The sequence below is a fragment of the Melopsittacus undulatus genome, chromosome Z (assembly GCF_012275295.1).
Source record: "Melopsittacus undulatus isolate bMelUnd1 chromosome Z, bMelUnd1.mat.Z, whole genome shotgun sequence".
NCBI classification, from domain to species: domain Eukaryota; kingdom Metazoa; phylum Chordata; class Aves; order Psittaciformes; family Psittaculidae; genus Melopsittacus; species Melopsittacus undulatus.
Window position 1 is genome coordinate 84,438,985 of NC_047557.1, and position 66,269 is coordinate 84,505,253.

Genomic DNA, 66,269 nt, shown 5'->3' on the forward strand with positions numbered 1-66,269 from the left:
GGAAGTCTTGGATGCAGTGATCATGAGATGGTCAAATTTGAGGTCCTCAAGACAGTGAGAAAAGCATGCAGCAAGCTCACTGCCCTGGAGTGCAAGAGAGAAGACTTTGGCCTCTTCAGGAACCTGCTTAGCAAGGTTCCATGGGATATAGCCCTAGAGGGCAAGGGGGGCCCAAGACTCTTGGTTAACATTCAAGGATCACCTGCTACAAGCTCAGGAGTGTTGCATCCCGACTAGAAGGAAGTGCAGCAGGAGGGACAGGAGACCTCCTTGGGTGGATAAGGAGCTGCTGAGGAAAATTCACAGGAAAAAAGAGGCTTATAAAATGTGGAAACAAGGACAGGTGGCCTGGGATGAATACAGGGATGCTGTCAGGGTAGTTAGGGACCAGGTTAGGAAAGCTAAGTCCCAATTGGAGCTAAACTTGCAAGGGATGTTAAAGATAATAGGAAGGGATTTTACAGGTATGTAGCAGCTAAAAAACAGACTAAGGACAATGTAGGCCCCCTCCGGAAACTTTCAGGAGAACTGGCTACACAGGACTTGGAGAAGGCTGAGGTTCTGAATGGCTTCTTTGCCTCGGTCTTCACTGGCAAAGGCTCTGACTGCAGCACCTGAGTCTTGGAAGGCGGACGCAGGGACTGTGAAAACCTAGACCTTGGGACCACTGTACATGAGGATCTCGTTTGAGACCATCTTAAGAACCTGAATGTACACAAGTCCATGGGACCTGATGAAATCCATCTGCAGGTCCTGAAGGAGCTGGTGAATGAAGTTGCAAAGCCACTGGCCATCATATTTGAAAAATCATGGCAGTCAGGTGAAGTTCCTGATGACTGGAAAAAGGGAAATATAACCCCCATTGTCAAGAAGGGGAAAATGGATAACCCGGGGAATTACAGACCAGTCAGTCTCACCTCTGTGCCTGGCAGAATCTTGGAGTAGATTGTCCTGGAAAACATGCCAGGGCACATGAAAAAACACAAGGTGCTTGGTGACAACCAACATGGTTTCACTAAGGGGAAATCCTGCCTGACCAATTTGGTGGCTTTCTACGACGGGGCTACAAAAGTGATAGACAGGGGTGGAGCAGTTTACGTCATCTACCTGGACTTGTGCAAAGCGTTTGACACCGTCCCACATGACATCCTTGTATCTAAATTGGAGAGACATCAATTTGATAGGTGGACCACTCAGTGAATAAAGAACTGGCTGGATGGTCGCACTCAAAGAGTTGTGGTCAACGGTTCAATGTCCGGCTGGAGATCAGTAACAAGTGGTGTTCCTCAGGGATCGGTGTTGGGACCGATCTTGTTTAATATCTTTGTCGCTGACATGGACAGTGGGATTGAGTGCGCCCTCAACAAGTTTGCTGATGACACCAAGCTGTGTGGTTCTGTTGATACGCTAGAGGGAAGGAATGCCATTCACAGGGACCTTGACACACTTGTGAGGTGGGCTGATGCCAACCTCATGAAGTTTAACTGTTCCAAGTGCAAGGTCCTACACCTGGGTCACAGCAATCCCAGGCACAGCTACAGGTTGGGCAAAAAGGAAATTCATGGTAGTCCTGCGGAGAAGGACCTGGGGGTGTTAGTCAATGAGAAAATGAACATGAGCCAGCAGTGTGCACTCACAGCCCAGAAAGCCAACCGTATCCTGGGCTGCATCAAGAGGAGCGTGACCAGCAGGTCGAAGGAGGTGATCCTGCCCCTCTACTCTGCTCTCGTGAGACCTCACTTGTAGCACTGTGTGCAGTTCTGGTGTCCTCAACATAGAAAGGACATGGCACTGTTAGAACAAGTCCAGAGGGGGCCACGAGGATGATCAGGGGACTGGAGCACCTCCTGTATGAAGACAGGCTGAGAAAGTTGGAGCTGTTCAGCCTGGAGAAGAGAAGGCTGCGTGGAGACCTCATAGCAGCCTTCCAGTATCTGTAGGGGGCCTACAGGGGTGCTGGGGAGGGACTGTTCATTAGGGACTGTAGTGATAGGACAAGGGGTAATGGGTTGAAACTTAAACAGCAGAGGTTTAGACTGGATATAAGGAAGAAATTCTTTACTGTTAGGGTGGTGAGGTACTGGAATGGGTTGCCCAGGGAGGCAGTGAATGCTCCATCCCTGGTAGTGTTCAAGACCAGGTTGGATGAAGTCTTGGGTGATATGGTTTAGTGTGAGGTGTCCCTGCCCATGGCAGGGGGGTTGGAACTAGATGATTTTGAGGTCCTTTCCAATCCTAACTATTCTATGATTCTATGCAGACTTTTTGATGTATGCAGTGATATTTACATTTCATATGTTGCCTAATTGTTTTTTATGTTTGCATGCAAGTTGACTTGGGTTGGATATCTAAAGTTGCAGGTGGCTTTTGCTGTCTCACTTTGAAACATCAGCAATCTTGTGTTTCAGTGAACTTCCGAGAGCTTTCTAGACCTAAATTGTGAACACATTTATGTGTGGTAATATGGTGGGCAGGATATCATCAATTCATTGAATGAGTGAATACAAAAATTGCTCTGCAAAAAGTCAAAAAGCTACTGCGTTTCATTTCCTGTCTTGCTGTTCCGGTGACTGGAAGTCTCTGAGTTGGTCCGTTAAATACAAAGTATATAAAGTATAAAATGTCCCAGACTAAATGCTTCATAATGACTTCAGATCATCCCCATTTTCTGTTATGATGAGTTAACAAATTGATCTTTTTTCAAGAGGATATAAGGTTTATCCTTGCTAATTGCAAGCATTTAAAGTGATTTAAACTTTATTGTTATATATGAATAAAATTATTTTATTAAATTTCATTTAAATAGTAGTGAGTGAAAGCCAGCATTTGTCTTTTAGCTATTGCAGTGAATTGTGCTATCAGTCAGTATATTCACTCTTCTCACCAAAGCATGGTAGTGGTGGTAGCAAGGATGGTTTTAGTGGTTTGGGGGGGGAGGGTGGGTGATCCCTTATAGCTGGTGCAACAAACTACTTATTATATTAAATCTCATCACTAAAAAGGAATTTTTTACTGTTGGATATGCAGTCACACTGACAGACTTGCAAACTTCTATATTCTTTCAATGGGCAAAGAGAGAATGGGTGAGTAATGGAAGTGTTGTAATCTAAGGCTGAACATCAGTTCGCTTAAAAACCTGCCACAGAAGTAATATATTCTACTGAATTTCCATTTTCATATTATATCCGAGACTAGTAAAAAATGCCCAGTTACGGTGGAAGTTTATTTAGGCAGTTTCTAGTAACAATAAAACTTCACACAAAGTAAATTTTCCATCACAGATAAGGTAGATTGAAAGGTTCAGGAAGTACTTGCATATTCATCTCATTAGGTAAGAGAAATCATATCACATGGCTTGTCTAACCACAGCTTAAAGGTCCTGTCTGAACTAGTTGCAGTGAGTTATTTAAAAATTTAGCAGTGAGTTCAGATTGGCCACTAGGAGAAAATTTCTCATCAGCAAGATAGTGTAGCACTGGAGCAGGTTAGGCATGGAGGTTTTCACCACACTGCTAAGCAAAGCATTAGCTGGTTCAATCTCGTGTTGGCTGCAGTCCAGCTGTGGTCTCAATGCTGGACAAGGGGGCTTCCAGAGGTCCCCACCAGCTAACAGTTCAATTATTCTAATTCCAGAAAACTATTTAGTAAATTAATTGAAGGAAAGCATTATTTCCAATGAAAGAAAAATCTCAATTCACTATGTATTTGTTGTAAACTGTTAACTGCAAAATCTACAGTAATATCAATGAAAGACACTACTATGCATGCATATTTGATCTGGCCATACATTTGTCAGAAAAGTAAAGACATAGATCAAAAGCTTGATACCTATAATCTGGATAAATTTGCCTAAACAGCATACACCTATACTTCAGTGGGAGTTTGTGTAGGATTAACACACTGGATTGGTTGTCATTCATAAAGGAGAGAACCTATGTAAAATAATAGGGAAAGTAATTTCATTTTTATTTATCTTGCCTAGTCACCAATTTTATGTTTTATTTTATCTTTCAGTCAATAGAAACTGAGTTCCAACTGATAGGGGATTCTAAGAGAATACTTTCAGTATGGCTTGATAGGGCTAGAATCTTCATGGGAACGATCCACAGGAAACCACCGTTCTGAGGTGCTTTTGCATATTGCAGAGCTTTTTTGAATATCCCACTGGAAATTATTTCAAGACTTTTATACTGTATTGTAATCATGACAGACCTACCTGGCAGACCAACAAAAATCAGATCTCTCCAAACATCTGAACAGCAATCAAAGAACACTGTTAAGCAGTTGTTCCCATGCCCTTTCCCACTCATTTGCTGTTAAAGGATGCCAAAAAATGTTTTACGTATGAGCTTATGTTTCAGGAGTTAAATAGCTCCTCCTTCAAAAACACTACTACAGTTACTTAAAATCCCACCTGGGAGCCAAGGACTGAATGGGTATAAAATCTAAATGTCTTTTCACATTTACTTACAGATCACTTACATAGAATCACAGAATGTTTTAGGTTGAAATGGACCTTAAGACCATTTAGTTCCAACCCCCTGTCATGGGCAGGGACATCTCACACTAGACCATGCTGCTCAAGGCTCTTTCCAGCCTGGCCTTGAACACTGGCAGGGACAGTGCATTTGCCACTTCTTTGGGCAACCTCTTCAGTGCCTCACCACACTCACAGTAATGAACTTCTTCCTTATATCTAACTTGAATTTCCCCTGTTCAAGTTTAAATCCATTACCCCTTGTCCTATTGCTACAGTCCCTCATGAAGAGTCCCTCTCCAGCATTCCTGTAGGCCTCCTTCAGATACTGGAAGGCTGCTATGACATCTCCACCCAACCTTCTCTTTTCCAGGCTGAACAGCCCCAGTTTTCTCAGCCTGCCTTCATATGGGAGGTGCTCCAGTTCCCTGAGCTCCTTGTGGTCTCCTCTGGACTTGTTCTAACAGCTCCATGTGCTTCTTCTCTTGAGGACACCAGAACTGCACACAATACTCCAAGTGAGGTCTCAAGAGATTATAGGGTCAGGATCACCTCCTTCAGTCTGCTGGTCACGCTCCTTTTGATGAAGCCCAAGATACAGTTGGCTCTCTGGGTTATGAATGCACACTGAAGCTGGCTCATGTTCAGTTTCTCATCAATCCACAACCCTAAGTCCTTCCCCACAGGGTTGCTCTGAATCACTGCTCCACCCAAGCTATAGCAGTGTCTCTTACTTCCTGTGCCAGTGCAGTTTGGAGATACTGAGGCACACACAGAATTTACTAGTATCCTTATGGTGCATATAGAACCCAAGGCTCCATTCATACTTAATTTAACAGCTGTTTCTCAGAACCACAGAATAATTTCAGCTGGAGAGACTTCTGGAGGTTGTTTGATCTAACCTCCTTGCTCCACCAACATGGGCAATTTTGAAGTTAGACACAACTTCAAAGTTAGTTCACTTTTCTCAGGGCATTTCAAACTATTTCACAAGGTAAACATCATCATAATTGTCTTTGTTTTAACTGATGAATAAAATATTCATAAGGAAGATAAATAACTTTTCAGTATCTTACAAGTTTGGAACAGAGGATTGACTTCTAGCTTCCCTGAAAGCTAATTGAAGTATTGCTGTAAATCTGAATGTGGTCAGCATAACTACTCCAGATCTCGTGTCTCCAAGTTTCATACTCCCTTTATAAAGCTATAGCAAAAGGACTTCAGTGATCACAATTTTTAATAACAATGTAGCAAAGGTAAAAAGGGGAGTGTTTTTTTTCTTTTTTTTTGTCTAGATTCATTAAACTGTATAGTGCGTATAGTGAGAGTAAAATTGTCAATACAGATTTGTCCATTACGAGCACAATGCATTTAATGAGCATCTTCAGTGTTCTCATGTGATCTAACCGTAAACCCATTCTATTTTCCACTTTTGCTTGTTTGACTAAAGAGAAACAAAATCATCACAGTACAGAACTTGCAGAACAATAAACATCCATCTTTAAAACTTTTATTCTCCACTCAGTTACATTTATGAGACCTTATCCTTGTATGGATCCTATAAACAAGAACCTACAGATATGTCTGCCAGGATTAAAGCTGAGAGAGAGAAGTAATTCTTCATCAAGATGTTGGTTACAAATTAACTTTGCTAATGGTCAGTGTACAAAGGCTTGTCCTACATGTTGTTTCAGGAAGTGGATCGATTCTGTTGCTGTTCTGTGGAAACATGAGATGTCATTCATTTAACTTTTTTAGATCAAAAACATTGCAGAGACTGATATAATTAAGAGTTGTATGTAGAGAGAAAGAGGGTTGTGAATAGGAGGTGAATGGGAAACCAGTTGCATAATCTGATAATGAAAATGGCTGAAATCATAGGATGGCCAGCATTTATTTAAATTAAAAAAAATAGAATATGTTTGAAGTCCATTTAGCTAGAACAGTTTAGACAACTTAGTAACAGTAGAATTACATAAGTCAAGATAGTGTAAGAGTAGAAACCAGATTGTTTTTCCAATGAGTGATACTAGGTTTTATTAGCTGAGCTAACATAATTATGAAAAGCAGAAGAGCATTTGGGCTCACTAGCCTCTGTTATTCAAGGAAGTTTTCAAGGGTCTTTGGCATTGATATGAATAGGTCTGATTTAATTTGACATGCTATAAGTGATTGACACTTTTTTTTTCTTTCACATTAGATTCTAAAGGCAATTACATATGCACTGGCATTCTCCGTGCCAGTTCACTGAAGCCTGTGAGCCTGTATGTGAAGCTGGGCAAGAATATATCATGTGTGTGATCTTCTCTAGAAATGTGCTAATTATAACCCCATTTTGTATGAAGTGGTTACATATTAGGGCTATGAAATGGCAGATAAATTGTAGCAGACTTTTTTTCTGTGAACATAGCTAGAGTTAAAATATGTACATTTACATGTATAAATACAGCCTCTCCCCAAACATCCCCATGATATATGTGTATTCAGGAGGAGAGGGAATACACTGGGACAAGAGCAGCAGTTCTCACACTCGAAGTCAGTGTATTTTTATGGTTCTTATTACAGATTTTAGAGCTCAAAATTATCCCATACACAATGAGCAGGCTGTTACCACCATATCCAAAGGACATAGCCAAACAAAAAGAACATGAATGGATTTTTATTCTGCCAAGGACTTCTAGACTTGTATTGACAGAGGAAAATACAGTTGCTGGGTAAATTCAGCAGTGCCAGAAAATATACTGTTGAAAGCATGTTGAACATGCAATTATGTGTATGTTACCTATTAACGTTTTCATCTCTGAGTATCTAGGAATGTGCCCTTTCTGTAACAATGATCTATCTTCAGGACTGCTTTTCAGGCAGCTGCACGTGTGAGCAGCAGAGACAACAGCTGAGAGGCATTTCACAATTACCTTGTACTGTTCAGTGAGATACACATGTGCCCTGCACAGTTCTCTACATGGCCTATGCAGATATATACATGCAATACATGAATTCTAAGACAGCATCCTTGAACTGCAGTTTATTTTCATTGAAATAAATGGAAATAGTCTTGGTGGTGGTATTAGCATGTGAATTGGTGTTTGCTGAATGAGGTCCACAAAAACTGCTAAAATTGACCAATTACAGAATCAGCATGTTTAAAAAAGAGGAGAAAATGTGCTGTTAAGATTTAAACCCACCAGATATTCAGTTAAATGTCTAGCTCTGCATTCTTCTGTGATAGACATCAGCAGTGAAATAGCAGCACCATTTTGCATTCAGTGGAAACTGTATTTCAATACCACACTAATACTGGAGTACAAACTGAAGATGTAACTAAGTAAAAGAAAAATCATTACTAACTTGCAGCATTTGACACTCAGTAACTTAGCAGTGGTGGCAATAGGAAAAATAGTAACATGGGCAAAACAGCTTAGATGCTTTTTGATTTTCATTTTTGATTTAAAGTGAATGTGAGTTTGACAGTGTCTACAAAAATGCTCTCAGCCCCTTTGATGTTCCAGACATTAGTGCTGCTCCCATCGAGCAGAAATGCTTAGAGAAGTACTTTTGTAGTAGCTAAACTAGATGGTGTTTTCTCATTGTAGAGTCTTACCTGTGGAGAAGAGGTAGAGAGAAACTGTGGACTTTGGACTGCAGTTAATGTCCAGGAGAGAGCTCCTTACTGAGCAGTTAGTAGAAAATAAAGGGCTTGCATTTCTGTTTTGCGAGACATCCTAGATATACCCTTTCTCCGAAACGAAAATTGTGTTACTAAGATCCACCTTTGCAAACCAGGTGCCGTAGAAAGCCTGAAGCACAAAGTACTTTCTGCCTGCGTAGCCCTTAAACATCCCCCTGTACTCCGGCGCTGTTACTGCACAGTGACCACCGGCACAAAGGACGATCGGTCACCAGCAGGTGAACACTGTTGAAAACGAAGTTGTAGAGGGTGTTTTAGCAACTGTTCGAGGATATTCTTCACATTGCCAAAAGAAGGGTCCCGGTGTGAGTGCACAGGTACCCCCTGTCCCCTCACGGGAGAGCACCTGAGCGCGCATGGTCTGCAGCCGCGCAGGGCGGGACCCCGCAGAACTGAACACAGGTAGAGGCACTTCCTGCAGGCAAGATGAAAGGGAGGGGAAGGGAGTTTTCCTTTGATCTCCCTCAAAGCCCAATCAGACCAGCTCAGCTGGGAGCGGATTCTCCGTCTGTCCCTCCTACACCTTTCTCAAAGGGCCAATGGCCTCGGCCCCCTGGGAGATTGACTAGAGTCACGTGATCTGCACCGCGGGCAGGTAATTTGGACGAGGGGAAGGGAATGGGAAAAAAAAAAAGAAAACTGCCCCGGCCCAGGCTGGATTTCTGCCATGATGTCAGGAGGGAAGCAACCCACAGCTTGGTAATTTCACCTCCTAATCAGCCCCAGGAAGCAGATCACCGGGAAAAGGTAGAAATGGGAGCTTTCTGATTGTTGTTGAGTCCCAACATCCTAACCAGCTCTTTCCTTTCAATATTGTGACTCTTCGTTTGCTCCTTTCTCCTTTGATTACTTAGCGGTAGGGGGTGAATCTCTCGTGGGTTTTTTTTTTTTGTTCTTGTTTGTCCGCGTCTTTTTTTGTTTTCTTTTTCTGTCTTTTTTTTTTTTCTTCTTTTTTTTTTTTTTTTGACCTCTGCTTTTGATTGTAGTTGTTTCCCCCTGTGGTCATGACGGCTTCGCAAAGTGACTCTTTGGTGGTGTTGTTTGGGGCAACCGCTGGTGCATATGGGGCTAAACTGGGTTCGGATGAGAGGGAGCTAATTCTGTTGGTGTGGCAAGTTGTGGACCTACACAGCAAGAAGGTATGGCTTCGACCCCCGGGCCGAGGGCGCGTTCCCCGGGCGCGGGGAGGGCAGGCGCCCGGCCGCTCGCCGCCTCCCCGGAGCCGGTTCTTCATCTCCTAAAGCACTGAGGGGAGGGAACGGGGAGAGAGGGAGCCGACCGCGGGGTCACTCCCTAGAGAAGGGCTTTTTTTTTCTTCCCTTTCAGAGGGAAGAAAAGTAACTTTTTAAGAAAGTTTAGCTGCTTTCACCCCCCTGTCCCGTCCTCCAAAACGTCTGTAGCTTCAAATCTGAAGATGGCTTTTGAAGCTTTGAAACATAAAGCTACCTCCGTGAGTTCCATGTGAACAGGCTTTCGCGGAGCTGACTCCGGGTAACCGTTGGACCCTCTGCGGCCTACTTTGGGAGACTGGGATTTTTCCCAGCCACTGTTTGAGCAAGCTTTAAGAGGATACTGACCCCATCTAATTTTTAAACTAACCTGAAAATACGGTCTAATTTTTCTTTCTGGAATCTCTACCATAAGCAATAATAAACAATGCCCCTAGAGATGAAGGGCGTTGTTAAAACAAACACCACTATCAACTTCATTAATAGATTCAGGAAGCTGCCTTAATATTATGTGATTTTTCCCTTTGCAGTTAACAACTCTTGCAAAAATCTGTGTTAACTGCAAAAGGTGTTGTATGAAAACCGGCTCCGATTCAGGGAAGCTGAGAGTGTGGCCCTCATGGTGGGAGGGGAGGAAACCCAGGTGCAAGGTTTCTACAAACAAATGCTTCTCATTGCGGTTGTTACCGGGATGGTGATAGTGCAACTTGCTGATTTTTCTGTAGCCTCAATGTGTTGTTAAAAATAGCCAATTCGATTGTTCCTCATTGTTGTCCACAATTTCTTAAATGATTTTAGGTAGGGACTCTACATAAATCCCTGGTGAAAGCAGACAATCTGGATTTAAGTGACCAGTGTCGTGAAGTGAGTGGCTTAACACCAGAGGGACTGGACAAAGCCGAACCACTGGACCGGGTTCTTCAGCAGGTGAGGCCCTGCTCTTGGGAGCAGGGGCTGCTCAGTGCTAAGCCGGGGACGCGATTCAATTGATTTAGTGAAATTAATGGACTTTATTTTGCGTTTCACTTCGTAATCACTGTCAGGGTTTGTGCTGATTTTAAAGCCAACCCAAAAGAGGCCTTAACCATTTGAAATGGGAACCCTGTAATTCTGAAACAGTTACATACAATACCAGAGTATTTGTGCACTAGTCCTTAGAAGATCTGACTTCTGATTATTTCAATAGGTCTGCTTTTATTCCAGTTTTCTGTTACTCAAATGTTAAAAAGAGTAGGGTGATAACTGCAGTATTTAATTTAGCAGTGCTAATAAAGCTTCCAAAATTCAGTTTGTCCAGGTTCATTTGTTATTCTAAAAGTGAGTTGAAAACTTTAAAACTATGCTTTCACAAAACATCAGCTGTGTTTTTTGTATCTCACTCATTTCCAGATGAGTTTAATTAGTTTAGTGGATTATAAAGTGATTGGTTTGGTTTTTTTTTTTTGTTTTTTCCTCTACAACTTCTGTATTTTGCTCTTTGTCTCATTTAATATTACACCAAGACTGTAATTCTGTAAATTTACTTGATCCTTGCCATTCAAGAGTTCTAAGTTACGTAAAAGATTTTAATACAAGTAGCATATGCCTATGAAGTTCCTGAAAGTTTGTTTGCCTTCACTGTGTCTTCTTTATATGAAATGTACTTAATGGAAAAATACAGTGGTGCGTTTTTGTGTAACATATAAAACTGGTTTTCCACACCTTGTCTGAATCATTCGTAGGTGTGTTTCAGCAAGAAACTTGCTTAGGCAGTAGAACAGGTTCATGTTGCTGTAACTTCTGGTGACACAGATAACTTGGCAGACTAGGTCCTAACCCTCTTTGATACTGACTAGTTAACACTTCACTTGAGTTAGTATCTTGGAAAACAGAAATATGTAACTTTCATGTGTCTTAAAATTTGTCAACAGGAGCTGCAGATGGCATTTACTGTACCTATGCTAGTTTTGTTAGAGTCCAAGAACAAGAAGTGACTTTTTTTTTAAAAAAAAAAAAAAAAGCTTCAAAATAACCCCTGAGAAAATGTGCAGCTGCAGGTTTGATCTTGTCCCAGATCTTGAACTAAAGACATCAGCTTAGCCTAGTATGCTCTGTTTACCTTTATAACAGACACACTTTAATTATACTCAGTACTTTATGAGAGATTGTATCTTATTGCTGTAAATTGCACTGTAGGTGGGTTTGCTTTAGCAAATAAAAGGAAATACTACCTTTGTGCGTAGGTGGGTAGAGACTCTTGAAAAACAACTTCCCCCCCCCCCCCCCCCCCCCCCTTTTTTTTGTTTGGTATATCTATGCAACTAAATAATGATTTTGCAGTTGATTGTTGGATGGCAGTTGTGAGGTGGCCAGTTCTGCCATAGGTTTTCTGGAGCACACTTTACCTAAGCTTACCTTTCTTCCCCTGTGTCCTGACACCATGGGAGTTAGAAGAGAATTAATTCATCCTCTCACAATGGTAGCAAAAACCAAAATTCTATATTCTCTAATAATAGATCATTTTCTACACCTTCAAAGCTAAGTCCATCAAATATTTCAGTTGTGTCATGTATTTTAAGGGTGATTCAGGTATTTGTCAATGCATTTCTTTTCCTCAGTTACATGTTTTGATTAGCAAAAGCACACCTGGGTGAAGAAGTGGTTATTTGGAAAGAAGGAGGAAAAGGAAGTAAACTTGTACCTTGATTGGAGATAGTGTCATAGAGTATGTGAAATTAGCCTTCCACACCCTGGTTGGATGGTGTAGAAAATTTGATGATGCAGCTGAAAATTGTTCACTTTAACACGCATCTCAATCGTCTAAATGAAAGTTTCAGTGCCTGCTTCTGGCTTTGCCTTGGGTATTCAGTCTGGACACAGAGAAGGAAGTAAGAATCTCTAAGCACAAACCCATTGTAATTTTTATCTGTGCTTCAGAGGTTTCTCCTAACCTCAGCTGTTCTGTGATTCTGATTCTGAGATTTGTAATTGGTAAACAGTAGATCATCTACTGTGGGTCTGAAGCTTTTTCACTCATCACAGAAAGCCTTTTTCTCTCACTGTTTAGTTCCCATTCCAGCAATGATATGTTCTAACAAAAGTTTGTGGTGGAGTATTTACTCTGCTTGTCGCTAGGCATAAAAACAAATGATGCATCATTTCAATTTGACTTCATATTCTTACAGTGTTACATATCGCGCAACATAGCACCTGAGTTTGTCTTAAGAAATAGTCTAAAATAGAGTTCCCCACTGGTGTATTTTTGCTGAGTAATTTTACAAAGTGAGGTTTGGAAGTACAGTGCTCCTGAATAACCAAGCTGTTTGCCACAGTGTATGCTCCACACATTTTGCTGCAAGTTGTGAAATACTATGCTTGTGCAGGGTAACAAGCATTTGATTCCACAGATGCTATGCATTTATGGGATTCAGCTGTGTTTTCTGATAGGTGATGTGCAATGTTCCAATAACTATGCTTGAGATGGGGAGAGGAGAGAGATCCTGGTAGTTTACAAATAGTTACTTAAAGTCATAAAATATGTGCCCTTTGGAACAGTCTGCTTGATGTATTTTATTCATAATGACATTAATAACTTACCTGGTTTTGGACCAGTAACTTGCAGCTGCTGACTGAGGTATGTTGTTATAGTTGCAGAATGCTACTGAGTAGAAAAATTTGAGTTGGGTTTTTTTTGGGAGGAGGGGGTTGTTTTGGTTTTTGTTTGCTTTTTTTTTTTTTTTTTTAACGAGGAAAGCAGGTGTTCTTTTATTCAAGTGTGTATCTGGAGCTGTCTTGAACCTGTGATGCGAGCCCCTAAATATCCATTACCTTCACTGCTTGCTAAAGGGAATGGTTTCTTCCTGCACTGCTGGGACATTCTTGCTAGGTTTTATTGTTCACATGCTCAAATCACAGAACTGGTTTATTTAGCATATTATATTTTTCTAAATAACTGGTGAAATTTTATGGTTTTCCACTTTCAAGCTTTTAAGGGAGAGAATAATTTTCAGGTTGCACTTTGAAACCTTGCAGGAGTGGAAGGTTGTTTTTCAAGAGCAAAACCAAAATGAAGTTTGCCTTTCTCTCAGCCCCATTACTTGATCATCAAAAAGTTGACATCTTAATATGCTTCTCTGATTCTAGCCATCGGGGTTTTAAGTTGAAGATTGAATACTAATTTGAAAGTGTTGTGAATTTCTTAATCCTTCCCATACAAAAAAAAAAAACCTGGTTAAATCAGCATGATTTGCCTTAAGACATATTACTTTACTTTTGCAAGGTAATATTTGCATGTCTCCCTGACAAAGGATTTGTCTTAAGAAGAGCTAGTAATTTTAGAGAGCTGTTTGCAGTATTTAGCTGTAATTACCATCGTACTTTGAACAATATACATAAAAAGGGAGAGGTTCTCATGAGAACTGGGTTCTCATGAGAACTGAGATAGGGTGTTTTTGGACCTGTTGAAAGCATGCACTTTTCATCTATGGATTGACATTTAAGTATTAAAAAATGGTTTGAAAGACTATCTGAGTCTTGTTAGAAGTTCTTTGCATTGAGTCAAGTACAGCAATGACAGATTCAATTCATATTCTTAAACACAGAAGGAAAAAGCTGGGCCTTTTTTTCCCCAGTCTTCTAAAAGACTATGCACAAATTGAAAATCTTGAGAGGCTGCCACTTCATTGGGTGGTTGCAAATTACCAGTTCTCTGGAGCGTGTTTGGATGCCTATTGATCATCCATCTAAGCTGCAGGCACAATTTATTTTCTCACATATCAAAATTCAGCAAGAAACAAGCTTGTTAGATTAGCAGCTGGAAACAAATGGGATGCGAGGAGAGGCGGAAGAGCCAGTGAATTCCTCTAACCTGATAAACCGGTTACAACTCTTTTTTTTTTTTTTGAGAAACTTGTTCTGCAGCCTCTTCTTCACAAAGCACCAGCTTGAAGTTTTCTTGGCTCACTTGCCAGCTGTCACAAATGCATTTTGGATAAAAGATTTCTTAAAAAAAGTATTTTAATGCATCTCTGAACCTTCAGTCTGCAGAAAAAAAGCCTGAAAATGAAGGATGATTTTCTTTTTTTTTTTTTGTTTGGTTTTGAGTCTTGCAGTTGGTCTTAAAACTTCACTGTATTTGATGACTGTGTCACCTCAGTAAACCTCCTAACAGAGTCTGTGCTTTGGAATATTTACTGGATCTGAGTTCAGAAGTTTTGAAGCAGGTGTTTGGCAAACATTTGGCAAGTGTTACTGAGCAACCTATTCTCTCCACAACAGATACTTAGGGTGTAGTTTCACAAGATTTGGCTTCAGCAGTGAAGCCAGTTTCTTTCTTGCTCCTGCACCATACTTTGCCATCTTTCTTTGTTGTGACACTAAAACTCTTTGTGAAGCTGTGCTGTAAACAGGATCATTGAAATAGGCAGATAGGGTGGGAACTTCTGAAATGCTTTGCTGTCCAAGCTTATGTCCCATGAAACTACACCCTTTGGTTGTATTTTCATGATCCAGCATGTTTGATGATACCTGCTGAAGGTATTTCTGCCCCCACATCATGTTCTCAAGCTGCAGTTAAACGAAAACTTCTTAGTGGCATCATTTATTTAGGTAAGTGCTGCTACATGGACCTCCCTCAACAATTTTATTCTTCCAATACAAAGGTTTTGGGGGCTGCATATTAAACTGGAGTGGAGCACTGTTTTGAGTGAAATAGAGTTCTGATCTGGAGTAGTTCTGTCTGATGTACAGTTTGGAAGATTAGGTAGCTTTTCTGAGGGCACCTGTGGCACTGTGGTATGGACAAGCAGTGTGTGTGAAAGCAGAAAAATGTTTTGAGACAGGTTGACAGGCAAGCAGTTGGTATTGTGAAACTGTGGGGTTGGTTTGGGATCTGCAGTGTGTGGGAAGGATTCCCTGATAGGTACAAAGTGACCTTCAGGTTGCCATGGCAGGTCAGTGATAAAATCCTGTTTTTACAAGAGGACAGAGTGTACTGTTTGCATGTAGCCTTATGCAGGGTTCTTAATATACATTGTCATCTACTAGCTTTTTATCTCCATTGGTAAACTTTAATGTGCAATGGTTAATTTGTGTTTGATACCAAATACTGAAATATTCTGCCTTTGCTGTGGGGAAGTAAGGGTGTGCTAAGGCTTCCTGTAGCTGCAGGCTGTTAGAGTGGATTTTTTATCCCTTGGTAAAAATGAATGGCTAACTTTTAGAATCATAGAATAGTTAGGGTTGGAAAGGACCTTCAGATCATTTAGTTCTAACCCCCCTGCCATGGGCAGGGACTCTTCACACTAAACCATGCCACCCAGGGCTTCATCCAACCTGGCCTTGAACACTGCCAGGGATGGAGCATTCACTACCTCCCTGGGCAACCCATTCCAGTACCTCACCACCCTAACAGTAAAGAATTTCTTCCTTATATCCAATGTAAACTTCCCCTGTTAAGTTTTAACCCATTATCCCTTGTCCTGTCACCATAGTCCCTAATGAATAGTCCCTCATCAGCACCTCTGTAGCTCCCTTCAGAGAGTGGAAGGCTGCCATGAGGTCTTGTCCTGGTTTGAGCAGTAGCAATCATTTCTTCTCCTTGGTAGCTGGTGCAGTGCTGTGTTTTGACTTTTGGGCTGGGAGTGGTTGCTGATAGCAAGTATGTTTTGAGTTACTGTTCAAATGTTTGGTTTGTCCAAGGCCTTTTCTGAGCCTCATGCTCTGCCAGGGAGGAAGGGAAGCCAGGAGGAAGGAGAGACAGGACCCAGGCTAGCCAAAGAGGTATTCCATATCATAGCATGTCATACCGAGGAGGTAACTGGGAGAGACCCAGAAGGGCTGGAGCTCTGGGGGGATGGAGGAGGTATCGGTTGGTGCTCGGTCGGGCAGGGTAGGGTGAGTTATGGGTTGGTGACTGGTGAGGTGTTGTATTCTCTTCACTTGTTATTGGCTTTATCATTATTATTTCTAGTAGTAGTAGCAGTAGTGATTTGTGTTATGCCTTAGCTATTAAACTGTGCTTATATCAACCCGTGGGGTCTACATTCTTTGGATTCTCCTTCCTAACTCTCCAGTAGTTGGGGGAGCAAGGGGGGAGAGTAACGAGCTGTGTCGACTTGGTTTAAACCATGACAGGTCTCCATGCAGCCTTCTCTTCCCCACGCTGAACAGACCCAACTTTCTCAGCCTGTCTTCATATGGGAGGTGCTCCAGCCCCCTGATCATCCTGATCATCCTCGTGGCCTCCTCTGGAGTTGTTTTAACAGTTCCATGTCCTTTTTATGTTGAGGACACCAGAACTGAACACAATAATCCAAGTGAGGTCTCACGAGAGCAGAGCAGAGGGGCAGGATCACCTCCTTTGACCTGTTGGTCACGCTCCTTTTGATGCAGCCCAGGATACGGTTGGCTTTCTGGGCTGTGAGTGCACACTGCTGGCTCATGTTCATTTTCTCATCAACCAACACCCCAAGTCCTTCTCCTCAGGGCTGCTCTGAATCTCTTCTCTGCCCAACCTGTAGCTCTGCCTGGGATTGCTCCGACTCAGGTGTAGGACCTTGCACTTGGCATGGTTAAACTTCGTGAGGCTGGCATCAGCCCACCTCACAAGTGAGTCAAGGTCCCTCTGGATGGCATTCCTTCCCTCTAGCGTATCAACAGAACCACACAGCTTGCTGTCATTGGCAAACTTGCTGAGGGTGCACTCAATCCCATTGTCCATGTCACCAACAAAGATGCTGAACAAGACCGGTCCCAACACCGATCCCTGAGGAACACCACTCGTTACTGGTCTCCAGCCAGGCATTGAATCATTGACCACAACTCTTTGCGTGCAGCCATCCAGCTAGTTCTTTATCCACCAAGTGGTCCACCTATCAAAATGATGTCTCTCCAATTTAGAGACAAGGATGTCATGTGGGACGGTGTCAAACGCTTTGCACAGGTCGCCCTGTCCATCACTTTTGTAGCCCTGTCGTAGAAGGCCACCAAATTGGTCAGGCAGGATTTCCCCTTAGTGAAACCATGTTGGTTGTCACCAAGCACCTTGTGTTTTTTCATGTGCCCTGGCATGTTTTCCAGGACAATCTACTCCAAGATTCTGCCAGGCACAGAGGTGAGACTGACTGGTCTGTAATTCCCCGGGTCATCCATTTTCCCCTTCTTGACAATGGGGGATATATTTCCCTTTTTCCAGTCATCAGGAACTTCACCTGACTGCCATGATTTTTCAGATATGATGGTCAGTGGCTTAGCAGCTTCATTCACCAGCTCCTTCAGGACCTGCAGATGGATTTCACCAGGTCCCAAGGACTTGTGTACATTCAGGTTCTTAAGATTGTCTCGAACGTGGTCCTCTCATACAGTCGGCCTGAGGTCATTATTCTCACAGTCCCTGCCTCTACCTTCCAAGACTTGGGTGGTGCGGTCAGAGCCTTTGCCAGTGAAGACCGAGGCAAAGAAGCCATTCAGAACCTCAGCCTTCTCCAAGTCCTGTGTAGCCAGTTCTCCCGAAAGCTTCCAGAGGGGCCTATGCTGTCCCTAGTCTGTTTTTTAGCCGCTACATACCTGTAAAATCCCTTTCTGTTATCTTTAATATCCCCAGCCAAGTTTAGCTCTACCTGGGGCTTAGCTTTCCTAACCTGGTCCCTAGCTTTCCAGACAACATCCCTGTATTCTTCCCAGGCTTCCTGTCCTTGCTTCCACATTTTATAAGCCTCTTTTTTCATATGAATTTTCCTCAGCAGCTCCTTATCCACCCAAGGAGGTCTCCTGTCCCTCCTGCTGCACTTCCTTCTAGTCGGGATGCAACACTCCTGAGCTTGTAGCAGGTGATCCTTGAATGTTAACCAAGAGTCTTGGGCCCCCCTTGCCCTCTAGGGCTATATCCCATGGAACCTTGCTAAGCAGGTTCCTGAAGAGGCCAAAGTCTTCTCTCTTGCACTCCAGGGCAGTGAGCTTGCTGCATGCTTTTCTCACTGTCTTGAGGACCTCAAATTTGACCATCTCATGATCACTGCATCCAAGACTTTCCTGGAGAGTCACATTTCCAATGAGCCCTTCTCTGTTGGTGAGCACGAGGTCAAGCAGGGCACCTCTCCTCGTCAGCTCCTTTATTGCCTGCAGAAAGAAGTTGTCTTCCACACAATCGAGAAACCTCCTGGATTGCTTGTGCCGGGCCGTACCATTGCCCCAACAGATGCCAGGGTGGTTGAAGTCCCCCATGAGGACAAGTGCCTGTAAGTGTGAGGCTTTTCCTATTTGTCTGTAGAGTTCTTCATCCACAGGTTCCTCTTGATCAGGTGGCCTGTAACAGATCCCCATGGTAATGTCTCCCATCACTGTTTTCCCCTTAACCCTCATCCACAAACTTTCTGTTAACTGATCACCTGTTCCCAAAGAGAGTTCCATACTCTCCAGCCTACCCCTAACATAGAGCGCAACTCCCCCTCCCCTCCTAGCCTTTTCTAAAAAGCCTGTAACCTTCCGTTCCAACACTCCAGTCATAGGAGCCATCCCACCATGTTTCAGTGATGCCTATTATATCATAGCCCCATAGATGTGCCCACATCTCTAATTCCTCTTGTTTGTTCCCCATGCTATGGGCATCTGAACCAAGCTCCAAATGAAGCCGGCTTATCACGTGGGGTGGCTCAGATATCACTACATTGCTCAGAGTATTTATTATAGGTGCTGGCAACAGACTGGGTGTGTTGGGATGGAATGATGTCCCCCTCCCCCAACACATCTAGTTTAAAGCATCCTTGACAAGTGTGGCAAGCCTCCCTGCAAAATCACTCTTCCCTTTTTTTATCAGAGCAGCTCCACCAGCCCCCAGTAGACCTGGTGTACAGACTTGGGTCCTGTGTTCCAGACACCCAAACTCTTGACTATGATGCCAGCCTTTTAACCATTTATTAACCGGTCCAATCCTCCTAGTCTTTTGAAGGCCCTATTCTGTACCCTGGAGAATTGACGAGAAGACTATCTGAGCTCCAGAGCCCCTAACCACCTCTCCCAGGGCTCTGTAGTCCTTCTTTATACTCCCCAGGCTACTACTATCTATATCCCTAGCACCAGCATGTATCATTAGAAGTGGGTAATAGTCCGTGGGACTTACTAGAGCAGGCAGCCTCTCCACAACATCCCTGATCTGTGCTCCAGGTAGGCAACACACCTCCCTCGCAACCGGGTCAGGCTGACAGATGAGTGCTTCTGTCCCTTTCAAAGTTCCAGAACCCTAGCTGTTATTCTCTTGCTGACAGTATATGTGAAAAATTTTTCCTTTACAAATTCACTGTGCTACCAGTTCCTATTATGTTATTACTGAAACACTAATATCTGTTGCCTCAATACCAGAGAACAGTTAATAGCAGAAAGAGTTCATCTGTTTTATGCATATAGTATATATGTATACATGAATATACATATGGTAACGGGTTGAAACTTAAACAGCAGAGGTTTAGATTGGATATAAGGAAGAAATTCTTTACTGTTAGGGTGGTGAGGTGCTGGAATGGATTGGCCAGGGAGGTTGTGAATGCTCCATCCCTGGCAGTGTTCAAGGCCAGGCTGGATGAAGCCTTGGGTGATATGGTTTAGCGTGAGGTGTCCCTGCCCATGGCAGGGGGGTTGGAAATAAATGATCTTAAAGTCCTTCCCAGCTCTAACTATTCTATGATTCTATGTGAATGAATTCATTGTTGGCAGCATTTATGTTCTGATAGCTTCTGTGGAAAAGCAATAACATAGCTTCTCTGAAGGCTGCAATACTTTTATCTGAATTCGTCAATGGTTCAACTTGCGTTGTTTCTACATTTTAAGTGCGTTTCAGTTCAAAACGAGCAGATAATTAGACAAAAGAATTTGTCCAAAGCTGCATATACTTTGCAAGCATAAAAATGTGATAATCCCAGCTGGCTGGGCTCTCTTCAATCTGTAAGTGCCAATATTCAGTAGAAATGAATATTTTGGCCCAGTGTTTTGAGAATGAGCCTGAGCAGACTTTCTATGACAGCAGATGCTGTGACTTGTTCTGGTGAAGTTAAACAGTAACATTCAATCTCTTACCATGGTGGGTGGATTAGCATATATAGAAAAATAAACTATAGAATCACAGAATGGTTTGAGTTGGAAAAGACATTAAAGCTCATCCAGTTCCAACCCCCCTGCCATAGGTAGGGACAATTTACACTAGACCATGCTGCCCAAAACTCTGTCCAGCTAGGCCTTGAACACTGCCAGGGACTGAGTATTTACCACTTTTTTTAGGCAACTTGCTCAGGGTCTCATCACCCTCACAGGGAAGAACTTTTTCTTTATATCTAACCTGAACTTCCCGTGTTTCAGTTTAAATTCATTGCCCCTTGTCCTATCACTACAGTCTCTGATGAAGAGTCCCTCTCCAGCATTCTTATAAGCCTCCTTCAGATACTGGAAGACTGCTATGAGGTTTCCCCAAAGCTTCTCTAGGCTGAACAGCCTCAGTTTTCTCAGCCTGTCTTCATACAGGAGGTGCTCCCACCTCTGATCATCCTTGAGGTGTCCTCTGGACTTGCTGCAGCAGCTCCATGTGCTTCTTCTCTTGAGGATGCCAGAACTGCACACAGTGCTCCAAATGGGGTCTCACAGGAGTAGAGAAAGGAATGACTTCTCTGGAATAACTTGAAATACCTGTCCTCACTCAGCTATAACATATGTGAATACTTCAGTTTCTCTTGAAATTGTACTTGTGGCTTTTAAACAAGTTATTGGAAGACAGTAAAAGAGGGTAGAAACCTTTTAGTACAGAGATTACTGGATGACATGATACTCAAAGTCTGTTCTTTCCTCTAACTTGCTGTAAGTAGCTACTGAACAAGTCACTTGGTATGTGTTAATGAACAATTTGTGTTCTCAAAAGTGGCTGAGGAATAACAAATGAGGAATGAATGATTTGTTTTCTACCACTTTGGCAATAAATTCAGTGTTTTCGTCAGTTCTCACGTGTTAACATAGAAGTAGCTTGTGAGTGGGTACTCTCTGCTTCTGCAAATCTCCACTGTTTCTCTCTTCCTCTGGTACCATTTTATCTTGTTCTCATTACAGCTTTTGAAAGGGTTCATAGTTCTTGCATCTGTGTGTTGGTTGACTTGGATTTAAAAAAAAAAACCAAAACAAACACCCCCCCAAAAAAAACAACCCCCCAAAAAAAACCCACAAAAAAACAGCCACAAATCCAAAACGACACCCCCCCCAAAACAAAACAAAACAAAAAACCCAAACCCAAGAAAATAAAAAAAAAACAGTCAACCAAAAAAAAAAATCCGAAAATCATCATACTGAAGCTCAGCAGCTTCTGCAGAAGATACTGGGTAGCCAAGTGTTGCCAACCAAGAGCAACATCTCTGTCAACATGTTGCAGCACTTGTTGCTGAACAGTTAGGTTACAGACTTATGCACAGATGCTGAAATAGTTCCTGCCAGCAAACCTGTGTGGTGTCCAAAAAGTAAAAACGCTGATTGGAGAAGATTTTTTCTTTTTCTTTTTTCTTTTTTTTTTTTTTTTGGCAGTGTGTAAGCCCTGTTTTGTAACTTACATGGTTAAAATTGGAAATTTTATGTCTCAATTAGAAATATAAACAATTTTTCCTCACATTCTTGTCTTTGCCATCTTGTCTGCTCCGTAAAAGTTTGTTTGTTTGTTTGTTTGTTTTATAATGCTGCTTTGTTTCAGAAGTGCAGAAATATCATGTTGTTTTCCTTCATGATGAATTTATGTTAGCTACAACCTTATTTCAGGAAATGAGGGCAATAATGATACTCTGAAAGACATACTCATCTGTGTGTAGTAAGGAGCTACTGAATCAGAAGTCATGTTTGGCCTGTAAAACTGTAGTGTGTTGCTCTGATAAACATGTGTTGATGTTCTTTAAACTGTTCAGAACTTACTCCAGTAGACTTTTATGCAGTAACCTCTGTTACTGCTTTGTTTACAAACAATTACTTTACTAGTCTCTTCCTCATTCATTAAATCCACATGCTCTGAAGGTAGACGTGAGTTTTAAAATGCATATTATGCAAAAGGCATTGGCAATGCAATGAGTGAGAAAACAAAACAAAAAAAAAACCCAAACAAAAAACCCAGCCCTGCCACCTCTCCCAAACTTCCATTTAAAAATATTTTAAGTTCTCTTTCCCCTAACTACCTTTCTTTGTAGAGCTACAGTGGGCAGAGAGGTACAAGAGGTAGTGAGAAATAGAAACTGGGTTAGAACTAAAACATGGGAAAGAAACTTAATTTGAAGATTAAGAAACAGCTCTATTCTCTTTCACAAAAACTTGGCTCCTGTAATGATTTTGGACACCTGAAATTTAAGTATGTGCTTTAACATTATAATAGATTGTGTAGACATTGGCAGTGTGTAAAATTAAATGCCTTTACAGAAATTGTGGTAGAATGCCTTTCCTGATAAGTGAATCTGTTGCAGTTGATTGTACTAAGACTAAAACATAGCTATAGTATGCAACTTGGAAAATAAAAGTGCGAAAATCACTATACTTTGTGAGTAGATCTTATTGCAGCTGTATGCCTAAAAGTTGATTTAGGAATCCTTTGCAGCTGAAGAGAGACACAAAACAGTGTATAACATATAAAATCTCTGAATTAAATAATTATTGGATTGGAGGGGGATGCAAGAGAGTGAGAACTGGAAAATATATAGCAGTCACAAAAATATGACTACGACAGAGTTTTGGGGTATGCTTGATTGATTATTTGAATGATTATCCAGTGTTATTCCTTATAGCAGAATTAAATGGTTACAGGATGAACTTGTGCATATTGTAAAGCACCTAAAATATCACCATGTAAATATGAAGTGCAGGAGAAGAAAACTGCTGTCAATTTTCTCATCAGTTTTTAATCTCATGGTATTCTTAGAGAAACAAAAGAAAGCATAAATCAATTCCCCTCTCCCAGTAAGTCTCAGATATTGAGAACTGATCACAGGAATCTGTGTGACTTGTTTCATATTCCAGACAACTCATACCAAGTCTTTCACTTTGGAAACAAGAAGCTGCCTGAACAAGAAGCTATAAGAGGAAGCAACATCTAAATAATGTCACCATTATAATGTCATCATTAATGTCCTTGGTCTGTATTGTGCAGGTCTAAATCACTTGAAAGGCCAAATGTAAATTCTGATCTTACTCAGTTATGAACTGCTAAAAGTTAGGAGATAATATTTTCTTATCCTCATTTTTACTTTATAACAATCAAACATAATTAATTTTTGATGCCTGAGGTCGCTGTCCTAATCTCTGACCTTAAAATTTCAGAAATTAAAGGCAAGCTGGTTTAGGCATCTACTTCCACTTCTGCATTATGTTTTTGTGAAAGCATGTTGAGCAAAAAAGGGGTAACTTCCCATTTCTGAAGCAGAGAAGAGTGAGTTAATAAAAATTCTACTTTTTTATTGATGTTTGTATGGATTTTAACAAAACTTGCTCAGATTCTTCATGGATCTCAGCTGTTATTCAGGAATATCCATGCCTGTGATATTCTTATTTGTAGTGTAAGTTTAAAGGAGAGATTCTTGAAGGAAACACTGAATTGTGGTTAATATATATGTCTTCTTTCTTTATGTGTTTCTACTTCTTTTTACTTTCCCTGGATATTAATACAAAAGCAACTTGAAAAAGAACCCAATAGGAAAAAATGCTGTAATTTTGCAGGTATTGGCTGTTCTTCTACAAGTGGTTATGCTTGCACTACAAACAATGAGGTAGTGTTGAGTAAATATAGCAGTACCATGCATTCCAGTCAATAGAGCCAGTGCTAAAGATCACATTGCTAGTGAAAGTTTGTCCTTGAAGCAGAGGTAAGTGGAAATGGGGGAGATACAGAAAGAACACTGTGAGAGGGAGCTTGTGCTTAAATCATTGTTTTAGGAAGCATTGCAGCCATGGCATTAATTAAAACATAGGGTTTGGAAAGTATGTTCAACCTTGTCTTTCAGGCTGTAATGACTTGCTCTGCGAGTTGAGCTGATAACAAACAGCCTGTGAGGAGTGTGAGGCACCATGTAATCCTACTTGAAATGTAGGTAAAAGGTTAATAGTATGGATTTTTTGCACTACTAATATTCAGAGTTTCCTTTTGCTTAAAGACAGACTCGTAAATAATCTACATTAACAAATGCCAAGGTATTCTGCAAGGTATATATATTTTCTGCATTATTTTGTTGTATTTGGTAGCTAGTGGCCTTTTCATACAGGTTAATTTAAAGATGAAAACTTATTTTATCACAGTGTCTCCTTATTTAGCAATTTCCTGACATGTAATGTAGTAGTAAAGTAAGTCCCAAGAACTGTGAAATTCTGATGTTGCTGGAATGGGGTGCTTTATCTTTCACAAGGCTAACTTTAAGTAGCTTATTTGTGGAATAACGTGCATATTTCAACACTCTTTTATTAAAACAGATTGTGCTTTTGAAGAGAAAAGCTGTGATCTGATTGCCGTGACATTTAGATGGCCTGAACTTGATCTTACCTTTTATGCCTAATGTATTACCTAAATTTGATGCTGTAGATAACATAGCTGGAAAGCTTGCAAATAATCTGGTGTTGCAATTTCCATCTAAGAAATCATTAATTAAAAATGGGCATATAATGCTGAAATGGCATGGCTTGGATAGATCTTTGTCTTGGCAGAAGGTTAGATTTTTCATTCTTTCCTAGGAATTACTACTTTGAGTTAGCTGTTGTTTACTTTGTCATACAGAGATCCAGGCCCAATTAAAAAGAGCCAAAGAAAGAAATTATGAGGTAGTTTAACCCTTGAGATAGTGTATCACAGTCCTGAGTCACAATGGTCTGTTTTCTATGCTCTATAAACTGTTAATGGACGAAGCACGACTATTGTTCCATTTCTGTATTGCATGTTCTACCTGTTCCTGAACTGTGTTAAACAAACCTATTTTAATGCAGAAAGTTAGAAGTAGTCTACCCTCATGTAAGCTGACAGTTTTCAGGGCATCTATGTAATTCTGAAGGAGCATGTTTTGTGGACTGGAAGGATGTGACAAACTTCCATTTTATTTTATTTTTTTTCTCCCCTAACCTCTTGCAGTCAACATAAAAGGTATATGCAGGCTGTGTGTCTTCCTGACTTGAGAGCTCTGTGTGACCTGTGTGATGACAGTGAGGAAGAGGACAGGGTGATATTCCTTACTGGTAGTTCAGCTTCCCAACAAAGTAGAAGATAAAAGTGGGTATCTAAAATAACTTTAAAAAAGACATAAAAAAAAACCTACAGTATTTTTTTTAACTACTACTTCTTTGAAGATTCATGATGACTGGAATTTCATGACAGAATGCAGAGCATGGGATAGTTGAGACCTTAACCCTGTTACCTTTGCTAGCTCATGTCACGGGTGGAGAAGAATTAGTTTCTTTCTATGAGAGGTAAGAGCATGAGTTTATGTCTATGTAGACACCCAGTTCAGGTGAAGCTGTTTTGGAACACCAGCAGGATGTGTGGTACCTACTTTGCTGTTGTTGGACAGCAAAGTTCAGGAAAGAATGCAAAATAGCAAGATTAATAGTAGTAATAAACAACGTAACATACCTGGGGAGAAGGCAGTCTGCAGTGTTTGAAGCTCAGGGCCACATCCTGCATCTCTTGGAGACTGAGGAGAACAAACCTGCTCTTACACTTGCAAATTCCAAAGTTGGATGGAAATAGAATCATAGAGTCATAGAATAGTTAGGATTGGAAAGGACTTCAAGATCATCTAGTTCCAACCCCCCTGCCATGGGCAGGGACACCTCACACTAAACCGTATCCCCCAAGGCTTCATCCAGCCTGGTCTTGAACACTGCCAGGGACGGAGCATTCACTACCTCCCTGAGCAACCCATTCCAGTACCTCACCACCCTAACAGTAAAGAATTTCTTCCTTATATCCAGTCTAAACCTCTGCTGTTTAAGTTTCAGCCCGTTACCTCTTGTCCTATTACTACAGTCCCTAATGAATAGTCCCTCCCCAGCATCCTTGTAGGCTCCCTTCAGATACTGGAAGGCTGCTATGAGGTCTCCACGCAGCCTTCTCTTCTCCAGGCTGAACAGCCCCAACTTTTTCAGCCTGTCTTCATATGGGAGGTGCTCCAGTCCCCTGATCATCCTCGTGGCCTCCTCTGGAGTTGTTTTAACAGTTCCATGTCCTTTTTATGTTGAGGACACCAGAACTGCACACAATACTCCAAGCGAGGTCTCACGAGAGCAGAGGGGCAGGATCACCTCCTTCGACCTGCTGTTTTTGATTAATATGTATGTTTATCTCACATACATTTTTGTGTTTTTTGTGGCTGATTGCTCAGTTACTTAATACGGTTTACAGTACCTTAAGAGGCATAAGATGATATGTATCTGGACTGGTCATATTGAGCACAGTTGTAATGTCTGTGGTGTGCCAGAAATAAAAACCATGCTTTTGTTCAGGCTAGTCATCAGTCCCTGAAGTTATGGGCGTTAGTGTTCACTAGAGCAAAAAAAAAGTACTTTCCTCTTAATAGGACAAATCAGACTGACAATACTGGTTTTGAACATTCTTAGTGAGTGGGCCTGATCTTCCTCTGTCATCTTCTGCAAGTTTCCCCTCCAAAGAAATAAAACCAAAGGGTAATTTCTTTTTCATGTTGTGTCTGAATAGTATTTAAATAAAGCAATTTTTCCTATTTTGCTAGAAGGGGAAAAAAAAAATAGTTAGCTGCAGCTTGTGGCTGCACTGTGGCTTACCTTTATTATTTTTCCCTTTAGCAGTTTCTGTACAAGGTCACTATGTAACCATTATCAGCCATGTGGAATAGCACCTAACAGTGCAGTTAAGCAGTGAACAAAAGCAAGGGCTTGCTATGGGATTCTCTGTTTAAAAAGTTACTTAGCGCAATAAAGGGTTATCATATTTGTAAACACTGCTGAAATGCAGTCTGTGCACCTCCCAATAGCACTGACGTGCTTTAAATTCCTCCATAGCATGGATAAAGCTGACATTATCACCATGGTTTGAAGAGTGAAGGAGCAGAAAACTGCCTGTGGAGAGTATTATAAATAAATGTGAAGCCCTCATTGGATGTAGAAACTGAGGTAAAAAGTACAGTTGAAAATATTTCCCAAAGCTGGTGTGTCATGACATGTTGTGTGTATCCAAACTGTGTGTACCAAACCTGTGGCTTGTTACTCTTGATATTTCTCATGCACTATTAGAGCCATAAAGTCTTAAGGGAGACAGTAGGGTTGCTAGATATTTGTTTTTCAGTGGTGCTCCAATCTTGTTTATGATTTGGTGGCACAGTTTTGCTGCATCTCACCTTTTGATTTCCTCCTCTCTACTTCTTTCCCCCCTCCCAGCAGACAACACTTCCTTCTCCAAACACACACCCACACTCCCATGTGTACGATATGGCATTGATGTAATGATCTTTACCCTAGCTGCAGAGTAGGCAAAACAGAGCCCAAATTGATCAAAGAATCACAGAATAGCTGAGGTTGGAAGGGAACTATAGATATCTAGTCCAACCCCTGAAAGAAGGGTCAGCCAGTGCTGGCTGACAAGGATCACGCTCTATTAGGTCTTGAATATCTCCAAGGATGGCAATTCTGCAACTTCTCTAGGTAGCCTGTTTCAGTGTCTGACCACTGAAGATTTACTTTCATGAACTGCACCTGTAACTGTATAATTGTTTTGTGGTGTTTTCTGTCAATAGACTGTAGAGGACTTTCCATGAAATCACCCTTTCAGGCAAGAACTGAAATGTCCTTGCTTTTGAAGCAGAACTTGGAGTAGGGAATATTCAGAGACACCTTTCTGGAGATGGTTTTCTGTTTCTGTTAGCTGAAGCAAGGCAGATCATTGTTATATTCTCTATGTTACCAGCAAAGAATGACCCACACCAAATGCTTGAAAGACAGTCTAAAACTAATGTAGTGAATAACAGTAATGTCTAATATGTAATGATTTTTCTTCTTTAAAACACAAGACTTCATATCATACATGGCTTTAGTCAAAATACGTGATATTTGTTGCAAAGTAGTAATGTGATGTTAATGTGTATGTATGGGGTCTCATTTCCAGAAAAGCTGCAATTAGTTTAATGTCCCTTTTTCAATTGATAATTCACATATGGTGAAGTGTGAAAGTATGCATGAAAGTAAATTCTGACATATCTGGATTGAAAAAGAAGTGCTATATGTGGTTGCTATTTAAGTTGTTTCTACAACATAAAATTTGCACTGTGTGTGTGACTCCATATAGAACTTACAGTATTACTGTTTTGGTAAATTGTTAAATAATCTGATAGCATAAAATACGTAGTTCTTTCATGTCATAATGTTCATAATATTTAACGAACTTCAGGACTTAAAACGTTCAGAGGTATATTGAAGTGAAATTTGGAAATCTTCTAAATTTAGAAACTGTGTTAGACACGCAAACATGAAATTTTAGCTGATCTGATGAGATTTTTAATATTATAATTTCTGTCACAATAAATGATTTTATACATAAAAACATATGCATGTGTACACAGAGATGCACGTATCTGTTAGAGCTGACTTCCTTTAGTGGTTTCTATGCTGCCCTCCACCTTTCTTCTAATAATACATTACTGGAGGAAGTCTCTTATGTAGGTAAAATAATTTGTGAAAGAGATCTAAAATCTATCTTCTGCTTCTGCTTTGCATGGGCTTGTGTCCTGGTCAGAGTGGAAATGCATGGAACAAAAAGATCACATGTAGCTAATTTTCCAGGTTTGAGCTCACATTTATGTGACTCAGATAAATCTTATTCTCAAACAATGTATTTTACACATATGTAGACTATATTTTCACATTCACTAGGGCAGTTACGTATTATTAATAATAAGAGATCCTTTAAGATCAGGGGAATACATTGGAATATGAAAGCCTAGGTGAGCCAAAATAACTTTTCTTCTAAACTATCACTGAAAGTTTTCATTTTAATAATAGTCAAAAGATGGCACTTCTGAATAATGTTGTCTTTTTATTTGGTGTTTTTTGTTTATTTTCTTTTCAAAACACTGATCTGGAATGCTAAGCATGATCATATACTTCAAACATGTTTTCTTTATTCCAAGTCAAGTATCATTTGTCTGTCTTATGTCATAATTTTTGACTGAAATAGGTGTGATTTGTCTTCCAGCTTAGGTGTAAAGATGGAATAGAAGTCAAAATGGGCAGGTTTTTATATGCTAATTTGGCAGAAACTTGATAGTGTATTCGTGTGTAATCATTAAATTGTTATGTCTTGGCAATTTAGTGACATACTTGTCAATACCATTGATTAGAAATCAGGTCCCCATGCTGTGAGGACCATCCTTTTTTTCAAAGATTATTTATTAATAACTTGTATTTTTCTATTCCAGAATAGATGTATGTTTAGCTGACATGTAGACTACAAGCTAAGTTTCTTTCTGGATTTTTACATTATGCTTTACCATAACATTCAAGACCTGTTTATACTGCAAGGATGCCTTTAATTCTGAAGTTACGTCAGTAATTTTTCTTGTCTTGTGCCATTAGCTGTGATAGGTCAGTAAGGCTAAAAGAGGCAACACAGAGAAGCTTTGTGCACTAATAAAGAAAATGATTCCATACTGAAGACACACTAGGAGCTGCTGGAGGTCTGAGAAAGCAGCTGTCAGATTTGCTGTTACTTCTCAGAGGTGAACTAAAGAGACTGTCCCCCAGAGCATGTTGGTGTTCTAGATATCGTTCAGTTGACAGTGTGGGTGCATTCTGTAACTGGATTATTTTAGTATTTTGTTACCAAGCTATGCACAGATACAGGACACATGCAGTGGCCTTTCCAAGGATGCGAACTATTTTTATTTGGGGAAATGGGAATATCCAAATAGCCAGAGGTTTATTTTAGTGCTTTGTGCATCATAACTATATAAAGAGCTTAATGAGAAATCATCTTGTTCCTCTAAGATCCACAGCTTTGCTCAGTTGTCGTTAAGGCGACTTGAAGGGGGCTGTATCTTTTCAGCCACTTGGGATTCATTTGCAGACAACACATCAGTTTGTGCTGGCTGTCATCCAGCTTTGCTGCTGGCAAAACATGTCTCTTCATTCTCTTTGTACTATGAGCTACACCACCAAAATCTTGTTCAGCCAGTTTTTCAAACTGGTGCTCAAATTCTGTCCTTCCCTCTCACCACCTCTTCTCCAAGAACTGTTTTGGGTTTCATGGAAGCAAATGTACAGAACAGGTTGTTTAATTCTTCCTTTTCTCTCTCTTCAGTTTTTAATCTCAGTATTGAATTATTTAATGCATTCCTTTAAATATGGAATGATTCATCAGAGCTCTCCTAGAAAGACTGATCTGCTGGAATAAGCAATAAAAGGTGGAGGGTGATGCCAATACATGGTGGTTCTTGCAGTTGAAATGAGGGTTGGTTTCAAAAATGCAAACAGTGGCAAATCATGAGCTCTAACTCTGTTGCTATGAAATGAGTAGACTAACAGGGGAGACACAGGGTATGTGAGCTTGGTGGAGGAAGTCTTAAGGTGGGGCAGCTTTGCATGCTAAAGTTGGGGGACTGCTATGGAGGGCAACATATAGGTGAATGACAGAACGTAAATAGCCGAGATGTTTTTTATTAGTGGAGTGAAGGAGATGTGGATGGAATTTATGAAATGACAGAGTTGTGGACAGGTTGTTCAGCATGTGAGAAAGAAAAATGTAATGTAAATCTGGCACTGGTCTTAACTTGTCCTTAGCTTGCTACATTTGGGTGTGTGCTGGTTTGAGGCTGATTTTTGCGATGCTGCCTGAAATTTATAGTGGGGAAAGGAGACTGAAGATGGCTTTTCCCAGGAACACTGAATTGCTTAATTTACATTCTTAAACCCACACAGAAATATATCTGCACTTGTTGCTTTAACTCCTTTTGATACACGTGATAAGCGGTATTTATTGCCTGAGAGACTTTGAGGTCCAGTGTAATCTATAGTAATGAGGGCAGTCATGCTTTTCACACTTTTCCAGAATTTGGAGATATCTCATGTAGATGAAAGAACCCAGTTTATGGTAATCCCAAATATATGCCATTTATGTGGTGGTGCTTTGCTCACTATTTTGCCGCTTGCTTTTCTTTTGGGTGAGTCTTCCCATTCACACTCTGGTACCCCATTCTTCTCAGTTAACCTATGTGATAGTTAAGCTATTTTGAATAGGAAGCATTGTTTATGTCTTCTGGCTATTCTTTCCTCATTCCTTTTGCCCTCTTCTGGAGCAGTATGCTCCTAAGTTTGAAAAAGGCTGAGTTTTAAAATAGAAGTTTCTAAATAAGCACTGAACAGGGCCTGCCAACCATGTAGCAACTCTAAGTTGCTAGCCTCTACTAAGAAAAGTAAGGAATAGTTTGGATGTGGTGATTTTTCCCCTGGAAAGGAGTTTGCAGTGTTGAATGCTATCACTGACATTTAATAAATATACAGTGCAAATACTTTGTTTCAATTGAAAATAAAAATGAATGCTGACTCTCATGCCTTCTTTAAACCATAGTACACTTGGAATTTTTGGCTTTTTGGTGTCCTTATGCAGTATTTCAATCTTCTTGGTACCTTCTCTGGGCCTTCTGAATATAGCTGTGTTGTCTGTCAGTCTTTTAAGCTGTACATTGTGTGGGATACACCGTCTGAAAAAAATGTGACTATTTCAGTGCAACAAAACTGATTTTTACCAACATAACTTCAACCTTTTGGCCTGAACATTTTCTCCTTTGTCCAAACATTTTCTCCTCTTGTTTTCTAACTTGAAGACTTTCTAAAACTACAGTTCTTCTGTTTTATTTCTAAAGCAGGTGCCTGCATACGCTTGGTACTTCCCTCAGATTGTGTGTGTTGGATTTCTTCTTGTTGCTGATCAAAATAGCTCCCTAATTGCACTCTTTAGATACACTCTTGTGCACCTTCAGAAATAAGAAGCACAAGGTACAAAGTTGAAGGTTTGGGGAGTGTTTTATTGCTGTTCTATCAGTAAGACTCTGCTTCCTTTTGGCAAGAATCCCTGTACACCTTCTGGAAGTTAATTCCTATCACCATTTCCATTCCCTTTTTATAAATATTTGCTCTTTATTGTGCCAGAAGTTAAAACAGAAAGTAAGATGGTCCTGTATTCAGTAAGAAGGCAATTCTCATGTTTGCGGTGTGAATATTTGTTCATATCCTTATTTGTTGTTGGTCTGTGATGGTGTCAGTCCCCAGAACTGTAATTGTGAAGTGGTTCCTTTTGAGTCGTCTGGAATTTTCATCTGTTTCTGGTGTTTACACATCTGCAGAAGAATTTTGAGCACTCTCAGTTCTCAATTTTCTGACTTCCAGCTACCCTTAAACAAAGACTTGTCATATAGCCTCAAGTTCTTCAAAGACTTCAACTTGTGGTAGGAAGGCAACCTGAACCTAGCAGTCAGAAGGAAACTGGCTTTCTGAATCTGCAAGAGTTCAGATTGGTTGTTTGATTTTAGTGTTTACACACTACCAAAGCACACAGAACCAAAGAATTGCATTGTAAAGGCTTTTTTTTTTTTTTTTTTTTTTTTTTTTTTTTTTTTTTTTTTTTTTTGGAAGGATATTTCACCTTTATTAAGGTTTAAACTATCTTCTGCTTCATATAAAATAACATTGGTTTATAGATTTCTATCTACATCTATATTTTGTTATCTGCAAATAAAGCAACTTGCACAAGATCCTTATGGAAGTGTCTCTCCTAACCCTGCTCTGTGCCCCAGTTCTGTGTCTGGGTATGTAGTAGCCACTACTACAGCATTTCTGGACTCTAATGGCAGTGGAACACTGGTTAGCTGTCCAAGCCTAGAAAGAGACCTGAGCTGTATTAGAGGCATTATTTTGAAATGAAGGGTAGGTAATCCTATTTCTGCTCCTCATGCTCAACGCATGATTTCTCCTTTGCGGAGACTTACCTTTTGGACACAAATCTGTAACAGTTGTTCACACAGTGAATACAGTGTAGCTGAGGGATCAGATCATTGGAACATGCTCTTTTCTGAGCAGAGAATCTAACTGTGTAAAGTGTTGATGATAAATAAAACCAACCCTCTTTACCTCAATGCAGGTTAAAAGACAGCATAAAGATATTGTCTGAGTTTCAAATCAACTTGTAATTTGGTTTTGGGGATGGTTGTTTTGGAGTTGCAAACTACTGCCGAGAGCAGTGGGTGGCTTCTACATCATGAGGTTAATTACTGCTTGCTTTGTGAGGTGAGGCTTTCCTCGGAGGGAGTTGCATCAGGAGGGAAGCTTAGAATAATATCTGTCCCCTGGAAAGTTAGCTAACAAACTACTACTTACTGATTGAATTCATGTAGGTACTGTAATACATTAGTTGACTATTATGAGCAAGGAATTTGACACTAGTATGGAGTCATAAACAGATGGAAAATAACATTGAGCAAGAGAAATTCAGTCCTTTGCTCTTGAGAATTAACTATTGGGGGTTATCCATCCTACAAGTAGGAAATAGGATTGTTATTAGCTATTAGCTAGTGTTTGTAACACTGTTCTCCACCAACAACCTTCATCCATTTGGATCCAACTTGATTATTATTACACTTTTGAAAGTATCAAACCACATTTGTTTGGATTTTCTTAGCATATAACTTTCAAAATTTTAATAAATGCTGATGAGTGGCAATTGCAAAATCCGTATTGTGGTTGATCTTGAAATTTTTTTTCTTTCAAATATGTCAGTTTTTATTATAGTTCAGACTTGAACATTACCCATATAATAGCACGATTTTTCATATGAGCTCAAAATTCTGCCATATTGTCCTAATGGTTCTTTTTTACCATACTGTTGGTGTTCTTATTTTCTGTTCCACAAATGCATACAGTTTATTTGCCTACCTTTTTCAGGAGCCCCCATTTGCTCTTCAGCATGTTTGCAACAGCTTTCAGAGGTAAAAAAAAAAAAAAAAAAAAAAAAAAAAGTTGAATTATTTTTTTAAAAATAAGTGTTCTAGTTGTGCTAAGTGCTCATTTTATGGAATTATCTATATCGGTTGGTACAATAAAGTTTATTGCTTTATTTTTCAGTTTTGTCAGCTGGTATCCAGTGATTTGAAAGTACTTGGAAAGAGCAGTTACACACTCTGCAGTGATGGCCAGTTACTCATTCGACAAGTCCTCCACCCAGAAGCTTCTAAGAAGGTATGAGATGAGAACTGCTGTAGAAGGGCAGTACTGTGTTATAAGGACATCAAAGAAGATAGCTTATGAGCAACACAATTCAACCTTGAGAACTGTGGTGTTCCAAGTATATTTAAGTTGATCCCCACCCTGTCTCAGACATGAGCAGTAGAGAAGTAGTTCTTGGCATTTACTCTTAGAAGCTGGCTACAGTACCTGAGGATTCCCAATGAGTGTAATAAAGAGGAAAATTAGGAAAGAAGATAGAAACAGGAACAATACAAGTACTTTAAATTTTGGGTCTTGGGAAATGAAAGCAAAGGTACAGGGTTAACCTCAGCAATGGTGATGGAGAGCTACTGTCTTGTTTAGGCTTGAGTTAATCCACAGGTTCTGTGTGAAGCCATGGGTTTCTACCAAGATCTGAAATTAGTAAGAGCCATGTGTCAGTGTCCTGTAGAGAGTAAACACACAGGCAATGACTTGTCCTGGAGAATGGCAGTGATTCCTCATCTCTGTTTATTCAGTGGGAAATATTACTACAGCTTATTTGCTATTCCCACATGAAGCAGGAGTTTCTACGTTCCTGCAAGGGCTTAGAGCAGACTGTCTTGCACAGGGAGAAGAATCTTGCCTTTGCGCAGGGTGGTGGCTCATGGGTTAACCTGATTGGCAGGGTCTGCAGGAACCCCACAGGAATGGGAGCTGCTGACATGGAAGGATTTGACTGACCAGTTGTGTTGATTTTTCTTTTTTATTATTGTTATTTTATTTTTATTTTAGGTTTTTTTTTTTATTATTTTGTTCTATATATATAAGGGTATTGGCTCACATTGGGTTTCTACAAATATTCATTTGGCATTTGCTTTATATTAAAACATAACACTGACTTTTTATGAAAAGCACCTGTTTGTGTAGGAATGAAGCAAGTAAGGAAAAAGGAATAATATTTAACATTCGAACATGATAGTACTAGTTTTTGCGGGTAATTCGTTGTAGTTCTCTATTGAATCAAATAAACTAAAACAAAACTAACATCGTAATGCTGTGAAAGAAATAATTGTCCATACCAGATCAAGGAACGAATCTGATCAAGAGTTGAACCTCTTATTAGAGCATTTCTTTCTCCTTTTTCTTCCCTCCTACAATACTTTTTCATTTGCAAAAGTGTATTTCTGCCTCAGAAATGTTAATAAGCCTCAGATCTTGGCTCTTGCTTTTCCTACTGTTATAGGAAACACTACCTTGTGACTTTTCTTAATTCTTTATTTACAAAGGTGAGTGCTGTTTGACTAGACTGAAGTAAAAATTCTATGTAGTAAAATAGTTGAAGAGTGAGAAAGTCATGAATTAAGCCAGAATTATCTGGTTTATTCCTTGAAAAACAAGCTAATGTTGGTGTGAAGCGCTGTTTTAAAGTCTGATTAACAATGTTAAGTATTTTTAATTAATAATAGATAAAACAGGTAATTGAAGTTCTTAACCAGTATAGGACAGTATTGAAGAAATATCTTTAACTTGCTGGAAGATATTTTGTACACTGTTATCTTGTTTCAGTTCAGTATTGCTTTTCAGGGTGGCCGCAAAAGAGAAAATACAGTATCCTAAATGGAAGTGGTTATAAAACAGCACATTGTAGATTTTTTTTTATTTTCTTTTTTTTTTTTTTTTTTATCTTCCCAGCTGTCTTGTCCAGCTGTTTTGCACAGGTCTGCCTCTGACAGATCATCTAGAGCTCTCATTCTGTTAGGCTATGGAACTTGAACTGTGTCTCAAATGAACAAAACTGGTCTGTCATAGACAAGCTGGTGATATGCAACTATGTGATTTTTAAGACTACCTCATTCAGTCCAAAAATTATTAATCAGAATTTAAAGAAATGGTGTGTACAAAACAAACTTTTTGCCTTCCTTGTAGAATTTTGTGCTGTCTGACTGCTTCTATTCCTTTTATGATCTGCGCAAAGAATTTCACACTTGCTACCCTAGTTCAGCCGCCGTGAAAGATCAGACTATCAAGACCATGGCAGAATGTATCCTTTTGCTTCAGCTTCTATGTCACAATCAATTCTGCATCCTTAGTTTTTTATCTCTGTGATCATCATGGGTTTATTCTTCTAATCCAAGATGTCAGTTTTAAAAATTGCCAGGTAAAATAGAAGGATGTTCACTTAAGTGTGAGTTGGGAGGAGCAGCTCTGCTTGTAATACATTTTAGTTTTCAATTTGAGTCTGGCACTGAGTTCTAAATCATACTTAGTAAACCTACCAAGGAAAAACATCGCTTACAGTGATAGCTGATCATGTGCTTATCAGTGTGCTTTTTTAGTACCAGTTGCCTGTAAGCTTTTACTGTTTGCAGATAGCAATAGTTCTCTTGCATGATGCTTAAAAAAGCCCTCATATCCAAACCAGCAACAATAAAACAAGTTTAAAACCTTATATGTAAATTTTAGGAGGATTTCTGTGGGCCAGCTCAATGTGGTTAAAGTTCAATTGTGTTTGAAGTGAAAGGAACTTACTTAGCATTTTTTTTAAACTGTTAATGCTGAAATGGTGAAAGCTATCAGTAGTTTTTAGACTGTTGACCATTAAAGTGAATATTGGTTTATGAGCAGAGTAACATGTCTAATGGTCATGTGTCTCAGCTAAGACCAGTAAATTTGATTACCAGTTCTGTGTTAACATCAGGAAAGCCTTATGGCTTGTTTGCAAATGATTGTGCAAGTCTGTTATTTTCTGTAATCACCTGTTTAGATCTAGGCTTGGGAACGGATGAAGCAGAGGAAGACTTTGGTGTGTGGCAAGTGAAAACCATGGTGGCTATAATTTTCACCATGCTCTCTGAAAGCTGTAGTAAGTGAACTATAAGTACAGACTGCTGACTTTTTATTTTATTTTTTTTTTTTAAGAATTGTCGGTGGTACTGTCATTCTTAAGTAATCTCTGACCCTGGTTATTTTTAAACTTCCTGTTTTGTTGCAGGTCACTTATTTACTGAGCCTGAAAATGTGAAACACAAGTATGAAACAGGTCCTTGGTAAGTACCTTTGTCATGGTTGTTTACAACCAAAGATGAAACTTGCCAGGAAAGCTTATGGGTATTTCCCCATAATCACTGTCAAAGCAGGTTAACCCTGAGAACAGTAACAGGGTATTCAGCCTCCTAGTGCAGACAGACTATAGCTTTTATGTTGAATGCTGTACTTTAGTCCATCTCTTTAAAGTCACTGCAAGTTAAATGCTCTTTGTTCTTTAGTTTCTGTTTAGCATGGCAGCTAAGCTGACTTATCTTACCCAGTGGTGAAGAAATATTTGTGAACTTTCCCTAAGTCAACAGGGGTAGTATCTAGTGCACGCTGCTGAAATACATGATACTTCTGAAGAGTGATTTAATATGCTTTGTATTGCATATTGGATTTAGGGAGAGAAGAAACAGACTAGTTCTTTGAGAATGCAACATCTTAAGCATAAATAAAACATATTCTGTATAATCATAATTAGGAGTGTGTTTATAATAATCTATGCTGGATTGTTTGATTTTTTCCAAATAAGATTAATCCAATACCTTATTATTCACTTTGAGAGAGTCTTCCTACCTTTTTTTTTTTTTAAGGAACTGCAGTGTGCTGACAACATAGTGTATCTTAGGCATTGTGTATATAAAAGGATTACCCCAGTTATCTTTTCTTTCTTTGTTAAAATGATTAACAGAATTAGAAGAGTCTTAACAGCAAATACACAGATTTGCAAGCTAAATTAGTAGCAAACTGAAATCTGCTAAGGTAAGGAAAACCTAGATTAAATCTTACTTTGACCTTTTTTCTCCTTTCTGTGCAGTAGTAAATCTGAAACGGTGAGCAGTGAGACAGTAATACGTGCCAGGGGTTTGCCATGGCAGTCTTCAGACCAAGATATTGCTAGGTTTTTCAAAGGACTCAACATTGCCAAGTAAGATAGTAAGAACTTGTCTTGCTTTACCACTTTGTCTTTATAGCAAGTTTTTTTAGTATTTGTTTAACACACATCTCCCACTAGAGCTCTCACTTTCATCTTTCCCTAGCAAGGGCCCTTCACACCCAATGGTCATGATAACTGAGCAGGTTTACCAGCCCTAGGTGTGCAAGAAAGAGTTATGAGTGAAGTGGAGAAGAAAAGAGACTTCTTAGTTGAAAACCAGATCCTTTCATTTTTTTGCTAGTACTGAAAGGAAGAAATGCCTACTGCATCAATCAAGGCAGAGTCGAAGATGTAAAAGAAGGCTGAATTTTGTGTCAACTCTTCAATACTTGTTTTACCTCCTAAACAGGCTGGATTCAGAAACACCCAAGTGCTATTTGAAAGAAATTTTCATATGACTGATGTGTGTACACCTCTGTGTGTGTGTATTTATATATATGTTATATAGAGAGAGTGAGTTTAATTTAGCATACCTGTCAATATATATTCCAGTTTCTTAACACTGAGAGAGCCTATTTTTCTTCTTCTATATAGAGGTATGAGGAAATTCAAATCTGCATTTCTGAGATGATAGGAGGGTCTTGCAAATTTACATCTGCATGGAAGCTGAGAAGGTGGTGAACAGTGTGAGATCTAGGATCTCACTGAAGGGGATTCTGCAGTATAATTGTGTTACATAAAAAATTATGTGTAACAGCATTTTCTTTTGTATCAAAGTCTGGTTTCCCTACTATTCTTACACAATTTTTATTAAATGTATTAAAGATTCAGACTAAGTTTATTTTTGTTGGCTTTACCTTCCAGAGGTGGTGTGGCTCTTTGCCTGAATGCTCAAGGAAGGAGAAATGGGGAGGCATTAGTTCGATTTGTCAATTCTGAGCAAAGAGATCTCGCACTGGAAAGACATAAGCATCACATGGGTAGCAGATACATTGAGGTAAGATGCAGTGACCTGAAATAAATCTCTGGGAAGCAAACTGTATATTTTAGACTACAGTTTTAAATGAGAAAAAACTGCACTTGCATTCTGGTACTTTGGGCAAAATAGCATTCTCTGACATGTGGAAGAATGTGTTTTGGAGTTGAATGTTGTAATTTTCCTGTGAGTTTTTTAAAATCTCTTTCTCTTTAAGGTTTACAAAGCAACTGGGGAAGAATTCTTAAGAATTGCAGGAGGTAAGTGATGCTGGAGCTCAGTGTGATTACTTAAGTTCATAGGAGTATAGTACTAGTTATCATATTTTCTTCCTTTTTTCTTCTTTTTTTTTTTTTTTTTTTTCTGAGGACACAAGTTGATAGCAAAGTAGCTTTTCCTGTTTTGCCTTCCAAGAATACTTGACCCTGTCAAGTTCTAGTTTCACATGGTTGAATTTGAGTTGTGAGCATTTGGGCTGTGATGTTCACAGCCAGATCTTGCTGTTAGGGAGGAAGTTGATCCTTTGCAGTAGAAGCATCTGTGTATCTTGTGTTAAGTTCACACACACCCCGTTTTTGTTCCAATTTCATTAAAATACGAGAGACTTTCAGGGTAGGGGATTTTCATTTCAAAATAGATTGCTGGGTGTTAGTGTTATCTCAGGTCTTCTGTGGGTTTGTTGGTAGCTACTGATCTCCTGTTTTTTCTCCTTAATGCTTTGCTGCTCCTGCAGCCTATGGAATTTACTGTTATCTTTCTACCAGGCACCTCCAATGAAGTGGCCCAGTTCTTATCTAAGGAGAATCAAGTTATCATCCGGATGAGAGGCCTTCCCTTCACCGCTACTCAGGAGGATGTCTTAGGGTTCCTGGGGTCAGAGTGTCCAGTCACAGGAGGGAAGGAGGGACTTCTCTTTGTTAAATACCCAGATGGCAGGCCCACAGGAGATGCATTTGTGTTATTTTCCTGTGAAGAATATGCACAGAATGCACTTAAAAAGCACAAAGAAATACTTGGAAAACGTTACATTGAACTCTTCAGAAGCACAGCAGCAGAAGTCCAACAGGTTGTAGCTATTGGCAGTGGGACTTAAAACTTAACAGTTAAAACTTTTCTTCTAACACTTGCATGTAAATGTATTGCAGAAAACCATGAAAGTCTATTGCATTAAGGATGTCAAGTTCTAGAAAGAGCAGTATGTGCTTCCTGATTGCTGTGGAAAATTGCATAACATTGTTTTTGGGTTTTGCTGTTTGCTTTTTTATTGCCACTTTTATTTTTTTTTTAATATCCCTCGGATTCCAAATAGAAATGATGGGATAGTTTTTTCTAGTTCTTCAAGGTTGACTGAAATTACACAAATAATTCTAAAAACATACAAGATTGGTAGTACTGTAGTAATGCTTCTCGAAAATCTGCAATGTTGTCTTTAAATTCTGGTCTCTCTGTACAGAATTTCTAACATTAAATTCAAATCTGGATGCATTAAATCAGATTTTCCTCCAACTGCTTTGTTGGTAACAAAGAATTATCAGGATGTATCTGATTTTTGGTGAAAGGAAGTGAAATACCTATTTGACTAAGATAATATATTTCACTTTTGTCCTTCACCAGTTCCTGCCATCACCTTCTTAAACTGGTACAACCATTTTGTAATGGCACCAGCAACTCAAGCCTGTGAAAACCATCCCATGATGCATTTTTCTGCCACAGTGACCAAGTCTACTCTCACTTTTGTTATGGAGACCAGGATGAAGCTTCTATTCTACCATTACTTCTTCCTCTATGACAGTTTTTTTTTGGTTTTTTTTGGTGTTTTTTTTTTCCCCTGCTTAAACAAGAGATGATTTTTAGGGAATTACAGGCTCCTTGTCTGAGTAATTTTGAGGGGTAAAACCACCTCCCAGCTATTTCGAGTCAATACAATTACAACAGTCTATTTGCAGATAAGAGAGAAGATTTCTGGCCTATAATGTGCTACAAATAAATTCCTGAAAAAAGGCTTTTGTTGAGACAACCTCCCTAGACTGAATTGTATTGACAAAACTAAACCTCTTGTTTAGTATCTCTTTCAAAAGAGTGAAATCTCTTTTATTTATGGTAATCATCACTAAATATGATTTTCAGCATTACATCCCAACAGCAAGTTATGTTCCCTTTGTCATTTGGGAGTGAGTCTGGAGAAAAGAAAATGTTGTGATCAAGCCCTCCTATAGTTCTTTATCCCTGTTTTTAAATACTATTTTTTTCCTCCCCACCCTGGACTTCGAGATGGGCACTCAGGTTAAAAAATACTGGTGACAATACTGGTTTATTAGGACAAATGTGATTTTCAGATGTTCCTAATAACAGAAAGGTCTGCTATTAGGGTTTAGCAAATTAAGTTTTTTAGACTTTCTCTCTCCTCTTCTGATTTTGAAACTAGATGCCCAAAAGGAAACAATCAGAAATCACTTGTTTTGAGAAGGTTTGGTTTTATTTTGTTTTTTTTTCCTTCTGATATTTGAAGTGGATTTAATTAAATATGTGAAATAGTATTGTGAGAATTGATTTGTATTCAACAAGATGATGTGTTAATCACTATCTATGTGCTTTTTTGCCAACAGGTACTTAATCGATATATGTCAACACCTCTTATTCCCACTCTCCCAGCTCCTATCATTCCTGTCATACCCTCCCCATACACCATTGCCACGGGTAGCATACGTGACTGTGTTCGCCTCAGAGGCCTTCCCTACACTGCTGGTGTTGATGACATCCTGGAATTCATGGGAGATGCCACAGGGGATATCAAGCCCCATGGAATTCATATGGTCTTCAATCAGCAGGTAACAGGATTTTGCGCAGGAGAGCTAACTTTGCTGTTACTGAACAGGGTTAGTAGTCAGGGTAGCTTACCTGTTATTGGTTGTGTCATTTGTTTTCTGTAACCTTGAGAAAATACTGTTTGTGACTTTTCCTCATTTCTCTTCCACTTTTACATACACGCTTTTCTTCTTATACATGTATGCATAAGACTGGGGAGGATGAAGTCAGTTCTGTAAAAATAGCTTTATCCTGGAGGCTGTCTTACATAGTCTGTTGTGTTTTAGGCAAGTGCAGGTAACACACAAGACAGAGATATTTCATGTTTGGTAGTGTAGCTGCTCTGTCAGCTTCAGGGTTTCTGCTTGGTGGTAGCTGTGGAAAAATGAAGTTTTCTAACTTCCAACTTGATTAGACACTTATCAGGCTTTAAAGAAAGCTGATAATGTAAAGTTGTGCTTTGGATGTATTTTAATGACATAATCACAGGGATAGTTTTCCCTGTTGTCTTTTATTAAAAATAAGATCCATTAGCCACAGAAATATTGAGGTACTAAAGAAAATAAATGAGAGATTTGCTACAATAGTTTTTCTTTTTGTTAAGAAAGTTTTAAGTATTTTACATATACAGCAATGTCTGTCAGGTCACAGAAAATCAGACCTGGAAATCAATTTCTTATGTAGTTATGGACCTTACTAAGTCATGTCTGGAGCTTTATATTTTTGTACTATCACCTACAAGGCAGTTACAGGGAAGGCAGAGCCGGACTCTTCCTACAGCTTACAGAATGAGAGACAGTGTTCATAACCAGCATCAAGGAAAACTCCAATTGGGTGAAAAGGAAAGAAAATAAAATTATCATAAATAGAAGTTATTTAGGTACTAGAACAGGTTCCCAAAGATACTCTGGAATCTTAGCCTCTGGAGATGTCTAGATTTCAAATGTAGAAGGCCATGAGTGGCCTGATGTAACTTGAAAGTTAGCCCTGCTTTGAACATCTTTTGAATTAGAGGTCTCCAAACTTTGTGATAAATTACTCTCTTCCTGCAGAAGGTGGAAATAGAGCTGTGTTAACTGGCTCATTATATGAGTCTTGCCTTTCTGCTCCTAAAAATAATTGTTGAGTTATTAGTGATTGGTGTCAGATGAGAAACAACACAGATTTTCAGTAGACGTTTGATCTCCATTCTTTCTGCATTTCTTGTGTCCTGGCTGTTTTAATAACAGATTATTTCCCCATCCTATAGGGACGACCATCAGGTGATGCTTTTATCCAAATGAAATCTGCTGATAAAGCCTATACGGTAGCTCAAAAATGTCACAAAAAAATGATGAAGGACCGTTATGTGGAAGTATTCCAGTGTTCAGGAGAGGAGATGAACTTTGTTTTAATGGGTGGAACTTTAAATCGTAGTGGCTTATCCCCACCGCCATGTAAGTTACCATGTAAGTCTCCAATTCTTCTGCTCTTTGCTGCTAAAGGCTGATATGTGGTAGGTGCTGAAGCTTTGTGGCCTTTCATCTTTTGACTTGGGTTTTGCCATGATCAATAATCATACATCTGTGTACATGCTGAGATTGAAATTGTTCCCTTTGGTCAATAACGGGACTGATCAGAGGCATTTTTATTGTATTTTCGGTAATGAGTAGGGGGCAGCAAGGCCTTGCCAGTGAAATTGTTGCACACTTTGCTTTTTGTGGGTGTACTGCTCTGAGCTCTGCAGTAGACTTGCCTGTAGTATAAACTATCTGGAATTAAATGAATTATTAAAATGGGGAGAAATTCTAGATTCTAGCTGCCGATGAGTGCTCTTACTATCTTGCCTTAGAGCATTCAGAAGGTACTCTTTGGGCTTACTTTTGAAGGAAAGTACTCACTGGGATGATACGCTAACAGACCATAGTGGTGAAGTTGTATTGATTTTTTTATTATTATTACTATTTTTTTTTATTATTTAAGATTACAGTGAGCCTTATTGTGGCACTACAATAGAACTTTACTGTACCATTCTAATTAATTTCAATAACAAATAAAGCAGATATCAACATGCTTTTTCAATATAGTAAAAAACTGCCAAATATAGTATATAAAAAGAATTTGACTGCACACCAAGCCAAACTTAATGTTCTGACACAAATCAGGTATTTGTTCATGAAAATACATTAGACTAGTGATCTAGTGAGGTATTATTTTTTCCATTTGCTAGATCCCCAAAAATACTTTTTGAGGTTGCAAGAGGCTTACACACAAGGGTCCTGGTGTCAGCAACTGTGGATGCCTATGTGTAGCTAATCTTAAGGTCCTTTTGTCCCACAGAGTACAACTTCTGTTTGAAAGAACAGAGGATGCGTTGGTGTGCACGCCTGCTTTCTGTATGCACATGGCTTTATGCTTTCTTCGAATAACTGCAGTTCCCTGCTTTCCATTTACATACGGGCAAGGTTGTTCAGCTCTAGGAGTTGTGAGCTCTTAGGAATTGCTTATTTTGAACGTCCCCATTGTCATTCATGGTGATGTAGCAGGGGTCTCCAAGGGAGAGGCTATAGAGCAGTCTTTACACAAATGTTCACACCCAGATGGTATGAATCACATTGGGATGAATAATTCCTTTTGTATTGCAGAGATCTCTATTCTGATCCTTTTTTGTTGCTCTGTCCTCATTTGTTTAGGTCTCTCTCCACCAGCCTATGCTACTTTCCAGGCAGCAGCTGTGATCCCAGCAGAGGCAGCGATTTATCAGCCACAAGCCCTTTTGCCAGCCACCAGGACTCCCCAAGCCTCTGCAGCTGCTCCTCAAACTGTTACCTACTACCCAGCTCAGGCTGCTCAGCTTTATATGAATTATACTACTTACTATCCCAGGTAACCCCTACACTTAGCTGCTTCTCCTCACATTTCATCTCAGTGGAGCAGGCAATATGTACGGTCACCTGTGAACAGCTCTTAAACTTGTTTTTCTGGTGCAGATAATCCTGGGAACCTGATGTTCGTCAACAGAGGCAGTAGCCATTTTGCTTGATTCTCTGTGGCCTTGTAATGAGTTTGGCTTTTCTGTAGGTTCTGTTTGAGTTTCATGATAATGTTGGTCTAATATTTAACAGTGTTTTTGACATCGGGGCAATGTCATCAAGGCGGTTCTATTTCCTGGACAAATGAGAGTCTGTGTCAATACATGTCTCTACCCTCAAGTCTGTTCTTGTACATATAATACTGTTTCCATACTGGAAGACTTTTCATAGGTGTGTACTAGGTTTAATTTCTTATATCAGTGAGACCAAACAACATTTTACATGTGTAAGCAGGGCAGAAGATCTCCACATTCTTCCCTTCCCACAGATGGTACCAACATTGCTCACTGAGGTCTGAAAATAGCTTGCTCACAGGTAGTTCTTCGGCTGCTGACACTTACTACTGAAGCATCTGATAAATTGCTAGGTGGCCCTTGACCAGAGCTGCTACTTTACTCAATGCTTTGTGGCTCAGAAGTCCCAGTTTTGAGCCCTTGCCTGCTTTTTATATTATGACTTTCTCTCTTTTCCTCACTTTCTTTTTCCTCATGGTTTTCTTAAAAATCTTAGAACCAATCACCTGCAGCTACTATTTTTCTTCTCCCCTGTGGACTAATAATGCCACTCTTTGCCTTCAACTACAAATGTCAGCTATGTTCCTTTCCCTCCCTTATCTAAAAATAAATTATCAGATGCTGAAGAGAAATTTTAAAATTTTGAATTTCTGTGGGTTTTGGACTTATTTATATTTTCATTTTCATCTTTGCCTATTTCAAGTACTAAAACCAGTTTTTAGTTTTCATAACAATTTTGCCTCTTTCTCTTTCAGTCCTCCAGTATCCCCCACCACGGTGGGGTATCTTACAGCTCCTCCGGGAGCTGTAGCTGCTGCTGCCACTGCCACCCACACTCCGATTCTGCCCCAGCCTGGAGCGTTAGTCCGTATGCAGGGCTTGCCATATAACACAGGAATAAAGGAGATACTCAGTTTCTTCCAGGGGTACCAGGTCAGTATGCAGCCCCTCTCCTTGGTACTGTATTTGGACCCCTAAGTAATGATCAGTGGGGATCAAACTGTGAGCAAGTGGGTGTTGTTGAAAACAACTGACCAAGTGTGCAAGGTCAGTGTTTACCTGGCAGACCAAAGCCTACACAATTTGCCTTGTTTCTTATGTAATAAACATATACTAATTTGACAGAAGTAGTTTGGTGTCTAAGGGTTAGGGCTTGAGCTTAGAGAGGCAGAAGGCACAAAGCCCCAGGGTGAGTGGGGCTGCTAGAGGAAAGTGGGGCTTCCCAAGAGCTTCCAGTTCTGGCCTATTTTTTGTGAAAGCCCTATGCAGGAGCAGTGTTTGAACTTCAAAACTTGGGTGTTAAAGCCTGCTGGGTGAAAAGTTTTAGTACAAAAGTCTGTGGCATATGTGTGGTGACTTGTTTGCAAAAGGATTGGAACAGATACCTCTGTCAGACACTCTTTCAAGGAGTAATTATTTAGGTTACAGCCAGGAACATTTTCCATTTAGACTGCATTACATTGTACCCTAAAGGAAAACTGTATTCATCAGACCATTTTCTATCTACTGATAGCAAATGTTCTATGTGCTGTAGGTAACTTCAATCACTATGTGCAATTCAGTGTTCTGTCAGTGAGCAAACACATACAAACTTGAGGAACATTTAAAACAAATAAAAAAAAAGACAAGAAAAAGGAAAAAAGCAAGAAAGCAAAACACCATGTACAAACGGTTTTTTTCAGAAGCACTTATTTAATTTCATGGAATGGGTCCTTCCATGTCTTCTGCCTTTTTTCTTGGAGGATATTGTACCTACACCTTTGTTTTGTCACCACATGTTTGCTAAAAGGGAAGATAATAGAATATGGTTATATTCTGGTATTTAATTTCTGTGCATAAGAGCAGTTGCACAAATAGCAGAAATACCTTGTTGGTATTACTACATCTTTTTGGTGGGTCTCAAATGACCCACTCAAGTGATGTGTATGGAAAAAAAGACAATTTTTTGCACATTTGTCCTTCAGAATTCTGTAAGTTGTGTAACAGTGATATTGCTAAAGCTAAGATGCAGATGAGTTCTTTTTAATGCATAGCAAGAGTTAATGTGAAACATTCAGGCATGATACCTCTTTTCTTTAAGATTCTTAGTGAACAATGGCCTTTAATTAGTAGAGCCAGATGTCTGCTGTGTAAATGAAGATAAACTGAGAAATGATGCTTAGAAACGCATGTTTGAGTTTTGGAAGATGCAGTGCTCTACCTGTTGTGGCTTCTTTCCAAACTGTATGTTTGTGTTTGAATATAGTTTCACATTCTTGGTCTTTCAGTGGAAAAATTTGAAACTTATGAAAAGTGTGTTGAATTTTGATTAAAAAGAAAATATTGTATTTCAGAGCTTTTTCTTCAACAGATACTTCCAGAGTTCAAACCAAATGCAATTACATGTGAATTTCATTGTTTCCAGACAAACAGTAGTAATCATTCATCTGTTGCTTAGCCATTGATATTTTACTTTTCGGTTTTGTTTTGTTTTAAATACTGGGCATTTTGGTGGATGAATGGTGGTTGTATTAAAACCTAAAGTGGAGAAGCCTATTTTCTGAATTGAAATTCACCCAGAACTGTAAGTGCACCATTGAAAAATGTGACCTTGAACCTCCTTGCATGGAACAGGTCAGCAACAATGTTTAGTAGCTCTGTCTTCTACTAGATCTTCAGTTTGGTGAATGTGGACTTTGGGTCTGGTGCTGAGTTTTCCCTTTTCCTTGTTTCTGCTTTCGGAGAGAAGTTCACAGTGTTTGTATTACACCTTTCAACGTTTCAAATGAATGGAAATTTTGCTACAAGGTGGAAAATATATACTTCTGCCGCAACCTCTTGTCATCATCATTTACTGTTGTTACATTGGTCACCTCTTTGATTTCTTTAGAAGATGTTGTCCAAATGAGATCGGGTTCAGTATCTTAGAAAGGAGCCAAGGAATTATTTTGCATTGTTCTTGGAATCCCGCATGTGGTAATACTAGTTTTATACTCGCTCATTCCTTTAGGGGAGAAAGAGGTGGTGACTTACTATACTGGGACAATATTACGGCTCTGGAGCAAAAACTGATCCTTTTTTTTTTTTTTTTTTCCTTCCCCCTTCCTCTCTCATCACATTATTTTTTCATTTTCTGCTGCTGCCAAGGATTTATTGCATGATGTTCCTGCTCGTTTATAAAGTGAGCCCCTCGTAATCATCAGTGGTTTGGGCATGGTTTTAACCTCTGTATAACTAATTGATGTTGGTATTCAGTGGGCTTCAGTGTTGGTATTCTGGAAACCAGATTGGAGATGCTGAGATCTAAGGGTGATTTTTGTCTTTCTGTGTCCTTGTCTGAAAGGAACAGGTTTTAAGTTTCAATTCTTGCTTTATTCTGTTCTGTTTTCTTCCTCCAGTCTTGATGGGCTTTGTATATTGCATGTATGCACATGTTGCTACTTAGAGTGAAAGAACCTTTCATACCAGACCTGCCTCTTAAGAGATAGACTTTGCTTATAAATGGGCTTCAAAAAGCTGGTCTCAACATCAGTACATGCTTCTTATAAATAATATAAAAATCTGTAGATCAGCATTTTAATTTTCATATAATGGTATCAAACCTCTTGTTTAGTGGTTCAGCAGTTTGATTTCTTCTTGTAGTTCTGTTTTCTTATTTTTATTGCTGAGAATTCCTTCCAGCTTGCCTGTGTTTAATGTATCTTGCATTAAACAATCTTTAAAAACTTGTGAGGAATTTAGTAGTAAATCTTGGAGATGTTAATTTTTCCCATCATCTTCCTTTATAGTATTGTACTGCAATCTTCAAAAGAGTTAATATTAGTACACTGATTCAATTCATAGTTCATGTTAAACTGCTTTTTAGTTGTTTGCAACTAAACTTATGCAACAGGGCTATTGATTTGACTCCAATCTTATACTGGATACATAGATAAAAGATACTTAACAACAAACCCCAAACCAACCAAAACGACCACAACAACAAACCCCATCATACAGTTTGGAGAGCACAGTGGGATGATAGTCATTGCTCTGACAGGTACTGAGTACAAATGACTCAGCATTATGGGCATTATATTAAAGTGACTTGTGGATGTTTACAGGACTTCCATTATAATTTTTTTTAAAAATGTGATTGTGAAGAGACCCTTCTAGAATTAAGAAAAATAATTAATCTTTCAGATCCTATGGGGAAAATTTTGAGGAAGAATTGGTGCAAAAATGGTAATTACATGCAACACACTGTTACTTCAGGCCATAAATCTACAGATGTAGAAACAATGAGAGAAATTAAATAAGGACCAGGTGTAGCTGAGTGATGGATTTACATGTAGTTTGTACAAATCAGAATTAAATGCTTTGCTAAAAAGTCATTCTGTTTATCAGCTGGCTAAATCCTCCATGGATTTTGCTTTTCAACCTTTAGATGAATCAATGAGAAATATTTCTACTCTCCAAAGAATTAGTTGATTTTTATATTTTTTTTCTTTTTTTACTGATGATGAGAATGCAGGTTTATTGCCAACACTGACAGAGTTGGTATTCTGACAACTGTTAGGCTTATGTACAAGTAGGTGCAATTTAACTGTGGCCCTGGTCTTAGCTGACCAAAACCTGATTAACATCTGTCATCTTAGATAGCATTCAGCATACATTTAGTAATAGTAGGCTATTTTTTTGGAGGTTGGCATGTGAAGTGAACTCATGTCTGCCTAAAAATGTCTGTGTGGATTAGTTTTTAGAAAGCAGACTTCCTATTTAGGTAAATTGTGTGTCATTATGGTAGTGCTTCAACTAGTAAAAAAATAAACTAGAAGACCAAGATTTATGGGCTATGCTCATCATCTGAGCATTACTTAAAGCCTCCTGAATGTGCTGAAAGAGTCTAGGATAGAAATGAAGGGAGTTCTTTGTGTACATGTTTTTTTGTAGGTGGAATTTAAAATAAATACTGTTCCTTAAACCTGTACTGGGCTTAAGTGCTTTTTATCTGCAGCTAAAAAGAGCTTTTGCAATATATTAATCCTCCAAGTCTTCAGAGACCCAGAATTCAAGGCTTATTGTTGATGGGGAAGATGGGTGGCTTGTGCTTGAAACAGTAATAAGAAAGTGAAGGGGAGTGAATGGATGGCTTAATTCCAAAGGCATTAGAAACATTTCTCTTGTATCAGGACAGCAGGCTTCATTGTTACTTACTTTTTAGGGATTAGGTTGTTTTTTTTTTTTCCAAATTGCATGCTTGAACAAAGAAGTATTCTGTTTCCTATGGGTTCCTTTTGAAATCTGACCCTTCATAGTCTGAAAGGGATACCCCATATCTGTGTGGCAGCTCCAGGCATAACATTGTCTGACTAAGGAAGAGAAAGAGAATGTGGTAGAGGACGAATGCCCACTCATTGGTATTTAAAGTCATCTGGCAATATAGAAGTTATTATAAGCTCTTGCCATGCACTTGTAAAAGAGTACCTGTTTTATTTGCTTTATTCCTAAATTTATCTCCCACCTGGGAATGTTACTTTTGTGGGGAAAGCATCTGTGGAACTGAGTGCAGTAAATTAATGGTTACTGTTTCCTCTGTTGCCTTCCACACTTGAAGTAAGACACTAAGTGGCACCATCTTCAAGTTGTATTTTTGGGAACAGGTATTACATATTTCACTGTCTTTACCACAGAGCATTCAGGTGGTGGCCAGTGCTTGTATCAGCATGCTTGGTGTACAAGTGATAATGGCAAAGCCACATTAGGGTGTTTCTCCTCACTCTTGTGCCAAAGGTTAATTACCTTGTCATCAGGTCAGATTCTGTGTTCCAGGCTTACAGTATCTAAACTTTTTTCCAAAGTCTGAGAGATGGATTTCTTCCCTTGGGAACAGAGTTTATTGGCAGTTCAGCTTAGAACTGCAACTGTAATTCTGAAAATGCCATTTTGCCTGGGATGTTTTCCCTTCCAAGGGGGATACATATAATTATTTTTTTCTTTTTAGCTTTCATTCTCCTCTTCCTTCCCTTCCCCCCCCCCCCCCCCCCCCCCCCCCCACCCCGCCCCCCCCCCCCCCCCCCCCCCTTTGTGTCACATCTAATTATCCTTTCCTATTTGAATTTTGGTTTTAGTAATGGAATTTTTTTTTTTTTTTTTTTTTTTTTACCCTAGGTTGCTTTGCATATGCCTTTTTAGACTGATCCTTGAATGCTTACTCTAGGAGATATAGAAATGCAATGGAAATCAGTGTTTTTCTGGTTGGTGTCCTGTTTAAATCTGTGTACAGTCTGTGAGGGACAAAGACAGTCCCGTATTCCTTTCAACATAGCAGGTAGTACTGATAGAGATAGCATGGATGAAGAAGAAAACAACAGTTATAAGGAGAATGTAGTATACTATTTTTTTTTTAAACCAGACTAACTCTGATTCCTATTATCTTTCCCCCTTTATTGTGTGTGTTTTGGTTTGGGGTTTTTTGTTTGGTTGGTTTTTTTGTGTTTTTTTGTGTTTTTTTTTTTTTTTTTTACAAAATGTTGGTTTTGCACTGTAGTAAGCATAGCAGGTGGTCTACCTAGGAGATGCTGCTGTAGTGGGTGCAGTCATAAATGTTCATTTCCTTTAGGAGAGGGGGTGTAGTGTTATTTAATGTGTATCTGTCACTGTCACTTAATATCATATGTTATTGAATATTGTAGACTATATTAGAACATAATTTAATATACATGAGTTAAAATATCTCTGCCATTTCAAATGTTAATATCTAGAAAGGTATTTATCTTATGCTTTTAAGGTAAAGTGCTGATTCTGTAAAGAACCAACATGTTCTTTGGGAAACATCATTTTGCCTTTGTCTTCAGCTATGAAATTCCCCATTGTCACAGGGATATAACTGAAGAAGAATGCAGGGAAGATGAAGTGCCATTCTTCATTATTTGAGGGAATCTCTGTTCCATTCACCTGTGGGATTTTTTCCCCCATATATGTATGTGTGTGTATATATATATGCGCATATTCTTCTTGTAAACTTTCAGGCTGCTGTAGACCTAATCACTGGTCCCAGACTTTTGCTTAGTAACTATTTGCAAAGTTTCTGTTTTGCTTCTGTCTCCTAATTCTGATTCTAAATGCCAATCTTGTTCCACACCTAGTTTCCAGCTTTCTTGGATCCTACTTCCCATCTCTGATCACTAGAAGAAGCTATTATAGCATATTCCAAGAACCAGAGCACATGCTGATAACCATATCATAATGACCTTCACTCTGCAGCTGACTTTTCTGATGGAGCTCTCAATTTGAATGGTATTTTGTGTGATTTTGTCTAGTCTTACTAGACTAAGCAAGACTACTTGATGGCTAGTCAAAGTTAAAAGAAATTGCTTTATTGTCTGAATTTATTTCTGCATTCTTCTTCAGTCATTCTAGAAAAAAGGTTCCCACTTTTTATCATCTAGACTACTATATTTTAATGCTACTATTGACACACCGAGAGTAAGAGGAAACCCCTGGGTGAGAAAGATAATAGAAACTTCTAGGTTGGAATGGAAGTCCAACTTCCCCAAGAACTGTGAGCTCACAGGGAGGAGGGAAGAATGCAGCAGCTCTGAGGAAAGAGGCTGTGTTTCTGTTCAGAGAAGAAAGGAAGGTGGGAATGAGATGATAGTGGGGTAAGAAGAGGATAGTGGATGCACTGACATTGAGGTCTGCTTTAATCTTATTCCACTTTAAATTTAAGGGGTTTAGAGATGATAGTGTGATAAGAAGAGGGTAGTGGATGCACTGACATTGAGGTCTGCTTTAATCTTATTCCACTTTAAATTTAAGGGGGATTATTGCAGTATTTGGTAACATTTTACTAGCTATTTGTGTGATAAGTGTAGGTATTTGAATATCCAATGTGGAGTTTGATATTATATCAGTATTGTCACACTTGGATGGGAAACAAACTATGAGATTCTAGCTTAGTGAACTTTCAGCTGATTATACTGTGCCTATTGTATTGGAGGTGAAGCTAGCAAAACTGTATTTCTATTTTGAGCAATGAGCTTATAAGTTTATCCTTGGCTGTACAATTTGTCTTACACAGTTGGATGTTTTGATTTCTTATTGGTTTCTGAAATGCAGACAGAATCAGAAGTACTCATGATTACGTACTTCCTCAGGCAAGCTAGGGTAGTTTCTATTTCCTACACAGGGACTAAGAATTCCCCCACCTTATTTTCTAGCTTGGTCTGCAGTACTACTTTTCAAAATCTGTATGTTTAAAGAACTTACTCTTCCACAAGTTTTATTTTATTTAACTGCAGTCTTTTACCTTTCTTGTGATTAGAAGTTGCTTCTGTTGATGGGTATTTTGATTGGGTTTTTTTCTTTTCCTTCCTTCCTACGTTGTTTGTGCATTTCATGTACAACCTTTTAAATACTGTCCCTCACAAGAAACTATAGATCTTTGCCTAATATACATCTACTGATAATCTAAAGTATGTACTATCTTGAGACATTCCTTCCAAAGAGTAAACTTACATTTTGTAGATTTGTTTCAAGGGCAGGTCTGGGAACTGATAAATCTAATATTTGCACGGTCTGGTTGCCCTGGCAGAGACTATCTAGAAGGTACTTCTTGTATTTGTCTTTTACTTAATGGCATGGGTCTAGATATGAAGGTGGCTAGTATTCAGTAGTAAAATTCTGGGAGGTTCTTTTATGTTCTCTGGGCTCTTGGTTATTGTCTCTGTGGAAGGTGTATACTGTGATGGTTGGTATTTTTTCTTTTCAACTTCACTTTGGATGGATACAATGTGTTTTGTATGCCAGAATATAATATTTTTTTCTCCCTAAACTGGCAGGAGACTCTGTATCACAGAAATAGAAAAGAAAGACAGCATGGTATGTCTACATTGTGTGCATTTGTCAGTCCTCTAAAACACTAGTTTGTGACAGACAGGAAAGTTCTTGCCACTGAAATGATATTCTGTAACTTGTATTAGGCTAAATATTTGTCTTCTAGATTACAGGAGCCACTCCAGTAGTCATTGTACCATGTGCAAGAATGCTCAGTCCTTTTCCAGGATATGTAATTTGGAAAGATTATGAAATAGATGCAAAACAATGTTTCATATTCCCCAAGATCTATTTTCATATTTGTACCAGGCCCCACAGTATACTTCTGTTCAGATTTAGGATCTCAAATATTTCCTAGATCTGATCCACATGTGGGGTTTTTGTTTTAATTTACTGGTGTGACTACTTTGCAGTCACTATATCTTAATATTCTGCTACAAATCTATCACAATGTGGTTACAATGTACAGTTTATTTCTTTTTCCTATATTAGTATAAATGTTATTTTTCTTAAAGTGTATTCATGCTGGGATTTTCTTTAAGTATGCAGGTGTAGTCTATGTAATGCAAGTATTATATGCAGCTAGAGCGTTTATCACACTACCCTAGGAAAGCTGCAGTTTATTTCCATGACGGCATGAAAGATCTGAATGAGATCTGTAATGCTCCCACTTCAGTTCCCACTCTGGAAGGTGCTCATCTGTCACAGTGAGACTTGTTACTGGAAGCATGGTTATGCAAACTTAAGAGTTTTGGTACTGATGCTTCTGTCTCATAATGTAGAAGAGTAAAAGGGAGCATATTATGGTCTGAGCTATTTCCCTTCCTTGATAAGGAACAGTTCAAATACACAGTTTAGAATATTCCCTGTATTAGTTTACTTTAAGTCTGTTTCTACAATCAGTAATTCCAGAAGTTTTTTATCTTGCATAAACCAGAGGCTTTTTTTCTCTTGCATATAAAAATAGTTATTTGTCAAATTCACTGTCTCCTGCCAGTTATTATAGATGATGTGCTTAATTATGGTTGCAAATGATCATCTGTGTGGCTTGTTGTACCAGAACTATTCCTTCTCTTGCTGATTATCGTATGTCACACTTGTACTCTAGTATGCACCTGATGACTACAATGGCCTTATTCAGCTGAGTGATCAAGCAAGGAGTATGTTACAAGCACCAAAAGAGTGGGTCTGTTTGTAACTCTTTGTAACTTCTGAAGAAGGTAAGATCATCTGGCAAAAGCTGTTTCTCCAGTGTTGAATGGGAAGGGAAAGAAGGGTTTAGTGATAAAGTTCTTGTTTATGGCTTATTCCCCTTAGCTTGCATTGGGATTCTTGCTTTAATCTTTCTGCTTTTATCCTCTTAAAATATCAACTAACCTAAGGAAGTAGGCCAGTTGTGATCTGCAGGTGATGGGATAGTAGTGGTGGAGGTAGTGTGATTGCCTGGTTCTGCATAGATGATGTTTTTAAATTTCTGGAAGTATTTATTAGTCTTTGATCTGTATGTGAAGCTTTCAGTGCAATATTTTATTTCTAGCATAGCAGATGACTTTTTTTTTCCCCTGTATATGGGTGCAAAGCAAACCTCTGAATTTATTCCCTGTATCATATAGCTGTCTGTTTCTTGGTCTCTCTGATACAATGTAAATTGTTACATTCTTTTTTCAGGAGAAGATTCTTTGATGTCGTGGCTTTCTAGTACAACTGACTAAATTTGCTAATGATATATTTCCCTGCGTTTTTTGGTACTAACACATAATTTAAAAAAATAGTATGAAAATTCTCAAAAGAGAATTTGGAGTTTGTGATGTGCCAGTATGATTGTATTCTACTCAAAATGCTACTGACCAGTTACTACTTTTTTTTTTCCTTAAAAAAAAAAATCAAAAAAAACCAATCCAAAACCAAACTCCCCACCTCCAAAACAACAACAACAAAAAAACCAATAACCCAAAACAAAACAACAACAAAACCCACACAAAACTTTCAGTACAAAAAATGGTTATCAGATACTGGGTCTTGATAGAGTTATCTCCATATACTTACCATCACTTCTGTTGTTTTCAAATGAGTTGTTCTCTTATGGTACAATCAGATCTGTTAGGGAGAAAATACAGAGGCTGCATAATCTGCTGGCATACAGAACACCCATTATCACTCTGAGATTTTCTACGTTTGTGTGACCTTGGGCAATCTGTTTGGCTCTCTTGTTTTACTCAAAGTAACTGGAAAATAAATCAGTAGCATAGCAGGTTGTACACTGCATGAGATGAAAACAATCTTTGACTAGAAAACAATTAATGGAGTAGCTCATCCTGAACTCTAAGCAGTCCTCAGGCTTTATTTTAAGTATGTTGCTTGCAGAGAATGTAGGCTTCTCTACTAACTTTCTGTGGAACTCTTATGATATGGATTTCTAAATCCTGATATTGGTATTACACCAATGCTGATATTTTAAGTACTTTTTAAAGCTCTCTGTGCTTACAAGTCTAACTGTGCTCCATGTCTGTTTTCAGCTGACTCTAAACTGCAATATTTAACTTATGTCCAGGACTGATGGTAAATGACTCAATATGGATTGACAGCAAAGAGCTAGTTGAAAGCAGACCATATTCTAGCTCAGATTTGTGGCTCAACCCAAACTGTGTACAACTCTCTTAATGAGCACAGTGTTATTCTGAAATAAACCAAGATTAATTCCAAACCTGAACTGGCTTCAGGCATGGTGTGTTTTATGTCTGAATTTCTTTCTGCGTGTTATTTCCTGACTAACTTCGGTTCTGTGAGAAGAAATTATAGGAAATCTGTACTAACGGTCTTATACCTGCTTTTAGTTTCTAAAGTGTACTGTTGCTTATACTTTAAGAATACTTCTAATGCCTGACAAGTGTTTGGGTGGCATGTACTTGCTTTATTTTCATATCTTTGAATGTAAAGCTGCTCAGAAAGTGCTATGGGTAATAACTAAGAAATCTGATATTTCTTTGCAGTATACCTAGTATGCATATATTCTATAAAAAGTTTAACCCTTAAATTTTTTAACCTCTTATAAACTCATGAAAACTTACATCACATGAAATTAACTTGGTTTGGGTTATTACACATAAAACTGGTTGTTTTTTCAGTATGTGTTTTGTTTGGTGCTGATTTCTCCAAAAAACTAACTTTGTATTGTGAGCTTCTGATCCTTCAACCTTTGGTTTTAACACTTCAGAGATTCATTTTTATCCAACAAATAGGGCTTCCAAACTTAACTTGGAAGGACTTCCAGGATGTTATAAGAAATGGCTGCCTACCGTGATGCCATAGGGTAGACAGATGTATTCTTTAAACCCAACATTTTGGAATTGTTTTTTAAGAATTCATGAGGGCAAATGCACTTCAAAGTAAATCAACTCCAAATACTAAATAATCTCATTTGCTATTCTGTTTTTTTCTTAGCCGTGTTAAAATTCAAGACCTATTTAATTCAGTTGGACTGCACCAATTTTACTTCGTTTTGCAGAACAATCTCTCTTGTACTCTATACCTGTGTTAAGTTCATATCATCCTTCTAACACAGAGGTCTTGTACAGCTCTATCATTTTTTAATATTTTTTAAAAAACATTTTGTGTGAGCATTCACATGCCTTTGTCCCTTGGCTGGTAATATGCATAGTACAAGAATTTTTCATGGAATGCCTGGACTTTCTTGCTCCATTTACTCTTTATTAACACGAAGACTTTATGTTCTTATCAACCATTATACTGAATTACTTTTCTAGCAAAATCTTTGCATGGAATTAAGTCTACAACATTGTGTTCAGCACAGCAGCAGAGTAAGAGCTGTTGCTGTTTGCCAAACTGAAAGTGGAGTTCTTTGGTCCCTTCTTCTCATTCTCACATCCGCAATCTATTTTTATGTAATAGACACAGCAGTGGAGTGAACAAGGTGCATAGCATTAACAACTGCATTTCCAGGTGTGATCTCTAGTCTTATTAGGTTTTATTTTTTTGTCTTCTTGTACCACTGCAGCTCCACCCAGATTCCAGCTTCATGCTTCATAGCTTTAGTGGCGAGCCCAGAGGAGAGGCACTTGTGAATTTTCCAAGTCTGGATCTAGCTATGAAAGCAGCGGCTGAGAAAAAAGGACAGCTTCTGGGAAGCCACTATGTAGAACTGTTTCTGGTCTAATTAAACACTTTTTTGGGGATACAGAAAGAATGTCATACTAAACACTGTGCCTTTTTCAAAATAAATTTTCCCTAGCCACCCAGGCAGCAGCAAATATGCCTTTTCAGCATAATAGAGTGGGAGATGTCCTGTGTTTAGTTAGAGAAATGTCTTATTCTATGCTAAAGATAAAGTGAAACAAAAAATTATGCAGTTAATATACTTAATTCCTTATATGCTTGTGTGAAAATAAGCAAACCCATTCCTGGTATCTAGTTAATTCTGAATACAATCTAATAGCACTTCAGCTAAGTGGAAAGTGAAGCTTGAATCATTCAGATTCTTCTGTGTGTAGCTTTTGAGCTTACATTTGACAAAGTGTCTGGGTTTTGTAGAGTTTAAATGTCTCTAGAAAGTTCTTTTGGAGTGCATAGCTTTCCCAGTTCGAAGCTTAGGTCATACCGGTTTGTTCTTGACTGGAAAATACCAGGATGCTGAACCCCAAATGCAATTGTGCTTTTTTAATGTTTCAATTAGATATTGTTTTGCAAAAGCCATATTTGTCTTGCCAATATGCTGCTGTCAATGTGTTAAGCAAAAAAATTAACCCAGTAAAAGCAGGAAAGTCCTTCCTGCTCACCCATAAATCCCTGCCCCAGCCCCAGAATTTTTGTCTCTACAGGATGAAAATGGCACATAAACCTGAGTACTAATAAGTTATATTTTTTATTTAAGCATAATAGCTTTCAGATACTGTATTAAATATTTCTCTGTAGTTTATGTGCATGCAATTTGTTTACATCTTTACTTACTTTATATGTATATTATGAAACAAGACATGTTGACATCTAAATCCTGTAGTGCATGCTTCTTTCTTTCTCTCTGTGTGTGTATGTACATTAGATAGAAGTACTTTTTCTTGTCATGTAGCATGTGTTTAAGAAGAGACATCTGCTGTAGAAGCACTAAATTGCTTAATTTTAACTGTGCCTTACTTCAAAACCATTCCAAGTGCAATACCAGCAGAGCAAAATGTAATGAAACCTATTGTGACATGTTCATGGATATCTGGATTGATCTTACTGTTAGTGTACAATTTGAGTTGCACTTAATGGAATGATGTATGTTTCTTTATATTACAACAAATAAAGGAGATTCTTATGATGCATATTGGCTTATGCTTTGTTTTAATATATTTTAATGGAGCGTCATTGTCTGATAAATAACCTTTTACTAATTTTTCTCCTAGATCGAGGTAAGCATATGTACGTTATGAGAGTGGGTTATGATTTTTTCTTACACATGGTGGTAAGCCAGAAAAAGGTATGATACATATTTCTCTTGTAGTGGAACACTTTTTAGGCAACACAATGAAACAATTGATAAAAGCACCTAGTCTTCTTATAGCTCTTGCATTGTTTATACGTGCTCTGCTCCTTGGCAGGTTGGGTGAGCTGAACTAGGGCTGGAAGGGAGCACCTCCAGTAACACACCAGCCATGTTCACATGTACACATTCCCCATGCTCTTTGAACACCTCTATGCACACAGTGGTAGCGGATTAGTTTGTAAGTGCAGTCCTATGCTAACACGATCTGTAATGACTAACCCACTCCACCATGTGCACTCTGTATCTAGCTGTCCAGTAAGAAAGAGGGCTGGCTGGCATCAGCGGCAGTTTTAATCCCTGTTTAGCATGAGATGATGGAAACCAGTTACGGAAATTGAACGTGGCTGCTTGTCTGTGTGCTTGGTACAAAACCTCACATGTTGGATTGGAGTAATGTGCATATCCCTCTACTCTGCTCTCATGAGACCTCACTTGGAGTATTGTGTGCAGTTCTGGTGTCCTCAACATAAAAAGGACATGGTGCTGTTAGAACAAGTCCAGAGGAGGCCACAAGGATGATCAGGGGACTGGAGCACCTCCCATATGAAGACAGGCTGAGAAAGTTGGGGCTGTTCAGCCTGGAGAAGAGAAGGCTGCGTGGAGACCTCATAGCTGCCTTCCAGTATCTGAAGGGGGCCTACAGGGTTGCTGGGGAGGGACTATTCATTAGGGACTGTAGTGATAGGACAAGGGGTAAGGGGTTCAAACTTAAACAGCAGAGGTTTAGACTGGATATAAAGAGGAAGTTCTTTACTGTGAGGGTGGTGAGGTGCTGGAATGGGTTGCCCAGGGAGGTTGTGAATGCTCCATCCCTGGCAGTGTTCAAGGCCAGGCTGGATGAAGCCTTGGGTGATATGGTTTAGTGTGAGGTGTCCCTGCCCATGGCAGGGGGGTTGGAACTAGATGATCTTGAAGTCCTTTCCAATCCTAACTATTCTATGATTCTATCTTACCAGTTATCTGTAAAACTGATGGCAAGGGAAGTGGTAGCAGTTTGGTTAGATCAGAGACTCTGGGAGGGTGGAGGGGGGTGTCTACCCACAGGCCAGACCTGAAGACACTTTCACTCTGAGCTTTCCTGCTTGTATCGAAAACTCTGTGGCCTTGCCTAGAAGAAGTGTGAAAGAAAATGGTAGTAGAAGAATAAGTAATGCACATTGGTCCAGTATTTAAATATATAAATAAAGGTGTCTCTGCCCCTCCTTGCCCCCCTCATGGGGTGTGCTGGTAGCTCATGCTGCCCCATCCCCTCAGGCCACCACAGGGCCGAGGCAAAGGAGGCTGCGACTGCTTCTAGGTGTTTTGTCCTTTTCCCTGAAGAAAAACAGCCTGTACCAGAGTGATTTCCCTGAGAGGTCAGCCCCAGGGTAGGTAGCAGAGGAACTCTCAGGATGCTGGACAGATGGGTGAGGCCTTGGGTAGCCATCCTGCCCATCAGGTCAGGGGCTCCCTCCACCATGTCCCAAGACCTAGCACAGAGTCATAGAATGGTTTAGGTATGAAGCAACCCTAAAGCTCATCCAGTTCCACCTCTCTGCCACAGGCAGGAACACCTTTCACCAGGCCAGGTTGCTCCAGGTGCTAAGCTGGTCTTGAATACTGCTGGGGATGGGGCAGCCACAGCTTCCCTGGGCAACCTGTGTCAGGGCCTGACCACCCTCACAGGGAAGAACTTCCTAATGCCTAATTAAATCTTTCCTCTGTCGGTTTAGATATGACTGTGTTTTCCCCAGCTATTTGCACAGCTAGGCAGCATGTGCAGTTGGCATTTGAAGTTTTCTTGCACCAAGCTAAGGAACAACCCCCAGGCAGTTAAGCCCACCCTTAGGAGAAGTGGTCATGTTGAGACTATTTTCAGTGTTGGAAACTTCAGGTATAGCAAATAACTTCTGGAAGTTAAGGTGTGCTTACATTTATACCCCAGCTGCACTTCTAGAAGCAGTGTCAGGTTGGAGCTCCTTACCTGCAATTTGGCAGTAGTGGCTTTATAGCCACTTTCAAATCCAAGAGTGCTCCTTTACAAATGGAGCATAAACACATCAAGCAACTTGGAAGGATGGCTCATGTCACTGGAGAAGGCTGGGGGCTTGTGGTAAGGCCTAAATTTTTTTATTCTCTTTGTATATATTTATACCTTGTGATTGTCTTTTTAGACTGCTCTGTTCCAGAAGCTTTATCAGAGGTACTGCTGTCTTTACATGTGTATGATCTGATGGAATAAGAAAAATAATTACAGAAAGTGTTAAGTTTTAATTGCTTCATCAAAGAAGAAGTGGAGTTTGGGAAAGAACTGTGATTTGATTGTTACTGTTGTTAAAGAAAAGGTCCTCATGCTCTGTCATCGGCCACAAAACTTGTTTCTCCAAGAGAAGCTTATTCTGTGCTTACAAAATGCCTTACCTGCCCTTCTATTGCTATATTAAATAACTGAGGAGCAGAATTAACATTGTTTGTCTCTTGGTTTCATGCTTCTGATAACACTAGTTTAGAGGTGACGCATTTACTCATGCATTTCTGCTCCCATTCTCTTGATACTGATAGTTTTGCTGAGAATCTATTTGTGTTGGTCTACTCCAGTTTGGAGAGAAGATAATTTATTTTTATTACTTTTATTTGAGATGAGGTGAGACTGGAGAGCTTGAAATGGCCATTTGCTTTTTTAATAGCTGCAGGTGTGCCTTCAGATCAGGTGTTTTGTGCTGGAATTTATTCACCTGAAGAGAGCAGACTCCCATTAGGCAGGCTTACGAATTCCATTTATTTTGTGTGGAATAAGATACTTACAACAAACTTTTAATAGTGAAACACAGTTCCTGATTTACTAAACACTCTTATTTAAAAAAAAAAATCATTCAAAACCTTAAAATCCTAAACTTAAAACCTAACTTAAAACTTAAAACCTAACCTTAACCCTTATTCAAATAGTATTTGTTTCATTTCAGCCAGTTAAAATTAAGCAAAAGCCAGTTGAATCCTGTTCTGTATTGATCTGTGTTTGACAACAACCCTGGTAATGAGTTTTGAGTCTACCACTTACAGTATCTTCTAAAAGGTGATTGCATCTAAAGATAACCTGAAATAATTTAAAGAAGAAAACTCTCCTGCTATGTGGCACAGTTTGCCTGTAGTCAGTTTCAAATTTTGCCTTGTTATATGTGGGGTTTTGGCTTTTTTTAAAGCAAACCCAAAATAACAAGAGGCCTAACTTTGCTTGTTTGTTTGTTTCTTTTCCTTTTTTTTCTTTTAATACAGTCAGGTGAGGGCCACTGTATTATTTAGCTGGATAAGTGGTTGGAAATGTACACATACAAATAAAGATGATGTGTTAATCTAGACTCGCCCATTGCCATTTCTTATTTTACTTTGTATATTTGGTGATTAAAAAAAAATGAATTAGTTATTTAATGGTGCATTCTGTGTGCTTGCTGATACTAAAAAGTATAGTTTAGGTAAAATGCCTTCTGTTCTGTAAACATTACTAAAGTACTGTTATAATTTTGTGGTTTTGATGTTAGCTGTATCTTTGATAAACTATCTTTTGCAGTGGATTTTTCTTGGTAATCTTTATTTAGTAGCACTAGTAGGGGCTTTTAGATTTGTCAGGAGTATCAGTGGAGTTTTTGGTATCTACCACCTACACTAATCTTTGATACCAGTAGATGTCTCCTTCCGATAAGGGTTTGCAAGTACGTGCTTGAGCTAGAAATGCTCAGGGGCCTGAGAGCTTTGTTGTTAGCATTGCAGTAAAAGCTTCTGCATACGTACAGATGTCTACAAGTAATCTGGTGTCTGGTAGTCTTAAAATTGGAGGTCATTGTGTTTCCCGTAGAACAGCTGATTTTCTTTTCTTAAAAATTTTGTTTTCATTTTTCTATTTTAAATGTTCTCCCCAGAGAACGGGGTTCATTGATATTTGATAGGGTTGCTTTGAAATGTACAAATATATTTCAAATTGTGAAAATTACAGTAGTATCTGGCTCCAGTTGGAAAAATAAACTTTTAAAAACTGCTCTACAAAAAGAAAACTTGAATTATTTTACAAATCCAGTAGAAATTGTTGGACAAACAGCATTTTCAAATGTGACCCTGGATGTGAGCACAATATTAGAACACAAGAGACTAAGGAACCAAGAAATGAAAGCAGAATGACTCTTTCATCTTCTGGCTTTAAGAAAAAAAAATATACATATATACCAATAGCATAAAATTAGGGGTTTACAATTGATTAAATTTGGTAGCAAAGCCCTGTCTGAGCTGTACATACGCTTGCTTGTGATGGCTCTCTGCTCCCAGTTGGTGGCTAGATCTGAGTGTGGTGCTCATGCTTTCCTGATTGATTTACTTGCTCTTGGCCTGGTGGTTGGTTCTTGGTTTCCTTGTGCAGTATAATGGCTTCAATATTGTCAGAGTTTCTCTCAAAGAGGTGGTAACTTGTTCAGCTCTTCATTGTGGGGGTTGTAAACTATAGTTGGCAGTGTTCTTGCTGTTTTGAATCCTGTTTCCAGCCCACTCCAGTTCCACAGCTGCTGGATATCCTGGCATGGTGGCCAGACGTACAGGGACACCAGTACTTGCCCTTCTGCAGCTGTCTTTGCAGAGCAGATTGGGTGTTGGAGCTCAGCATGAGAAGAACTAGACTTCACATTTACTTTGCCCCTCCATGTAATGTTCTGAATCATCCTGTGTGTGTTAATTTCCCCTTGTTCTTTGGTCATGTTGAACACCATGAACCAACAGTCTTCAGAAATTCTCTTTGTAAGGATCTTATGGCACATTAATCACTCAAGCTAGAGTGTGTACATATACAGGAGAAATATTCATAAAAATGGGGAGGGGTTTTCAGTGTTTAGTATTAGATCTTCTTGTGTTGCTCTGGCACTTGCCATATTTTGGGACTGTCTTGTTTGAGCAAATTCCATTAAATTAGGAATGACTGGGGGCATGGGGAGTTGTATGTCAATAGTTCTGCTATGTAAAAAATTAAACACACATGGCCTCCCACAAGCCTTAGCCTTCAAACACGTGAATTGTCTTTGTAGATTTTTGTTGCTTTGAAGCATTCCCTGTATTGAGTGTCGTTGTCGTCATTTAGCCCCAACAAGGCCCAAACCTGACTCCACTTAACTCTTGAAATCAGACAAAATGATTGTGGGCAAACCACACTCTGTATGCGTGCTACCATGGTAATCCCCATCACAATCAGCATACAAGTCTCAACAGTATTAAAAGGCCATTCAAAAACTTCAAAACTCTCAAATGATGCTATAAACCATCTGGAGGGGGCACTGGGAGGGTAAAAGAATGTCTCCTTCACAGGTTGACCACCAGATAAGGAGAAAAAAGATGTGAAATTGCTAAGCACTTCTATTATATACCTCCCAAAGTATAAAGTTGGTGACCACACCAGGAACATAACCCAGATCAGTTTCATGATCAATGCTTCTATTGTATTACAAGTCATTAACATAAAGTACAATGAGGTAAGAAACTTAGCCCAAACCCCATGCTTGATAAACATGAACACAGCTAATGCATGCCCAAAGTAACTGGCAAAATCCTGAAACTGTGAGATCAAGAGAAACAACTGTGAGAGCCAATAAATCAGCATTGTGACAAATGACTATATATCCTGTCAGATCTGTCGTTATCTCAACCCCTCGTGCCCCACATTGGGCACCAGAAAGAACTGTCGTGGTTTAAACCAATCTGCACAGCTTGCGTGGTTTAAAACCCCACCTCAGTCTCCCTCAGCACCACACATCCCTTCCCCTCCCTCCCCGTTCCCGGAGGGATGGGGAGGAGAACCAAAGGAATGTAACTCTGATGGGTTGAGATAAAACCAACCCAGTAACTAAGGTATAACACAAATCACTACTGCTACCACTAATAAAAACAAGGATAGAGGAAATAAACAAGGAGAGAAAATATGATACCACCCGCCGAAATGAGCCCAACCCAGAAGAGAGCCAGCTCTCCCCCTTCCGGCCAACTTCCAGTTACTTCCCCGAGCATGACGTGCTGTGGTATGGAATACCTCTTTGGCTAGCCTGGGTCAGGTGTCCTGTCTCTCCTTCCTCCATGGCAGAGCATGAGGCTCTGAAAAGACCTTGGACAAACCAAACGTTTGAGCAGTAACTCAAAACATACTTGCTATCAGCAACCATTCCCATCCCAAAAGTCAAAACACAGCACTGCACCAGCTACCAAGAAGGAGAAAAAATGACTGTTACTGCTGAACCCATGACAGTCGTGATGACTCCCACACAGTTCGAGTGAGGTATTTGTAACTCATTTAAAATATGAACATAGCAATAGAAGTATAAGAAAAAATTGTTACCTCTTGAAGTGAGGAGTTTGTGAAAGAAGCTTCTATTAAAAAAAATACAATAAGCTCATTTTTGAGGTATGTTTTTAAGTGAAAGCATATATAAACCCCTATTTTTTAACGTTAAAGATTATAGTTTTAAAATGCTAGGGCGGTTTCTGTCTCTTTTTTTCATTCTCCTTATTCCTATAGGTATAATGAGTATCTATTTAGTCAGACTTCTGACCCTGCACTAAGAATGTTGAGGTAGCAGGAAGTAC

At 39.3% G+C, this 66,269-nt stretch overlaps 1 protein-coding gene across 8 annotated transcripts; it reads left to right on the plus strand.

The window, feature by feature from the left end:
* Positions 1-8,745: 8,745 nt before the first annotated feature.
* ESRP2 (epithelial splicing regulatory protein 2) lies at positions 8,746-59,463 on the plus strand. 8 transcript variants are annotated; one of them, XR_004081006.2, is made up of 21 exons: positions 8,746-8,912; positions 9,152-9,304; positions 10,193-10,321; positions 34,490-34,603; positions 36,500-36,614; positions 37,338-37,436; positions 37,566-37,620; positions 38,421-38,531; positions 39,345-39,477; positions 39,674-39,716; positions 40,221-40,522; positions 42,063-42,284; positions 43,511-43,709; positions 44,934-45,126; positions 46,102-46,279; positions 47,870-47,959; positions 48,216-48,301; positions 48,473-48,506; positions 54,148-54,187; positions 55,251-55,362; positions 58,158-59,463. XR_004081006.2 is itself a non-coding variant. In XM_031051941.2 (18 exons), the coding sequence occupies exons 1-17, from the start codon at positions 8,784-8,786 to the stop codon at positions 55,338-55,340; spliced, it is 2,355 nt and encodes a 784-aa protein (XP_030907801.1). In that variant the 5' UTR covers positions 8,746-8,783; the 3' UTR covers positions 55,341-55,362; positions 58,158-59,463. The 8 variants fall into 8 exon arrangements, 4 of the variants coding, with proteins under 4 accessions (XP_030907801.1, XP_005152294.2, XP_030907804.1 ...); XR_004081009.2 differs by lacking the exon at positions 54,148-54,187; XR_004081007.2 differs by lacking the exon at positions 48,473-48,506.
* Positions 59,464-66,269: the final 6,806 nt, after the last annotated feature.

Coding starts and splice junctions, on each gene's coding strand:
- ESRP2 (XM_031051941.2), top strand. CDS start 8,784: ATGGGAAAAAAAAAAAGAAAACTGCCCCGGCCCAGGCTGGATTTCTGC. Junction 10,322..34,489: donor TGGACCGGGTTCTTCAGCAG/GTGAGGCCCTGC, acceptor TTTATTTTTCAG/TTTTGTCAGCTGGTATCCAG. Junction 34,604..36,499: donor ACCCAGAAGCTTCTAAGAAG/GTATGAGATGAG, acceptor CCTTCCTTGTAG/AATTTTGTGCTGTCTGACTG.